Genomic DNA, 72,089 nt, shown 5'->3' on the forward strand with positions numbered 1-72,089 from the left:
ACTGTTAATAAGAGTGAGGATTATGCCCAGCTTAAAAATAAAACTATCCACTGGCTAAGAACATATAGACCCATAAACAGGAAAGTAAATGGTGAGATATCACATGTTAGACGTCTCCCATGGCTTGGTGGAAGGAATAAAGACGTCGATGGAGATATAGTTCTGATTAATTTCAGAGACCCAGAAGCGGTAGCTCTTATATTGAACTGGCCCCTGGGCAATGGTAATAGCCAAATTCGCCCTCGATCTTTGACCTATTTCTATCCCAGGTCCTTGGTTTTCCCCACATCCTATGTAAGGAAAAATCGTTCAGTTTACGCAAATGACCCCACTGCCCTTTATGCACCAAATCAGCGAATCGATCACCGAGGTTGGAACACGGTTCCCTTCAGTGGCCACAGGAATAACAACATTCGGAGAATGGAGCACCTGAGGCCTTTTACACCTTTAGAATTAGTGAACAGGTTTGATGTTTTTTCCAACATTGATGATTGTGATTGAAAATTACAGTTTGGGCAGGGTAGGCGGGAGAGTCCAATTGGAGGTGGAGTTGCGGGGAACGTTACTGTGTTACCCAATGTGGTTGATGACCCCCAAAGTAGTGATGTGCTTCCCCTGGATGCAGAAAACACTACTTTAAGAATTCCTAATGTGATAGATACCACCACATGTGCTGCCGAAAAAAGTATGTTAAATCCAATAATATTATCGGCCACAATAGATACCAACCCATCCCAAGTAGCCTTAGAAGAGAACCTAAGGGCTATTACGTGGAATATAGCTGGGCTAGCCTCTAAGGTAAACACCCCCATATGGGCTGATTTTATTAAACAAGGTTATGATATTATTTGCCTGCAAGAAACTTGGGATAGGGCCGAAGTACATGTTGAGGGCTATACTTCTTTTAACGTGCAGGCTGTGGCATCCCAAGCTGGTAGAGCCAAGGGTGGACTCGTGACCCTGATATCCACTGCACTGACTGAGTTCTGTGTTAGTGATCATGTAGTTCTAGGCGAACATGCCTCGGTTCTGCGTATGGTCCATAGCGGATGCAGAGACTTAATAATAGTGAACTTTTACAACAACATTGCTGGGCACAAACAGGGAAAGTTTATTTCTGATATAGAGCAGGCCATTGATGCCTTTTTATTGAGTACACCCAAACCTGCTGCCATCATATGGGTGGGAGATTTTAACATTAAATCATGTACCTATGCACTCAAGGGGGCATGTGGCCATAGGGAGGAGTACTCGGGAAGGGAAACAACATGTGTATATAATCATTTCCCGCATAACAACTATGGTAGTGCTCTGAATAACCTATTGGCCAAATATGACCTGGACCTCCTTGAATGTAATAAGAACAAAAACAACGTTAGATGTCCAACATTCCATGGGAGGAACAGTCAAACATTTATTGATCATATTATGATATCTTGCTCTGTAGCTTATATTAATGTTTGGGTGATTGAACAAACGGTCAGTGATCACAACAGTGTAACCATTGAACTACTGGGTTGGGGAATCAAAAGGAATACCTTTGGTCAACCAATTCAGGACATTGTTGCAGTAAGACCGAATGGGATGAGAGTGAAATGGACAAAAGTTGACCCCATTAAACTTGTTGCTAATGTGATCACAAACTGTTGTGGGGAGGTCGAATATTGCTTATTGCTGGACCCATGCCCACGAATTCTGTTATCCAAATTCCTAACCATTACCAAAACCATTGAGAAATCCCTGACACACAAACCTCGGAAATCAAGGAAAGTTAAGGCGGTGTGGTTTGATGACCATTGTGCGCAGTCTTTAAAAAGGTTAAAAACTTCACTTGATGCAATACCCAGAGACGTTTGTAAGATCAGGGAAGAGCGTCATAATTATAAAACTGCACTTTCCATTAGGAAGAAGGAATTGCAGGATGCGGCATGGGAAAAATTAGACCAGGCTGCAGATACTAAAGATCATAAACTTTTTTGGGACACCATAAATAGCCCATTCTTGAAGAATGACAATGTCCCTGAACTAACCTCGCATGTCAGTTGTCAGGCCTGGATAGCTCACTTTACTGGGATTTTTAATTCTGATTTTACTACCGCTTCTAATTCTAATGTTTTAACTGATACTCCAACCTGCTTTAAATGGGAGAAACTATTGTTCTCAGTGACACTAGGCGAGGTGATTGTGGCAATTGAAAAGAGTAAGGGGGGGAAAGCCCCGGGCCCAGATGGGGTCCCCGTGGACTTTTTTAAATCTGAGATTGTTTTATGGGCCCCCATTTTAACCCGTTGTTTTAATGCTGCAATCGAGGACGAGTTACCAACCTCATGGGGTCAATCCATCTTAGTACCACTTTTTAAAAAGGGTTCCAGGGCTGAAGCACGAAATTATCGCCCAATTTCACTTTTAGACTCGTCGTTAAAGATTTTGAGTCGTATACTTCTGGCGAGACTAGAGACCTGGGCTGAGGACAATAATGTTCTTTCGCCTATTCAGTTTGGGTTCCGAAGGGGTTTAGGAACTATGGAGCAGTGCGTGAACCTTGAACTTATCATCGGCAAGTACACTAAAGCCAAGGAGGGGAATTTGTTTATGTGCTTTGCCGATTTAAGTTCTGCTTTTGATTTAGTGGAACACGCACTGCTCTGGCCAGTACTACTTGACATGGGCGCACCACCTGAAATCATCCACCTCTTGGCTAGAATGTATGGTAATCTTTCAAGTAAGGTTAGATTCGGAACAAATGGTGAATGCACCCCCCTTTTTAAAATTGGTAGAGGGATCCGACAAGGGTGTGTGCTTGCTCCCCTTTTATTCTCCCTTTTTATAAATCAGGTTGATCAATTTTTACAAGAATCTTATGCTGATGCTCCCATCATCAATGGAAAGCAAATACCCGTCCTACTATATGCGGACGACGCGGTCCTGATCTCCAGGACCGCGAATGGGTTGCAAAAGTTAATTGAGAAATTTCATATTTTTATTCAGGGCAGAAAGCTTAAAATTAACAAGGGTAAGACTATGACTATGACTTGTGGTAAGAAAATAAAGAAAAACAAGTCATTCTTTTTAGATGGGGATAAACTTGAGGCAGTCCGACATTTTTGCTATTTAGGTATCACCTTTTCAGGTGATGGGAGATGGGTAAACGAGCAATCCTGTGTTGGTATGAAGATGACCAGAAATACAAATTGCATCTTCAGATTCGCCTCGAAATTGGGGGGTCGTAGAATCCGTGAGATGATTTCTATCTATAATTCAAGGTGCATGTCCTCTGCTTTGTATGGAGCAGGGATATGGGGATATAATCGTCAGATTGCTCTGTCCATCCAGCAAGAGGAAAACAAGTACCTGAAACGACTATTATGCCTCCCCGCTTCTGCCTCAAATGAGATTACCCACAGAGAGCTAGGCATAAATCATGCCGCAGATCTGATTGCATTGCGTCCCTTGTCCCTATGGCGGTCCATATGGGCCAAAGAAGAAACTAGGTTTACCCAGGAAGTAATTTTGGACTGTATCCAACTAGATCGTCATTCGAAAATTCCCTGGTTAGATCATATTTACTCCTGGTATAAGATTCTCTTTGGCCAGGATATTTTTAAAGATATTTTAACAACATCGGTTTTAACAAAGCGTAACCTTAAAACCATTTACTTGGACCATGCAAAAGGGACCAGAACGAAGGAGTATGCAATGCAAAGTACGTTCAAATTATATTTGGAGTACAATCTTAGTACAAGATTCCCACCTTATCTTACATTTGTTAGTATTAATTCTCATCGCTTTGTTCTAGCACGCCTGAGGTTGGGAATAGTCCACCATCTGGTGGCTTTCCCAACCGTAAAAAAACCCGGGTCATGTCTGTGCCCATGCGACGGGAAATCAAAACAGAGCATCTGCCACTTTTTACTTTTTTGTAATTTTTATACTGGTTTTAGGAAGTTTTATTTGAAGCAACTATTTTTAGAATATAAGATATACAATACAAGAGCCGCAATACAATTGTTGTTTGATTTGGCTTCCCCGAATGTGTGCTATCGCGTGGCCACCTACATTTTAAAGTGCACCTGGCACAGGAAATCAATTATTATATGATCCCCTCGTTCCGTTATCCCCGCTCACCCGTTGGCTATGACTATCGGTGATTTACTGTTAAGTTACATTGTTTGATGTATATTTATTTTGTACTGGCATTTGCACAAACCTTTATTACAAATAAATTGCTGCTAAAATGTATAAACTGAATTAACTCCCCCCTTAACAACTATTATTAAAATGTATTTAATGATTAAATTTAACTCTGCACACCAAGTGATATACTTTATTGATTTAACAATATTGGCATGGATAGTGATGTAATTTTAAATGTTTTTGTATTTAATTTGCATAAAATTTGTTTTTTTACTGTTTTGATGTATGTGGCTATATGGTTGTACTTGTACATACCGAATAAAGCATTTTGAATTTGAATTTGAATTTGAGAATAGTGATTTTGTTTTTTTGGGTGACAAACATGATTAAAAGAGAGACTGAAATACCATAGTTATTGATGAAGGAATATAGAATGCTGAATTTGTTTTTGAATATTTAATCAGCAATGCTGGGAAATTCTCTGCTGCAACACTGCCACTGCTGGTCATTCAGTATATTCTGCAGATGGAGAAGTCCACTGTTAGTACATTATTAAAACTTGAATATTTTCAATCTCAGGCAATACAACAAAAATGTGATTTTTATAAAGCGTTAATAATCTGTACTATGGCGTCTGTGATATTGTGAAAATCCACAGCTCACTAAAAAGTCAAATTTCAGTATTTGTTTTTGACCAAGTATACATTCCTCAATCCTATGCCTTCTTTGCTACCACTCCTCCAGATCTCTAGGACCTATTTTAGGACGTAGATAAAATGATCTGCTTGCCAGCCAAGTGACAGTGTACCCTTCTCCCTGAAATTCTTTTCGGTTATGGTACATCAATGGCAACTAAGTCATCTGATAATTTGAGGGAGAAAGTTTTATGCTAGAGTTAGTGGGAATAATAATTATGAATAAGAGATTCTAATATCTTCATTTTAGCACGCCTATCAGTTAAGCAATAGGTTAGTCAAGATTATTATCATCAACCACACTCTCAAACAAATTCAGAAGTCCCAAAAAGTGACTAGTTCTCTCTCATCTCGCCATCTTAGTCTTGACCTGGGCGTACTGTCTACCCTGCTACCCATTTCAATGCCATGATACCATCCTATTGCTTTCTAGGCAACTGATTGGCCCTCATGTAAGATGACATTCTGCTGTAGCATTATGATGTCAGGGCAACACTTAGCCTGTTGCCCTGGGTCAAGATGGCACAGGTGGATTAGACATCAGCAATTATGACCTAGGTAACCATCTATTTATAAATGCAAGCCAAGCAGGAGGTGTAATGGGAAAGTACTCTGAACCACTGAAAGCATTGTGCTCCTTTTAAAAGTGGGATGGAGTTAAAAGAACCCAGAGTATCATAAACATCCATCCGTCTTATCAGTGTTCCACATACAGAGTGCAGGGAAAGAGGATAAATGAGCTGCCCTCGGTAAGAAAGATAGTCAATCACTCAAACTTAAGACAACTCATTCCATCCCCAAAGGCAGTATTTTACTCTGTAGAACTACTTCTAGAACAGGTATCGAGAGAAGGATTTGTCAGCATTGTTGACAGTCAAAGTCTTTGATTAACTTACAAGAGCTCCATGGGTCATCCATATCACTACCATCTTGACAGAAAATTATTATGCTGAAGACATCACTATAAGGTACTGCAAATCTTCAGTTGCTATTAATTTTGTTTAGTGACAAACAACATGATTAAAAGAGAGATTGATTTACCATTATAATTGATGAAGGAATATAGAATAGTGATTTTGTTTTTTTGGGTGACAAACATGATTAAAAGAGAGATTGAAATACCATAGTTATTGATGAAGGAATATAGAATGCTGATTTTGTTTTTGAATATTTAATCAGCAATGCTGGGAAATTCTCTGCTGCAACACTGCCACTGCTGGTCATTCAGTATATTCTGCAGATGGAGAAGTCCACTGTTAGTACATTATTAAAACTTGAATATTTTCAATCTCAGGCAATACAACAAAAAAGTGATTTTTATAAAGCGTTAATAATATGTACTACGGCGTCTGTGATATTGTGAAAATTCACAGGTCACTAAAAAGTCAAATTTCAGTTTTTGTTTTCGACCAAGTATACATTCCTCAATCCTATGCCTTCTTTGCTACCACTCCTCCAGAACTCTAGGACCTATTTTAGGACATAGATAAAATGATCTGCTTGCCAGCCAAGTGACAGTGTACCCTTCTCCCTGAAATTCTTTTCGGTTATGGTACATCAATGGCAAATAAGTCATCTGATGATTTGAGGGAGAAAATTTTATGCTAGAGATAGTGGGAATAATTATGAATAAGAGATTCTAATATCTTCATTTTAGCACGCCTATCAGTTAAGCAATAGGTTAGTCAAGATTATTATTATCAACCACACCCTCAAACAAATTCATAAGTCCCAAAAAGTGACTAGTTCTCTCTCATCTCGCCATCTTAGTCGTGACCTGGGCGTACTGTCTACCCTGCTACCCATTTCAATGCCATGATACCATCCTATTGCTTTCTAGGCAACTGATTGGCCCTCATGTAAGATGACATTCTGCTGTAGCATTATGATGTCAGGGCAACACTTAGCCTGTTGCCCTGGGTCAAGATGGCACAGGTGGATTAGACATCAGCAATTATGACCTAGGTAACCATCTATTTATGAATGCAAGCCAAGCAGGAGGTGTAATGGGAAAGTACTCTGAACCACTGAAAGCATTGTGCTCCTTTTAAAAGTGGGATGGAGTTAAAAGAGCACAGAGTATCATAAACATCCATCCGTCTTATCAGTGTTCCACATACAGAGTGCAGGGAAAGAGGATAAATGAGCTGCCCTCGGTAAGAAAGATAGTCAATCACTCAAACTTAAGACAACTCATTCCATCCCCAAAGGCAGTATTTTACTCTGTAGAACTACTTCTAGAACAGGTATCGAGAGAAGGATTTGTGAGCATTGTTGACAGTCAAAGTCTTTGATTAACTTACAAGAGCTCCATGGGTCATCCATATCACTACCATCTTGACAGAAAATTATTATGCTGAAGACATCACTATAAGGTACTGCAAATCTTCAGTTGCTATTAATTTTGTTTAGTGACAAACAACATGATTAAAAGAGAGATTGACTTACCATTATAATTGATGAAGGAATATAGAATAGTGATTTTGTTTTTTTGGGTGAAAAACATGATTAAAAGAGAGACTGAAATACCATAGTTATTGATGAAGGAATATAGAATGCTGATTTTGTTTTTGAATATTTAATCAGCAATGCTGGGAAATTCTCTGCTGCAACACTGCCACTGCTGGTCATTCAGTATATTCTGCAGATGGAGAAGTCCACTGTTAGTACATTATTAAAACTTGAATATTTTCAATCGCAGGCAATACAACAAAAATGTGATTTTTATAAAGCGTTAATAATCTGTACTATGGCGTCTGTGATATTGTGAAAATCCACAGCTCACTAAAAAGTCAAATTTCAGTATTTGTTTTGGACCAAGTATACATTCCTCAATCCTATGCCTTCTTTGCTACCACTCCTCCAGATCTCTAGGACCTATTTTAGGACGTAGATAAAATGATCTGCTTGCCAGCCAAGTGACAGTGTACCCTTCTCCCTGAAATTCTTTTCGGTTATGGTACATCAATGGCAACTAAGTCATCTGATGATTTGAGGGAGAAAGTTTTATGCTAGAGTTAGTGGGAATAATAATTATGAATAAGAGATTCTAATATCTTCATTTTAGCACGCCTATCAGTTAAGCAATAGGTTAGTCAAGATTATTATTATCAACCACACCCTCAAACAAATTCATAAGTCTCAAAAAGTGACTAGTTCTCTATCATCTCGCCATCTTAGTCTTGACCTGGGCGTACTGTCTACCCTGCTACCTATTTCAATGCCATGATACCATCCTATTGCTTTCTAGGCAACTGATTGGCCCTCATGTAAGATGACATTCTGCTGTAGCATTATGATGTCAGGGCAACACTTAGCCTGTTGCCCTGGGTCAAGATGGCACAGGTGGATTAGACATTAGCAATTATGACCTAGGTAACCATCTATTTATGAATGCAAGCAGGAGGTGCAATGGGAAAGTACTCTGAACCACTGAAAGCATTGTGCTCCTTTTAAAAGTGGGATGGAGTTAAAAGAACATAAAGTATCATAAACATCCATCCGTCTTATCAGTGTTCCACATACAGAGTGCAGGGAAAGAGGATAAATGAGCTGCCCTCGGTAAGAAAGATAGTCAATCACTCAAACTTAAGACAACTCATTCCATCCCCAAAGGCAGTATTTTACTCTGTAGAACTACTTCTAGAACAGGTATCGAGAGAAGGATTTGTCAGCATTGTTGACAGTCAAAGTCTTTGATTAACTTACAAGAGCTCCATGGGTCATCCATATCACTACCATCTTGACAGAAAATTATTATGCTGAAGACATCACTATAAGGTACTGCAAATCTTCAGTTGCTATTAATTTTGTTTAGTGACAAACAACATGATTAAAAGAGAGATTGACTTACCATTATAATTGATGAAGGAATATAGAATAGTGATTTTGTTTTTTTGGGTGACAAACATGATTAAAAGAGAGATTGAAATACCATAGTTATTGATGAAGGAATATAGAATGCTGATTTTGTTTTTGAATATTTAATCAGCAATGCTGGGAAATTCTCTGCTGCAACACTGCCACTGCTGGTCATTCAGTATATTCTGCAGATGGAGAAGTCCACTGTTAGTACATTATTAAAACTTGAATATTTTCAATCTCAGGCAATACAACAAAAAAGTGATTTTTATAAAGCGTAAATATTCTGTACTATGGCGTCTGTGATATTGTGAAAATCTACAGCTCACTAAAAAGTCAAATTTCAGTTTTTGTTTTCGACCAAGTATACATTCCTCAATCCTTTGCCTTCTTTGCTACCACTCCTCCAGAACTCTAGGACCTATTTTAGGACGTAGATAAAATGATGTGCTTGCCAGCCAAGTGACAGTGTACCCTTCTCCCTGAAATTCTTTTCGGTTATGGTACATCAATGGCAACTAAGTCATCTGATAATTTGAGGGAGAAAGTTTTATGCTAGAGTTAGTGGGAATAATAATTATGAATAAGAGATTCTAATATCTTCATTTTAGCACGCCTATCAGTTAAGCAATAGGTTAGTCAAGATTATTATTATCAACCACACCCTCAAACAAATTCATAAGTCTCAAAAAGTGACTAGTTCTCTATCATCTCGCCATCTTAGTCTTGACCTGGGCATACTGTCTACCCTGCTACCCATTTCAATGCCATGATACCATCCTATTGCTTTCTAGGCAACTGATTGGCCCTCATGTAAGATGACATTCTGCTGTAGCATTATGATGTCAGGGCAACACTTAGCCTGTTGCCCTGGGTCAAGATGGCACAGGTGGATTAGACATCAGCAATTATGACCTAGGTAACCATCTATTTATGAATGCAAGCCAAGCAGGAGGTGCAATGGGAAAGTACTCTGAACCACTGAAAGCATTGTGCTCCTTTTAAAAGTGGGATGGAGTTAAAAGAGCACAGAGTATCATAAACATCCATCCGTCTTATCAGTGTTCCACATACAGAGTGCAGGGAAAGAGGATAAATGAGCTGCCCTCGGTAAGAAAGATAGTCAATCACTCAAACTTAAGACAACTCATTCCATCCCCAAAGGCAGTATTTTACTCTGTAGAACTACTTCTAGAACAGGTATCGAGAGAAGGATTTGTGAGCATTGTTGACAGTCAAAGTCTTTGATTAACTTACAAGAGCTCCATGGGTCATCCATATCACTACCATCTTGACAGAAAATTATTATGCTGAAGACATCACTATAAGGTACTGCAAATCTTCAGTTGCTATTAATTTTGTTTAGTGACAAACAACATGATTAAAAGAGAGATTGACTTACCATTATAATTGATGAAGGAATATAGAATAGTGATTTTGTTTTTTTGGGTGAAAAACATGATTAAAAGAGAGACTGAAATACCATAGTTATTGATGAAGGAATATAGAATGCTGATTTTGTTTTTGAATATTTAATCAGCAATGCTGGGAAATTCTCTGCTGCAACACTGCCACTGCTGGTCATTCAGTATATTCTGCAGATGGAGAAGTCCACTGTTAGTACATTATTAAAACTTGAATATTTTCAATCTCAGGCAATACAACAAAAATGTGATTTTTATAAAGCGTTAATAATCTGTACTATGGCGTCTGTGATATTGTGAAAATCCACAGCTCACTAAAAAGTCAAATTTCAGTATTTGTTTTTGACCAAGTATACATTCCTCAATCCTATGCCTTCTTTGCTACCACTCCTCCAGATCTCTAGGACCTATTTTAGGACGTAGATAAAATGATCTGCTTGCCAGCCAAGTGACAGTGTACCCTTCTCCCTGAAATTCTTTTCGGTTATGGTACATCAATGGCAACTAAGTCATCTGATGATTTGAGGGAGAAAGTTTTATGCTAGAGTTAGTGGGAATAATAATTATGAATAAGAGATTCTAATATCTTCATTTTAGCACGCCTATCAGTTAAGCAATAGGTTAGTCAAGATTATTATTATCAACCACACCCTCAAACAAATTCATAAGTCTCAAAAAGTGACTAGTTCTCTATCATCTCGCCATCTTAGTCTTGACCTGGGCGTACTGTCTACCCTGCTACCTATTTCAATGCCATGATACCATCCTATTGCTTTCTAGGCAACTGATTGGCCCTCATGTAAGATGACATTCTGCTGTAGCATTATGATGTCAGGGCAACACTTAGCCTGTTGCCCTGGGTCAAGATGGCACAGGTGGATTAGACATTAGCAATTATGACCTAGGTAACCATCTATTTATGAATGCAAGCAGGAGGTGCAATGGGAAAGTACTCTGAACCACTGAAAGCATTGTGCTCCTTTTAAAAGTGGGATGGAGTTAAAAGAACATAAAGTATCATAAACATCCATCCGTCTTATCAGTGTTCCACATACAGAGTGCAGGGAAAGAGGATAAATGAGCTGCCCTCGGTAAGAAAGATAGTCAATCACTCAAACTTAAGACAACTCATTCCATCCCCAAAGGCAGTATTTTACTCTGTAGAACTACTTCTAGAACAGGTATCGAGAGAAGGATTTGTCAGCATTGTTGACAGTCAAAGTCTTTGATTAACTTACAAGAGCTCCATGGGTCATCCATATCACTACCATCTTGACAGAAAATTATTATGCTGAAGACATCACTATAAGGTACTGCAAATCTTCAGTTGCTATTAATTTTGTTTAGTGACAAACAACATGATTAAAAGAGAGATTGACTTACCATTATAATTGATGAAGGAATATAGAATAGTGATTTTGTTTTTTTGGGTGACAAACATGATTAAAAGAGAGATTGAAATACCATAGTTATTGATGAAGGAATATAGAATGCTGATTTTGTTTTTGAATATTTAATCAGCAATGCTGGGAAATTCTCTGCTGCAACACTGCCACTGCTGGTCATTCAGTATATTCTGCAGATGGAGAAGTCCACTGTTAGTACATTATTAAAACTTGAATATTTTCAATCTCAGGCAATACAACAAAAAAGTGATTTTTATAAAGCGTAAATATTCTGTACTATGGCGTCTGTGATATTGTGAAAATCTACAGCTCACTAAAAAGTCAAATTTCAGTTTTTGTTTTCGACCAAGTATACATTCCTCAATCCTTTGCCTTCTTTGCTACCACTCCTCCAGAACTCTAGGACCTATTTTAGGACGTAGATAAAATGATGTGCTTGCCAGCCAAGTGACAGTGTACCCTTCTCCCTGAAATTCTTTTCGGTTATGGTACATCAATGGCAACTAAGTCATCTGATAATTTGAGGGAGAAAGTTTTATGCTAGAGTTAGTGGGAATAATAATTATGAATAAGAGATTCTAATATCTTCATTTTAGCACGCCTATCAGTTAAGCAATAGGTTAGTCAAGATTATTATTATCAACCACACCCTCAAACAAATTCATAAGTCTCAAAAAGTGACTAGTTCTCTATCATCTCGCCATCTTAGTCTTGACCTGGGCATACTGTCTACCCTGCTACCCATTTCAATGCCATGATACCATCCTATTGCTTTCTAGGCAACTGATTGGCCCTCATGTAAGATGACATTCTGCTGTAGCATTATGATGTCAGGGCAACACTTAGCCTGTTGCCCTGGGTCAAGATGGCACAGGTGGATTAGACATCAGCAATTATGACCTAGGTAACCATCTATTTATGAATGCAAGCCAAGCAGGAGGTGCAATGGGAAAGTACTCTGAACCACTGAAAGCATTGTGCTCCTTTTAAAAGTGGGATGGAGTTAAAAGAACCCAGAGTCTCATAAACATCCATCCGTCTTATCAGTGTTCCACATACAGAGTGCAGGGAAAGAGGATAAATGAGCTGCCCTCGGTAAGAAAGATAGTCAATCACTCAAACTTAAGACAACTCATTCCATCCCCAAAGGCAGGATTTTACTCTGTAGAACTACTTCTAGAACAGGTATCGAAAGAAGGATTTGGCAGCATTGTTGACAGTCAAAGTCTTTGATTAACTTACATGAGCTCCATAGGTCATCCATATCACTACCATCTTGACAGAAAATTATTATGCTGAAGACATCACAATAAGGTACTGCAAATCTTCAGTTGCTATTAATTTTGTTTAGTGACAAAACATGATTAAAAGAGAGATTGACTTACCATTATAATTGATGAAGGAATATAGAATAGTGATTGTGTTTTTTTGGGTGACAAACATGATTAAAAGAGAGATTGAAATACCATAGTTATTGATGAAGGAATATAGAATGCTGATTTTATTTTTGATTATTTCATCAGCAATGCTGGGAAATTCTCTGCTGCAACACTGCCACTGCTGGTCATTCAGTATATTCTGCAGATGGAGAAGTCCACTGTTAGTACATTATTAAAACTTGAATATTTTCAATCTCAGGCAATACAACAAAAAAGTGATTTTTATAAAGCGTTAATAATCTGTACTATGGCGTCTGTGATATTGTGAAAATCCACAGCTCACTAAAAAGTCAAATTTCAGTTTTTGTTTTCGACCAAGTATACATTCCTCAATCCTTTGCCTTCTTTGCTACGACTCCTCCAGAACTCTAGGACCTATTTTAGGACGTAGATAAAATGATCTGCTTGCCAGCCAAGTGACAGTGTGCCCTTCTCCCTGAAATTCTTTTCGGTTATGGTACATCAATGGCAACTAAGTCATCTGATGATTTGAGGGAGAAAGTTTTATGCTAGAGTTAGTGGGAATAATAATTATGAATAAGAGATTCTAATATCTTCATTTTAGCACGCCTATCAGTGAAGCAATAGGTTAGTCAAGATTATTATTATCAACCACACCCTCAAACAAATTCATAAGTCTCAAAAAGTGACTAGTTCTCTATCATCTCGCCATCTTAGTCTTGACCTGGGCGTACTGTCTACCCTGCTACCTATTTCAATGCCATGATACCATCCTATTGCTTTCTAGGCAACTGATTGGCTCTCATGTAAGATGACATTCTGCTGTAGCATTATGATGTCAGGGCAACACTTAGCCTGTTGCCCTGGGTCAAGATGGCACAGGTGGATTAGACATCAGCAATTATGACCTAGGTAACCATCTATTTATGAATGCAAGCCAAGCAGGAGGTGTAATGGGAAAGTACTCTGAACCACTGAAAGCATTGTGCTCCTTTTAAAAGTGGGATGGAGTTAAAAGAACACAGAGTATCATAAACATCCATCCGTCTTATCAGTGTTCCACATACAGAGTGCAGGGAAAGAGGATAAATGAGCTGCCCTCGGTAAGAAAGATAGTCAATCACTCAAACTTAAGACAACTCATTCCATCCCCAAAGGCAGTATTTTACTCTGTGGAACTACTTCTAGAACAGGTATCGAGAGAAGGATTTGTCAGCATTGTTGACAGTCAAAGTCTTTGATTAACTTACAAGAGCTCCATAGGTCATCCATATCACTACCATCTTGACAGAAAATTATTATGCTGAAGACATCACTATAAGGTACTGCAAATCTTCAGTTGCTATTAATTTTGTTTAGTGACAAACAACATGATTAAAAGAGAGATTGACTTACCATTATAATTGATGAAGGAATATAGAATAGTGATTGTGTTTTTTTGGGTGACAAACATGATTAAAAGAGAGATTGAAATACCATAGTTATTGATGAAGGAATATAGAATGCTGATTTTATTTTTGATTATTTAATCAGCAATGCTGGGAAATTCTCTGCTGCAACACTGCCACTGCTGGTCATTCAGTATATTCTGCAGATGGAAAAGTCCACTGTTAGTACATTATTAAAACTTGAATATTTTCAATCTCAGGCAATACAACAAAAAAGGGATTTTTATAAAGCGTTAATAATCTGTACTATGGCGTCTGTGATATTGTGAAAATCCACAGCTCACTAAAAAGTCAAATTTCAGTTTTTGTTTTCGACCAAGTATACATTCCTCAATCCTTTGCCTTCTTTGCTACCACTCCTCCAGAACTCTAGGACCTATTTTAGGACGTAGATAAAATGATGTGCTTGCCAGCCAAGTGACAGTGTACCCTTCTCCCTGAAATTCTTTTCGGTTATGGTACATCAATGGCAACTAAGTCATCTGATAATTTGAGGGAGAAAGTTTTATGCTAGAGTTAGTGGGAATAATAATTATGAATAAGAGATTCTAATATCTTCATTTTAGCACGCCTATCAGTTAAGCAATAGGTTAGTCAAGATTATTATTATCAACCACACCCTCAAACAAATTCATAAGTCTCAAAAAGTGACTAGTTCTCTATCATCTCGCCATCTTAGTCTTGACCTGGGCATACTGTCTACCCTGCTACCCATTTCAATGCCATGATACCATCCTATTGCTTTCTAGGCAACTGATTGGCCCTCATGTAAGATGACATTCTGCTGTAGCATTATGATGTCAGGGCAACACTTAGCCTGTTGCCCTGGGTCAAGATGGCACAGGTGGATTAGACATCAGCAATTATGACCTAGGTAACCATCTATTTATGAATGCAAGCCAAGCAGGAGGTGCAATGGGAAAGTACTCTGAACCACTGAAAGCATTGTGCTCCTTTTAAAAGTGGGATGGAGTTAAAAGAACACAAAGTATCATAAACATCCATCCGTCTTGAGTATCAGTGTCCCACATACAGAGTGCAGGGAAAGAGGATAAATGAGCTGCCCTCTGTAAGAAAGGAAGTCAATCACTCAAACTTAAGACAACTCATTCCATCCCCAAAGGCAGTATTTTACTCTGAAGAACTACTTCTAGAACAGGTATCGAAAGAAGGATTTGGCAGCATTGTTGACAGTCAAAGTCTTTGATTAACTTACAAGAGCTCCATAGGTCATCCATATCACTACCATCTTGACAGAAAATTATTATGCTGAAGACATCACTATAAGGTACTGCAAATCTTCAGTTGCTATTAATTTTGTTTAGTGACAAACAACATGATTAAAAGAGAGATTGACTTACCATTATAATTGATGAAGGAATATAGAATAGTGATTTTGTTTTTTTGGGTGACAAACATGATTAAAAGAGAGACTGAAATACCATAGTTATTGATGAAGGAATATAGAATGCTGAATTTGTTTTTGAATATTTAATCAGCAATGCTGGGAAATTCTCTGCTGCAACACTGCCACTGCTGGTCATTCAGTATATTCTGCAGATGGAGAAGTCCACTGTTAGTACATTATTAAAACTTGAATATTTTCAATCTCAGGCAATACAACAAAAATGTGATTTTTATAAAGCGTTAATAATCTGTACTATGGCGTCTGTGATATTGTGAAAATCCACAGCTCACTAAAAAGTCAAATTTCAGTATTTGTTTTTGACCAAGTATACATTCCTCAATCCTATGCCTTCTTTGCTACCACTCCTCCAGATCTCTAGGACCTATTTTAGGACGTAGATAAAATGATCTGCTTGCCAGCCAAGTGACAGTGTACCCTTCTCCCTGAAATTCTTTTCGGTTATGGTACATCAATGGCAACTAAGTCATCTGATAATTTGAGGGAGAAAGTTTTATGCTAGAGTTAGTGGGAATAATAATTATGAATAAGAGATTCTAATATCTTCATTTTAGCACGCCTATCAGTTAAGCAATAGGTTAGTCAAGATTATTATCATCAACCACACCCTCAAACAAATTCAGAAGTCCCAAAAAGTGACTAGTTCTCTCTCATCTCGCCATCTTAGTCTTGACCTGGGCGTACTGTCTACCCTGCTACCCATTTCAATGCCATGATACCATCCTATTGCTTTCTAGGCAACTGTTTGGCCCTCATGTAAGATGACATTCTGCTGTAGCATTATGATGTCAGGGCAACACTTAGCCTGTTGCCCTGGGTCAAGATGGCACAGGTGGATTAGACATCAGCAATTATGACCTAGGTAACCATCTATTTATGAATGCAAGCCAAGCAGGAGGTGTAATGGGAAAGTACTCTAAACCACTGAAAGCATTGTGCTCCTTTTAAAAGCGGGATGGAGTTAAAAGAACCCAGAGTATCATAAACATCCATCCGTCTTATCAGTGTTCCACATACAGAGTGCAGGGAAAGAGGATAAATGAGCTGCCCTCGGTAAGAAAGATAGTCAATCACTCAAACTTAAGACAACTCATTCCATCCCCAAAGGCAGGATTTTACTCTGTAGAACTACTTCTAGAACAGGTATCGAAAGAAGGATTTGGCAGCATTGTTGACAGTCAAAGTCTTTGATTAACTTACATGAGCTCCATAGGTCATCCATATCACTACCATCTTGACAGAAAATTATTATGCTGAAGACATCACAATAAGGTACTGCAAATCTTCAGTTGCTATTAATTTTGTTTAGTGACAAAACATGATTAAAAGAGAGATTGACTTACCATTATAATTGATGAAGGAATATAGAATAGTGATTGTGTTTTTTTGGGTGACAAACATGATTAAAAGAGAGATTGAAATACCATAGTTATTGATGAAGGAATATAGAATGCTGATTTTATTTTTGATTATTTCATCAGCAATGCTGGGAAATTCTCTGCTGCAACACTGCCACTGCTGGTCATTCAGTATATTCTGCAGATGGAGAAGTCCACTGTTAGTACATTATTAAAACTTGAATATTTTCAATCTCAGGCAATACAACAAAAAAGTGATTTTTATAAAGCGTTAATAATCTGTACTATGGCGTCTGTGATATTGTGAAAATCCACAGCTCACTAAAAAGTCAAATTTCAGTTTTTGTTTTCGACCAAGTATACATTCCTCAATCCTTTGCCTTCTTTGCTACGACTCCTCCAGAACTCTAGGACCTATTTTAGGACGTAGATAAAATGATCTGCTTGCCAGCCAAGTGACAGTGTGCCCTTCTCCCTGAAATTCTTTTCGGTTATGGTACATCAATGGCAACTAAGTCATCTGATGATTTGAGGGAGAAAGTTTTATGCTAGAGTTAGTGGGAATAATAATTATGAATAAGAGATTCTAATATCTTCATTTTAGCACGCCTATCAGTGAAGCAATAGGTTAGTCAAGATTATTATTATCAACCACACCCTCAAACAAATTCATAAGTCTCAAAAAGTGACTAGTTCTCTATCATCTCGCCATCTTAGTCTTGACCTGGGCGTACTGTCTACCCTGCTACCTATTTCAATGCCATGATACCATCCTATTGCTTTCTAGGCAACTGATTGGCTCTCATGTAAGATGACATTCTGCTGTAGCATTATGATGTCAGGGCAACACTTAGCCTGTTGCCCTGGGTCAAGATGGCACAGGTGGATTAGACATCAGCAATTATGACCTAGGTAACCATCTATTTATGAATGCAAGCCAAGCAGGAGGTGTAATGGGAAAGTACTCTGAACCACTGAAAGCATTGTGCTCCTTTTAAAAGTGGGATGGAGTTAAAAGAACACAGAGTATCATAAACATCCATCCGTCTTATCAGTGTTCCACATACAGAGTGCAGGGAAAGAGGATAAATGAGCTGCCCTCGGTAAGAAAGATAGTCAATCACTCAAACTTAAGACAACTCATTCCATCCCCAAAGGCAGTATTTTACTCTGTGGAACTACTTCTAGAACAGGTATCGAGAGAAGGATTTGTCAGCATTGTTGACAGTCAAAGTCTTTGATTAACTTACAAGAGCTCCATAGGTCATCCATATCACTACCATCTTGACAGAAAATTATTATGCTGAAGACATCACTATAAGGTACTGCAAATCTTCAGTTGCTATTAATTTTGTTTAGTGACAAACAACATGATTAAAAGAGAGATTGACTTACCATTATAATTGATGAAGGAATATAGAATAGTGATTGTGTTTTTTTGGGTGACAAACATGATTAAAAGAGAGATTGAAATACCATAGTTATTGATGAAGGAATATAGAATGCTGATTTTATTTTTGATTATTTAATCAGCAATGCTGGGAAATTCTCTGCTGCAACACTGCCACTGCTGGTCATTCAGTATATTCTGCAGATGGAAAAGTCCACTGTTAGTACATTATTAAAACTTGAATATTTTCAATCTCAGGCAATACAACAAAAAAGGGATTTTTATAAAGCGTTAATAATCTGTACTATGGCGTCTGTGATATTGTGAAAATCCACAGCTCACTAAAAAGTCAAATTTCAGTTTTTGTTTTCGACCAAGTATACATTCCTCAATCCTTTGCCTTCTTTGCTACCACTCCTCCAGAACTCTAGGACCTATTTTAGGACGTAGATAAAATGATCTGCTTGCCAGCCAAGTGACAGTGTGCCCTTCTCCCTGAAATTCTTTTCGGTTATGGTACATCAATGGCAACTAAGTCATCTGATGATTTGAGGGAGAAAGTTTTATGCTAGAGTTAGTGGGAATAATAATTATGAATAAGAGATTCTAATATCTTCATTTTAGCACGCCTATCAGTTAAGCAATAGGTTAGTCAAGATTATTATTATCAACCACACCCTCAAACCAATTCATAAGTCTCAAAAAGTGATTAGTTCTCTATCATCTCGCCATCTTAGTCTTGACCTGGGCGTACTGTCTACCCTGCTACCTATTTCAATGCCATGATACCATCCTATTGCTTTCTAGGCAACTGATTGGCCCTCATGTAAGATGACATTCTGCTGTAGCATTATGATGTCAGGGCAACACTTAGCCTGTTGCCCTGGGTCAAGATGGCACAGGTGGATTAGACATCAGCAATTATGACCTAGGTAACCATCTATTTATGAATGCAAGCCAAGCAGGAGGTGTAATGGGAAAGTACTCTGAACCACTGAAAGCATTGTGCTCCTTTTAAAAGCGGGATGGAGTTAAAAGAACCCAGAGTATCATAAACATCCATCCGTCGTGAGTATCAGTGTCCCACATACAGAGTGCAGGGAAAGAGGATAAATGAGCTGCCCTCTGTAAGAAAGGAAGTCAATCACTCAAACTTAAGACAACTCATTCCATCCCCAAAGGCAGGATTTTACTCTGAAGAACTACTTCTAGAACTGGTATCGAAAGAAGGATTTGGCAGCATTGTTGACAGTCAAAGTCTTTGATTAACTTACATGAGCTCCATAGGTCATCCATATCACTACCATCTTGACAGAAAATTATTATGCTGAAGACATCACAATAAGGTACTGCAAATCTTCAGTTGCTATTAATTTTGTTTAGTGACAAAACATGATTAAAAGAGAGATTGACTTACCATTATAATTGATGAAGGAATATAGAATAGTGATTTTGTTTTTTTGGGTGACAAACATGATTAAAAGAGAGATTGAAATACCATAGTTATTGATGAAGGAATATAGAATGCTGATTTTGTTTTTGATTATTTAATCAGCAATAATGGGAAATTCTCTGCTGCAACACTGCCACTGCTGGTCATTCAGTATATTCTGCAGATGGAAAAGTCCACTGTTAGTACATTATTAAAACTTGAATATTTTCAATCTCAGGCAATACAACAAAAAAGTGATTTTTATAAAGCGTTAATAATCTGTACTATGGCGTCTGTGATATTGTGAAAATCCACAGCTCACTAAAAAGTCAAATTTCAGTTTTTGTTTTCGACCAAGTATACATTCCTCAATCCTTTGCCTTCTTTGCTACCACTCCTCCAGAACTCTAGGACCTATTTTAGGACGTAGATAAAATGATCTGCTTGCCAGCCAAGTGACAGTGTACCCTTCTCCCTGAAATTCTTTTCGGTTATGGTACATCAATGGCAACTAAGTCATCTGATAATTTGAGGGAGAAAGTTTTATGCTAGAGTTAGTGGGAATAATAATTATGAATAAGAGATTCTAATATCTTCATTTTAGCACGCCTATCAGTTAAGCAATAGGTTAGTCAAGATTATTATTATCAACCACACCCTCAAACAAATTCATAAGTCTCAAAAAGTGACTAGTTCTCTATCATCTCGCCATCTTAGTCTTGACCTGGGCGTACTGTCTACCGTGCTACCCATTTCAATGCCATGATACCATCCTATTGCTTTCTAGGCAACTGATTGGCCCTCATGTAAGATGACATTCTGCTGTAGCATTATGATGTCAGGGCAACACTTAGCCTGTTTCCCTGGGTCTAGATGGCACAGGTGGATTAGACATCAGCAATTATGACCTAGGTAACCATCTATTTATGAATGCAAGCCAAGCAGGAGGTGTAATGGGAAAGTACTCTGAACCACTGAAAGCATTGTGCTCCTTTTCAAAGTGGGATGGAGTTAAAAGAACACAAAGTATCATAAACATCCATCCGTCTTATCAGTGTCCCACATACAGAGTGCAGGGAAAGAGGATAAATGAGCTGCCCTCTGTAAGAAAGGAAGTCAATCACTCAAACTTAAGACAACTCATTCCATCCCCAAAGGCAGTATTTTACTCTGAAGAACTACTTCTAGAACAGGTATCGAGAGAAGGATTTGTCAGCATTGTTGACAGTCAAAGTCTTTGATTAACTTAAAAGAGCTCCATAGGTCATCCATATCACTACCATCTTGACAGAAAATTATTATGCTGAAGACATCACTATAAGGTACTGCAAATCTTCAGTTGCTATAAATTTTGTTTAGTGACAAACAACATGATTAAAAGAGAGATTGACTTACCATTATAATTGATGAAGGAATATAGAATTGTGATTTTGTTTTTTTGGGTGACAAACATGATTAAAAGGGAGACTGAAATACCATAGTTATTGATGAAGGAATATAGAATGCTGATTTTGTTTTTGAATATTTAATCAGCAATGCTGGGAAATTTTCTGCTGCAACACTGCCACTGCTGGTCATTCAGTATATTCTGCAGATGGAGAAGTCCACTGTTAGTACATTATTAAAACTTGAATATTTTCAATCTCAGGCAATACAACAAAAAAGTGATTTTTATAAAGCGTTAATAATCTGTACTATGGCGTCTGTGATATTGTGAAAATCCACAGCTCACTAAAAAGTCACATTTCAGTTTTTGTTTTCGACCAAGTATACATTCCTCAATCCTATGCCTTCTTTGCTACCACTCCTCCAGAACTCTAGGACCTATTTTAGGACATAGATAAAATGATCTGCTTGCCAGCCAAGTGACAGTGTACCCTTCTCCCTGAAATTCTTTTCGGTTATGGTACATCAATGGCAACTAAGTCATCTGATGATTTGAGGGAGAAAGTTTTATGCTAGAGATAGTGGGAATAATAATTATCAATAAGAGATTCTAATATCTTCATTTTAGCACGCCTATCAGTTAAGCAATAGGTTAGTCAAGATTATTATTATCAACCACACCCTCAAACAAATTCATAAGTCTCAAAAAGTGACTAGTTCTCTATCATCTCGCCATCTTAGTCTTGACCTGGGCGTACTGTCTACCCTGCTACCCATTTCAATGCCATGATACCATCCTATTGCTTTCTAGGCAACTGATTGGCCCTCATGTAAGATGACATTCTGCTGTAGCATTATGATGTCAGGGCAACACTTAGCCTGTTTCCCTGGGTCAAGATGGCACAGGTGGATTAGACATCAGCAATTATGACCTAGGTAACCATCTATTTATGAATGCAAGCCAAGCAGGAGGTGTAATGGGAAAGTACTCTGAACCACTGAAAGCATTGTGCTCCTTTTAAAAGTGGGATGGAGTTAAAAGAAAACAAAGTATCATAAACATCCATCCGTCTTATCAGTGTCCCACATACAGAGTGCAGGGAAAGAGGATAAATGAGCTGCCCTCTGTAAGAAAGGAAGTCAATCACTCAAACTTAAGACAACTCATTCCATCCCCAAAGGCAGTATTTTACTCTGAAGAACTACTTCTAGAACAGGTATCGAGAGAAGGATTTGTCAGCATTGTTGACAGTCAAAGTCTTTGATTAACTTAAAAGAGCTCCATAGGTCATCCATATCACTACCATCTTGACAGAAAATTATTATGCTGAAGACATCACTATAAGGTACTGCAAATCTTCAGTTGCTATTAATTTTGTTTAGTGACAAACAACATGATTAAAAGAGAGATTGACTTACCATTATAATTGATGAAGGAATATAGAATAGTGATTTTGTTTTTTTGGGTGACAAACATGATTAAAAGAGAGACTGAAATACCATAGTTATTGATGAAGGAATATAGAATGCTGATTTTGTTTTTGAATATCTAATCAGCAATGCTGGGAAATTCTCTGCTGCAACACTGCCACTGCTGGTCATTCAGTATATTCTGCAGATGGAGAAGTCCACTGTTAGTACATTATTAAAACTTGAATATTTTCAATCTCAGGCAATACAACAAAAAAGTGATTTTTATAAAGCGTTAATAATCTGTACTATGGCGTCTGTGATATTGTGAAAATCCACAGCTCACTAAAAAGTCAAATTTCAGTTTTTGTTTTCGACCAAGTATACATTCCTCAATCCTATGCCTTCTTTGCTACCACTCCTCCAGAACTCTAGGACCTATTTTAGGACATAGATAAAATGATCTGCTTGCCAGCCAAGAGACAGTGTACCCTTCTCCCTGAAATTCTTTTCGGTTATGGTACATCAATGGCAACTAAGTCATCTGATGATTTGAGGGAGAAAGTGTTATGCTAGAGATAGTGGGAATAATAATTATGAATAAGAGATTCTAATATCTTCATTTTAGCATGCCTATCAGTTAAGCAATAGGTTAGTCAAGATTATTATTATCAACCACACCCTCAAACAAATTCAGAAGTCTCAAAAAGTGACTAGTTCTCTATCATCTCGCCATCTTAGTCTTGACCTGGGCGTACTGTCTACCCTGCTACCCATTTCAATGCCATGATACCATCCTATTGCTTTCTAGGCAACTGATTGGCCCTCATGTAAGATGACATTCTGCTGTAGCATTATGATGTCAGGGCAACACTTAGCCTGTTGCCCTGGGTCAAGATGGCACAGGTGGATTAGATATCAGCAATTATGACCTAGGTAACCATCTATTTATGAATGCAAGCCAAGCAGGATGTGTAATGGGAAAGTACTCTGAACCACTGAAAGCATTGTGCTCCTTTTAAAAGCGGGATGGAGTTAAAAGAACCCAGAGTATCATAAACATCCATCCGTCATGAGTATCAGTGTCCCACATACAGAGTGCAGGGAAAGAGGATAAATGAGCTGCCCTCTGTAAGAAAGGAAGTCAATCACTCAAACTTAAGACAACTCATTCCATCCCCAAAGGCAGTATTTTACTCTGAAGAACTACTTCTAGAACAGGTATCGAGAGAAGGATTTGTCAGCATTGTTGACAGTCAAAGTCTTTGATTAACTTAAAAGAGCTCCATAGGTCATCCATATCACTACCATCTTGACAGAAAATTATTATGCTGAAGACATCACTATAAGGTACTGCAAATCTTCAGTTGCTATTAATTTTGTTTAGTGACAAACAACATGATTAAAAGAGAGATTGACTTACCATTATAATTGATGAAGGAATATAGAATAGTGATTTTGTTTTTTTGGGTGACAAACATGATTAAAAGAGAGACTGAAATACCATAGTTATTGATGAAGGAATATAGAATGCTGATTTTGTTTTTGAATATCTAATCAGCAATGCTGGGAAATTCTCTGCTGCAACACTGCCACTGCTGGTCATTCAGTATATTCTGCAGATGGAGAAGTCCACTGTTAGTACATTATTAAAACTTGAATATTTTCAATCTCAGGCAATACAACAAAAAAGTGATTTTTATAAAGCGTTAATAATCTGTACTATGGCGTCTGTGATATTGTGAAAATCCACAGCTCACTAAAAAGTCAAATTTCAGTTTTTGTTTTCGACCAAGTATACATTCCTCAATCCTATGCCTTCTTTGCTACCACTCCTCCAGAACTCTAGGACCTATTTTAGGACATAGATAAAATGATCTGCTTGCCAGCCAAGAGACAGTGTACCCTTCTCCCTGAAATTCTTTTCGGTTATGGTACATCAATGGCAACTAAGTCATCTGATGATTTGAGGGAGAAAGTGTTATGCTAGAGATAGTGGGAATAATAATTATGAATAAGAGATTCTAATATCTTCATTTTAGCATGCCTATCAGTTAAGCAATAGGTTAGTCAAGATTATTATTATCAACCACACCCTCAAACAAATTCAGAAGTCTCAAAAAGTGACTAGTTCTCTATCATCTCGCCATCTTAGTCTTGACCTGGGCGTACTGTCTACCCTGCTACCCATTTCAATGCCATGATACCATCCTATTGCTTTCTAGGCAACTGATTGGCCCTCATGTAAGATGACATTCTGCTGTAGCATTATGATGTCAGGGCAACACTTAGCCTGTTGCCCTGGGTCAAGATGGCACAGGTGGATTAGATATCAGCAATTATGACCTAGGTAACCATCTATTTATGAATGCAAGCCAAGCAGGATGTGTAATGGGAAAGTACTCTGAACCACTGAAAGCATTGTGCTCCTTTTAAAAGCGGGATGGAGTTAAAAGAACCCAGAGTATCATAAACATCCATCCGTCATGAGTATCAGTGTCCCACATACAGAGTGCAGGGAAAGAGGATAAATGAGCTGCCCTCTGTAAGAAAGGAAGTCAATCACTCAAACTTAAGACAACTCATTCCATCCCCAAAGGCAGTATTTTACTCTGAAGAACTACTTCTAGAAGAGGTATCGAGAGAAGGATTTGTCAGCATTGTTGACAGTCAAAGTCTTTGATTAACTTAAAAGAGCTCCATAGGTCATCCATATCACTACCATCTTGACAGAAAATTATTATGCTGAAGACATCACTATAAGGTACTGCAAATCTTCAGTTGCTATTAATTTTGTTTAGTGACAAACAACATGATTAAAAGAGAGATTGACTTACCATTATAATTGATGAAGGAATATAGAATAGTGATTTTGTTTTTTTGGGTGACAAACATGATTAAAAGAGAGACTGAAATACCATAGTTATTGATGAAGGAATATAGAATGCGGATTTTGTTTTTGAATATTTAATCAGCAATGCTGGGAAATTCTCTGCTGCAACACTGCCACTGCTGGTCATTCAGTATATTCTGCAGATGGAGAAGTCCACTGTTAGTACATTATTAAAACTTGAATATTTTCAATCTCAGGCAATACAACAAAAAAGTGATTTTTATAAAGCGTTAATAATCTGTACTACGGCGTCTGTGATATTGTGAAAATCCACAGCTCACTAAAAAGTCACATTTCAGTTTTTGTTTTCGACCAAGTATACATTCCTCAATCCTATGCCTTCTTTGCTACCACTCCTCCAGAACTCTAGGACCTATTTTAGGACATAGATAAAATGATCTGCTTGCCAGCCAAGTGACAGTGTACCCTTCTCCCTGAAATTCTTTTCGGTTATGGTACATCAATGGCAACTAAGTCATCTGATGATTTGAGGGAGAAAGTTTTATGCTAGAGATAGTGGGAATAATAATTATCAATAAGAGATTCTAATATCTTCATTTTAGCACGCCTATCAGTTAAGCAATAGGTTAGTCAAGATTATTATTATCAACCACACCCTCAAACAAATTCATAAGTCTCAAAAAGTGACTAGTTCTCTATCATCTCGCCATCTTAGTCTTGACCTGGGCGTACTGTCTACCCTGCTACCCATTTCAATGCCATGATACCATCCTATTGCTTTCTAGGCAACTGATTGGCCCTCATGTAAGATGACATTCTGCTGTAGCATTATGATGTCAGGGCAACACTTAGCCTGTTGCCCTGGGTCAAGATGGCACAGGTGGATTAGACATCAGCAATTATGACCTAGGTAACCATCTATTTATGAATGCAAGCCAAGCAGGAGGTGTAATGGGAAAGTACTCTGAACCACTGAAAGCATTGTGCTCCTTTTAAAAGCGGGATGGAGTTAAAAGAACCCAGAGTATCATAAACATCCATCCGTCTTGAGTATCAGTGTCCCACATACAGAGTGCAGGGAAAGAGGATAAATGAGCTGCCCTCTGTAAGAAAGGAAGTCAATCACTTAAACTTAAGACAACTCATTCCATCCCCAAAGGCAGGATTTTACTCTGAAGAACTACTTCTAGAACAGGTATCGAAAGAAGGATTTGGCAGCATTGTTGACAGTCAAAGTCTTTGATTAACTTACATGAGCTCCATAGGTCATCCATATCACTACCATCTTGACAGAAAATTATTATGCTGAAGACATCACAATAAGGTACTGCAAATCTTCAGTTGCTATTAATTTTGTTTAGTGACAAAACATGATTAAAAGAGAGATTGACTTACCATTATAATTGATGAAGGAATATAGAATAGTGATTTTGTTTTTTTGGGTGACAAACATGATTAAAAGAGAGATTGAAATACCATAGTTATTGATGAAGGAATATAGAATGCTGATTTTGTTTTTGATTATTTAATCAGCAATGCTGGGAAATTCTCTGCTGCAACACTGCCACTGCTGGTCATTCAGTATATTCTGCAGATGGAAAAGTCCACTGTTAGTACATTATTAAAACTTGAATATTTTCAATCTCAGGCAATACAACAAAAAAGTGATTTTTATAAAGCGTTAATAATCTGTACTATGGCGTCTGTGATATTGTGAAAATCCACAGCTCACTAAAAAGTCAAATTTCAGTTTTTGTTTTCGACAAATTTTACATTCCTCAATCCTTTGCCTTCTTTGCTACCACTCCTCCAGAACTCTAGGACCTATTTTAGGACGTAGATAAAATGATCTGCTTGCCAGCCAAGTGACAGTGTACCCTTCTCCCTGAAATTCTTTTCGGTTATGGTACATCAATGGCAACTAAGTCATCTGATAATTTGAGGGAGAAAGTTTTATGCTAGAGTTAGTGGGAATAATAATTATGAATAAGAGATTCTAATATCTTCATTTTAGCACGCCTATCAGTTAAGCAATAGGTTAGTCAAGATTATTATTATCAACCACACCCTCAAACAAATTCATAAGTCTCAAAAAGTGACTAGTTCTCTATCATCTCGCCATCTTAGTCTTGACCTGGGCGTACTGTCCACCGTGCTACCCATTTCAATGCCATGATACCATCCTATTGCTTTCTAGGCAACTGATTGGCCCTCATGTAAGATGACATTCTGCTGTAGCATTATGATGTCAGGGCAACACTTAGCCTGTTTCCCTGGGTCAAGATGGCACAGGTGGATTAGACATCAGCAATTATGACCTAGGTAACCATCTATTTATGAATGCAAGCCAAGCAGGAGGTGTAATGGGAAAGTACTCTGAACCACTGAAAGCATTGTGCTCCTTTTAAAAGTGGGATGGAGTTAAAAGAACACAAAGTATCATAAACATCCATCCGTCTTATCAGTGTCCCACATACAGAGTGCAGGGAAAGAGGATAAATGAGCTGCCCTCTGTAAGAAAGGAAGTCAATCACTCAAACTTAAGACAACTCATTCCATCCCCAAAGGCAGTATTTTACTCTGAAGAACTACTTCTAGAACAGGTATCGAGAGAAGGATTTGTCAGCATTGTTGACAGTCAAAGTCTTTGATTAACTTAAAAGAGCTCCATAGGTCATCCATATCACTACCATCTTGACAGAAAATTATTATGCTGAAGACATCACTATAAGGTACTGCAAATCTTCAGTTGCTATTAATTTTGTTTAGTGACAAACAACATGATTAAAAGAGAGATTGACTTACCATTATAATTGATGAAGGAATATAGAATAGTGATTTTGTTTTTTTGGGTGACAAACATGATTAAAAGAGAGACTGAAATACCATAGTTATTGATGAAGGAATATAGAATGCTGATTTTGTTTTTGAATATCTAATCAGCAATGCTGGGAAATTCTCTGCTGCAACACTGCCACTGCTGGTCATTCAGTATATTCTGCAGATGGAGAAGTCCACTGTTAGTACATTATTAAAACTTGAATATTTTCAATCTCAGGCAATACAACAAAAAAGTGATTTTTATAAAGCGTTAATAATCTGTACTATGGCGTCTGTGATATTGTGAAAATCCGCAGCTCACTAAAAAGTCAAATTTCAGTTTTTGGTTTCGAGCAAGTATACATTCCTCAATCCTATGCCTTCTTTGCTACCACTCCTCCAGAACTCTAGGACCTATTTTAGGACATAGATAAAATGATCTGCTTGCCAGCCAAGAGACAGTGTACCCTTCTCCCTGAAATTCTTTTCGGTTATGGTACATCAATGGCAACTAAGTCATCTGATGATTTGAGGGAGAAAGTTTTATGCTAGAGTTAGTGGGAATAATAATTATGAATAAGAGATTCTAATATCTTCATTTTAGCACGCCTATCAGTTAAGCAATAGGTTAGTCAAGATTATTATTATCAACCACACCCTCAAACAAATTCATAAGTCTCAAAAAGTGACTAGTTCTCTATCATCTCGCCAACTTAGTCTTGACCTGGGCGTACTGTCTACCGTGCTACCCATTTCAATGCCATGATACCATCCTATTGCTTTCTAGGCAACTGATTGGCCCTCATGTAAGATGACATTCTGCTGTAGCATTATGATGTCAGGGCAACACTTAGCCTGTTTCCCTGGGTCAAGATGGCACAGGTGGATTAGACATCAGCAATTATGACCTAGGTAACCATCTATTTATGAATGCAAGCCAAGCAGGAGGTGTAATGGGAAAGTACTCTGAACCACTGAAAGCATTGTGCTCCTTTTAAAAGTGGGATGGAGTTAAAAGAACACAAAGTATCATAAACATCCATCCGTCTTATCAGTGTCCCACATACAGAGTGCAGGGAAAGAGGATAAATGAGCTGCCCTCTGTAAGAAAGGAAGTCAATCACTCAAACTTAAGACAACTCATTCCATCCCCAAAGGCAGTATTTTACTCTGAAGAACTACTTCTAGAACAGGTATCGAGAGAAGGATTTGTCAGCATTGTTGACAGTCAAAGTCTTTGATTAACTTAAAAGAGCTCCATAGGTCATCCATATCACTACCATCTTGACAGAAAATTATTATGCTGAAGACATCACTATAAGGTACTGCAAATCTTCAGTTGCTATTAATTTTGTTTAGTGACAAACAACATGATTAAAAGAGAGATTGACTTACCATTATAATTGATGAAGGAATATAGAATAGTGATTTTGTTTTTTTGGGTGACAAACATGATTAAAAGAGAGACTGAAATACCATAGTTATTGATGAAGGAATATAGAATGCTGATTTTGTTTTTGAATATCTAATCAGCAATGCTGGGAAATTCTCTGCTGCAACACTGCCACTGCTGGTCATTCAGTATATTCTGCAGATGGAGAAGTCCACTGTTAGTACATTATTAAAACTTGAATATTTTCAATCTCAGGCAATACAACAAAAAAGTGATTTTTATAAAGCGTTAATAATCTGTACTATGGCGTCTGTGATATTGTGAAAATCCGCAGCTCACTAAAAAGTAAAATTTCAGTTTTTGTTTTCGAGCAAGTATACATTCCTCAATCCTATGCCTTCTTTGCTACCACTCCTCCAGAACTCTAGGACCTATTTTAGGACATAGATAAAATGATCTGCTTGCCAGCCAAGAGACAGTGTACCCTTCTCCCTGAAATTCTTTTCGGTTATGGTACATCAATGGCAACTAAGTCATCTGATGATTTGAGGGAGAAAGTTTTATGCTAGAGTTAGTGGGAATAATAATTATGAATAAGAGATTCTAATATCTTCATTTTAGCACGCCTATCAGTTAAGCAATAGGTTAGTCAAGATTATTATTATCAACCACACCCTCAAACAAATTCATAAGTCTCAAAAAGTGACTAGTTCTCTATCATCTCGCCATCTTAGTCTTGACCTGGGCGTACTGTCTACCGTGCTACCCATTTCAATGCCATGATACCATCCTATTGCTTTCTAGGCAACTGATTGGCCCTCATGTAAGATGACATTCTGCTGTAGCATTATGATGTCAGGGCAACACTTAGCCTGTTTCCCTGGGTCAAGATGGCACAGGTGGATTAGACATCAGCAATTATGACCTAGGTAACCATCTATTTATGAATGCAAGCCAAGCAGGAGGTGTAATGGGAAAGTACTCTGAACCACTGAAAGCATTGTGCTCCTTTTAAAAGTGGGATGGAGTTAAAAGAACACAAAGTATCATAAACATCCATCCGTCTTATCAGTGTCCCACATACAGAGTGCAGGGAAAGAGGATAAATGAGCTGCCCTCTGTAAGAAAGGAAGTCAATCACTCAAACTTAAGACAACTCATTCCATCCCCAAAGGCAGTATTTTACTCTGAAGAACTACTTCTAGAACAGGTATCGAGAGAAGGATTTGTCAGCATTGTTGACAGTCAAAGTCTTTGATTAACTTAAAAGAGCTCCATAGGTCATCCATATCACTACCATCTTGACAGAAAATTATTATGCTGAAGACATCACTATAAGGTACTGCAAATCTTCAGTTGCTATTAATTTTGTTTAGTGACAAACAACATGATTAAAAGAGAGATTGACTTACCATTATAATTGATGAAGGAATATAGAATAGTGATTTTGTTTTTTTGGGTGACAAACATGATTAAAAGAGAGCCTGAAATACCATAGTTATTGATGAAGGAATATAGAATGCTGATTTTGTTTTTGAATATCTGATCAGCAATGCTGGGAAATTCTCTGCTGCAACACTGCCACTGCTGGTCATTCAGTATATTCTGCAGATGGAGAAGTCCACTGTTAGTACATTATTAAAACTTGAATATTTTCAATCTCAGGCAATACAACAAAAAAGTTATTTTTATAAAGCGTTAATAATCTGTACTATGGCGTCTGTGATATTGTGAAAATCCACAGCTCACTAAAAAGTCAAATTTCAGTTTTTGTTTTCGACCAAGTATACATTCCTCAATCCTATGCCTTCTTTGCTACCACTCCTCCAGAACTCTAGGACCTATTTTAGGACATAGATAAAATGATCTGCTTGCCAGCCAAGAGACAGTGTACCCTTCTCCCTGAAATTCTTTTCGGTTATGGTACATCAATGGCAACTAAGTCATCTGATGATTTGAGGGAGAAAGTTTTATGCTAGAGATAGTGGGAATAATAATTATGAATAAGAGATTCTAATATCTTCATTTTAGCATGCCTATCAGTTAAGCAATAGGTTAGTCAAGATTATTATTATCAACCACACCCTCAAACAAATTCAGAAGTCTCAAAAAGTGACTAGTTCTCTATCATCTCGCCATCTTAGTCTTGACCTGGGCGTACTGTCTACCCTGCTACCCATTTCAATGCCATGATACCATCCTATTGCTTTCTAGGCAACTGATTGGCCCTCATGTAAGATGACATTCTGCTGTAGCATTATGATGTCAGGGCAACACTTAGCCTGTTGCCCTGGGTCAAGATGGCACAGGTGGATTAGATATCAGCAATTATGACCTAGGTAACCATCTATTTATGAATGCAAGCCAAGCAGGATGTGTAATGGGAAAGTACTCTGAACCACTGAAAGCATTGTGCTCCTTTTAAAAGTGGGATGGAGTTAAAAGAAAACAAAGTATCATAAACATCCATCCGTCTTATCAGTGTCCCACATACAGAGTGCTGGGAAAGAGAATAAATGAGCTGCCCTCTGTAAGAAAGGAAGTCAATCACTCAAACTTAAGACAACTCATTCCATCCCCAAAGGCAGTATTTTACTCTGAAGAACTACTTCTAGAACAGGTATCTAAATAAGGATTTGTCAGCATTCTTGACAGTCAAAGTCCTTGATTAACTTACAAGAGCTCCATAGGTCATACATATCACTACCATCTTGACAGAAAATTATTATGCTGAAGACATCACTATAAGGTACTGCAAATCTTCAGTTGCTATTAATTTTGTTTAGTGACAAACAACATGATTAAAAGAGAGATTGACTTACCATTATAATTGATGAAGGAATATAGAATAGTGATTTTGTTTTTTTGGGTGACAAACATGATTAAAAGGGAGACTGAAATACCATAGTTATTGATGAAGGAATATAGAATGCTGATTTTGTTTTTGAATATTTAATCAGCAATGCTGGGAAATTCTCTGCTGCAACACTGCCACTGCTGGTCATTCAGTATATTCTGCAGATGGAGAAGTCCACTGTTAGTACATTATTAAAACTTGAATATTTTCAATCTCAGGCAATACAACAAAAAAGTGATTTTTATAAAGCGTTAATAATCTGTACTATGGCGTCTGTGATATTGTGAAAATCCACAGCTCACTAAAAAGTCAAATTTCAGTTTTTGTTTTCGACAAATTTTACATTCCTCAATCCTTTGCCTTCTTTGCTACCACTCCTCCAGAACTCTAGGACCTATTTTAGGACGTAGATAAAATGATCTGCTTGCCAGCCAAGTGACAGTGTACCCTTCTCCCTGAAATTCTTTTCGGTTATGGTACATCAATGGCAACTAAGTCATCTGATAATTTGAGGGAGAAAGTTTTATGCTAGAGTTAGTGGGAATAATAATTATGAATAAGAGATTCTAATATCTTCATTTTAGCACGCCTATCAGTTAAGCAATAGGTTAGTCAAGATTATTATCAACCACACCCTCAAACAAATTCATAAGTCTCAAAAAGTGACTAGTTCTCTATCATCTCGCCATCTTAGTCTTGACCTGGGCGTACTGTCTACCGTGCTACCCATTTCAATGCCATGATACCATCCTATTGCTTTCTAGGCAACTGATTGGCCCTCATGTAAGATGACATTCTGCTGTAGCATTATGATGTCAGGGCAACACTTAGCCTGTTGCCCTGGGTCAAGATGGCACAGGTGGATTAGACATCAGCAATTATGACCTAGGTAACCATCTATTTATGAATGCAAGCCAAGCAGGAGGTGTAATGGGAAAGTACTCTGAACCACTGAAAGCATTGTGCTCCTTTTAAAAGTGGGATGGAGTTAAAAGAACACAAAGTATCATAAACATCCATCCGTCTTATCAGTGTCCCACATACAGAGTGCAGGGAAAGAGGATAAATGAGCTGCCCTCTGTAAGAAAGGAAGTCAATCACTCAAACTTAAGACAACTCATTCCATCCCCAAAGGCAGTATTTTACTCTGAAGAACTACTTCTAGAACAGGTATCGAGAGAAGGATTTGTCAGCATTGTTGACAGTCAAAGTCTTTGATTAACTTAAAAGAGCTCCATAGGTCATCCATATCACTACCATCTTGACAGAAAATTATTATGCTGAAGACATCACTATAAGGTACTGCAAATCTTCAGTTGCTATTAATTTTGTTTAGTGACAAACAACATGATTAAAAGAGAGATTGACTTACCATTATAATTGATGAAGGAATATAGAATAGTGATTTTGTTTTTTTGGGTGACAAACATGATTAAAAGAGAGACTGAAATACCATAGTTATTGATGAAGGAATATAGAATGCGGATTTTGTTTTTGAATATTTAATCAGCAATGCTGGGAAATTCTCTGCTGCAACACTGCCACTGCTGGTCATTCAGTATATTCTGCAGATGGAGAAGTCCACTGTTAGTACATTATTAAAACTTGAATATTTTCAATCTCAGGCAATACAACAAAAAAGTGATTTTTATAAAGCGTTAATAATCTGTACTATGGCGTCTGTGATATTGTGAAAATCCACAGCTCACTAAAAAGTCACATTTCAGTTTTTGTTTTCGACCAAGTATACATTCCTCAATCCTATGCCTTCTTTGCTACCACTCCTCCAGAACTCTAGGACCTATTTTAGGACATAGATAAAATGATCTGCTTGCCAGCCAAGTGACAGTGTACCCTTCTCCCTGAAATTCTTTTCGGTTATGGTACATCAATGGCAACTAAGTCATCTGATGATTTGAGGGAGAAAGTTTTATGCTAGAGATAGTGGGAATAATAATTATCAATAAGAGATTCTAATATCTTCATTTTAGCACGCCTATCAGTTAAGCAATAGGTTAGTCAAGATTATTATTATCAACCACACCCTCAAACAAATTCATAAGTCTCAAAAAGTGACTAGTTCTCTATCATCTCGCCATCTTAGTCTTGACCTGGGCGTACTGTCTACCCTGCTACCCATTTCAATGCCATGATACCATCCTATTGCTTTCTAGGCAACTGATTGGCCCTCATGTAAGATGACATTCTGCTGTAGCATTATGATGTCAGGGCAACACTTAGCCTGTTGCCCTGGGTCAAGATGGCACAGGTGGATTAGACATCAGCAATTATGACCTAGGTAACCATCTATTTATGAATGCAAGCCAAGCAGGAGGTGTAATGGGAAAGTACTCTGAACCACTGAAAGCATTGTGCTCCTTTTAAAAGCGGGATGGAGTTAAAAGAACCCAGAGTATCATAAACATCCATCCGTCTTGAGTATCAGTGTCCCACATACAGAGTGCAGGGAAAGAGGATAAATGAGCTGCCCTCTGTAAGAAAGGAAGTCAATCACTCAAACTTAAGACAACTCATTCCATCCCCAAAGGCAGGATTTTACTCTGAAGAACTACTTCTAGAACAGGTATCGAAAGAAGGATTTGGCAGCATTGTTGACAGTCAAAGTCTTTGATTAACTTACATGAGCTCCATAGGTCATCCATATCACTACCATCTTGACAGAAAATTATTATGCTGAAGACATCACAATATGGTACTGCAAATCTTCAGTTGCTATTAATTTTGTTTAGTGACAAAACATGATTAAAAGAGAGATTGACTTACCATTATAATTGATGAAGGAATATAGAATAGTGATTTTGTTTTTTTGGGTGACAAACATGATTAAAAGAGAGATTGAAATACCATAGTTATTGATGAAGGAATATAGAATGCTGATTTTGTTTTTGATTATTTAATCAGCAATGCTGGGAAATTCTCTGCTGCAACACTGCCACTGCTGGTCATTCAGTATATTCTGCAGATGGAAAAGTCCACTGTTAGTACATTATTAAAACTTGAATATTTTCAATCTCAGGCAATACAACAAAAAAGTGATTTTTATAAAGCGTTAATAATCTGTACTATGGCGTCTGTGATATTGTGAAAATCCACAGCTCACTAAAAAGTCAAATTTCAGTTTTTGTTTTCGACAAATTTTACATTCCTCAATCCTTTGCCTTCTTTGCTACCACTCCTCCAGAACTCTAGGACCTATTTTAGGACGTAGATAAAATGATCTGCTTGCCAGCCAAGTGACAGTGTACCCTTCTCCCTGAAATTCTTTTCGGTTATGGTACATCAATGGCAACTAAGTCATCTGATAATTTGAGGGAGAAAGTTTTATGCTAGAGTTAGTGGGAATAATAATTATGAATAAGAGATTCTAATATCTTCATTTTAGCACGCCTATCAGTTAAGCAATAGGTTAGTCAAGATTATTATTATCAACCACACCCTCAAACAAATTCATAAGTCTCAAAAAGTGACTAGTTCTCTATCATCTCGCCATCTTAGTCTTGACCTGGGCGTACTGTCTACCGTGCTACCCATTTCAATGCCATGATACCATCCTATTGCTTTCTAGGCAACTGATTGGCCCTCATGTAAGATGACATTCTGCTGTAGCATTATGATGTCAGGGCAACACTTAGCCTGTTTCCCTGGGTCAAGATGGCACAGGTGGATTAGACATCAGCAATTATGACCTAGGTAACCATCTATTTATGAATGCAAGCCAAGCAGGAGGTGTAATGGGAAAGTACTCTGAACCACTGAAAGCATTGTGCTCCTTTTAAAAGTGGGATGGAGTTAAAAGAACACAAAGTATCATAAACATCCATCCGTCTTATCAGTGTCCCACATACAGAGTGCAGGGAAAGAGGATAAATGAGCTGCCCTCTGTAAGAAAGGGAGTCAATGACTCAAACTTAAGACAACTCATTCCATCCCCAAAGGCAGTATTTTACTCTGAAGAACTACTTCTAGAACAGGTATCGAGAGAAGGATTTGTCAGCATTGTTGACAGTCAAAGTCTTTGATTAACTTAAAAGAGCTCCATAGGTCATCCATATCACTACCATCTTGACAGAAAATTATTATGCTGAAGACATCACTATAAGGTACTGCAAATCTTCAGTTGCTATTAATTTTGTTTAGTGACAAACAACATGATTAAAAGAGAGATTGACTTACCATTATAATTGATGAAGGAATATAGAATAGTGATTTTGTTTTTTTGGGTGACAAACATGATTAAAAGAGAGACTGAAATACCATAGTTATTGATGAAGGAATATAGAATGCTGATTTTGTTTTTGAATATCTAATCAGCAATGCTGGGAAATTCTCTGCTGCAACACTGCCACTGCTGGTCATTCAGTATATTCTGCAGATGGAGAAGTCCACTGTTAGTACATTATTAAAACTTGAATATTTTCAATCTCAGGCAATACAACAAAAAAGTGATTTTTATAAAGCGTTAATAATCTGTACTATGGCGTCTGTGATATTGTGAAAATCCGCAGCTCACTAAAAAGTCAAATTTCAGTTTTTGGTTTCGAGCAAGTATACATTCCTCAATCCTATGCCTTCTTTGCTACCACTCCTCCAGAACTCTAGGACCTATTTTAGGACATAGATAAAATGATCTGCTTGCCAGCCAAGAGACAGTGTACCCTTCTCCCTGAAATTCTTTTCGGTTATGGTACATCAATGGCAACTAAGTCATCTGATGATTTGAGGGAGAAAGTTTTATGCTAGAGTTAGTGGGAATAATAATTATGAATAAGAGATTCTAATATCTTCATTTTAGCACGCCTATCAGTTAAGCAATAGGTTAGTCAAGATTATTATTATCAACCACACCCTCAAACAAATTCATAAGTCTCAAAAAGTGCCTAGTTCTCTATCATCTCGCCATCTTAGTCTTGACCTGGGCGTACTGTCTACCGTGCTACCCATTTCAATGCCATGATACCATCCTATTGCTTTCTAGGCAACTGATTGGCCCTCATGTAAGATGACATTCTGCTGTAGCATTATGATGTCAGGGCAACACTTAGCCTGTTTCCCTGGGTCAAGATGGCACAGGTGGATTAGACATCAGCAATTATGACCTAGGTAACCATCTATTTATGAATGCAAGCCAAGCAGGAGGTGTAATGGGAAAGTACTCTGAACCACTGAAAGCATTGTGCTCCTTTTAAAAGTGGGATGGAGTTAAAAGAACACAAAGTATCATAAACATCCATCCGTCTTATCAGTGTCCCACATACAGAGTGCAGGGAAAGAGGATAAATGAGCTGCCCTCTGTAAGAAAGGAAGTCAATCACTCAAACTTAAGACAACTCATTCCATCCCCAAAGGCAGTATTTTACTCTGAAGAAATACTTCTAGAACAGGTATCGAGAGAAGGATTTGTCAGCATTGTTGACAGTCAAAGTCTTTGATTAACTTAAAAGAGCTCCATAGGTCATCCATATCACTACCATCTTGACAGAAAATTATTATGCTGAAGACATCACTATAAGGTACTGCAAATCTTCAGTTGCTATTAATTTTGTTTAGTGACAAACAACATGATTAAAAGAGAGATTGACTTACCATTATAATTGATGAAGGAATATAGAATAGTGATTTTGTTTTTTTGGGTGACAAACATGATTAAAAGAGAGACTGAAATACCATAGTTATTGATGAAGGAATATAGAATGCTGATTTTGTTTTTGAATATCTAATCAGCAATGCTGGGAAATTCTCTGCTGCAACACTGCCACTGCTGGTCATTCAGTATATTCTGCAGATGGAGAAGTCCACTGTTAGTACATTATTAAAACTTGAATATTTTCAATCTCAGGCAATACAACAAAAAAGTGATTTTTATAAAGCGTTAATAATCTGTACTATGGCGTCTGTGATATTGTGAAAATCCACAGCTCACTAAAAAGTCAAATTTCAGTTTTTGTTTTCGACCAAGTATACATTCCTCAATCCTATGCCTTCTTTGCTACCACTCCTCCAGAACTCTAGGACCTATTTTAGGACATAGATAAAATGATCTGCTTGCCAGCCAAGAGACAGTGTACCCTTCTCCCTGAAATTCTTTTCGGTTATGGTACATCAATGGCAACTAAGTCATCTGATGATTTGAGGGAGAAAGTTTTATGCTAGAGATAGTGGGAATAATAATTATGAATAAGAGATTCTAATATCTTCATTTTAGCATGCCTATCAGTTAAGCAATAGGTTAGTCAAGATTATTATTATCAACCACACCCTCAAACAAATTCAGAAGTCTCAAAAAGTGACTAGTTCTCTATCATCTCGCCATCTTAGTCTTGACCTGGGCGTACTGTCTACCCTGCTACCCATTTCAATGCCATGATACCATCCTATTGCTTTCTAGGCAACTGATTGGCCCTCATGTAAGATGACATTCTGCTGTAGCATTATGATGTCAGGGCAACACTTAGCCTGTTGCCCTGGGTCAAGATGGCACAGGTGGATTAGATATCAGCAATTATGACCTAGGTAACCATCTATTTATGAATGCAAGCCAAGCAGGATGTGTAATGGGAAAGTACTCTGAACCACTGAAAGCATTGTGCTCCTTTTAAAAGTGGGATGGAGTTAAAAGAACACAAAGTATCATAAACATCCATCCGTCTCATCAGTGTCCCACATACAGAGTGCTGGGAAAGAGAATAAATGAGCTGCCCTCTGTAAGAAAGGAAGTCAATCACTCAAACTTAAGACAACTCATTCCATCCCCAAAGGCAGTATTTTACTCTGAAGAACTACTTCTAGAACAGGTATCTAAATAAGGATTTGTCAGCATTGTTGACAGTCAAAGTCCTTGATTAACTTACAAGAGCTCCATAGGTCATACATATCACTACCATCTTGACAGAAAATTATTATGCTGAAGACATCACTATAAGGTACTGCAAATCTTCAGTTGCTATTAATTTTGTTTAGTGACAAACAACATGATTAAAAGAGAGATTGACTTACCATTATAATTGATGAAGGAATATAGAATAGTGATTTTGTTTTTTTGGGTGACAAACATGATTAAAAGGGAGACTGAAATACCATAGTTATTGATGAAGGAATATAGAATGCTGATTTTGTTTTTGAATATTTAATCAGCAATGCTGGGAAATTCTCTGCTGCAACACTGCCACTGCTGGTCATTCAGTATATTCTGTAGATGGAGAAGTCCACTGTTAGTACATTATTAAAACTTGAATATTTTCAATCTCAGGCAATACAACAAAAAAGTGATTTTTATAAAGCGTTAATAATCTGTACTATGGCGTCTGTGATATTGTGAAAATCCACAGCTCACTAAAAAGTCAAATTTCAGTTTTTGTTTTCGACAAATTTTACATTCCTCAATCCTTTGCCTTCTTTGCTACCACTCCTCCAGAACTCTAGGACCTATTTTAGGACGTAGATAAAATGATCTGCTTGCCAGCCAAGTGACAGTGTACCCTTCTCCCTGAAATTCTTTTCGGTTATGGTACATCAATGACAACTAAGTCATCTGATAATTTGAGGGAGAAAGTTTTATGCTAGAGTTAGTGGGAATAATAATTATGAATAAGAGATTCTAATATCTTCATTTTAGCACGCCTATCAGTTAAGCAATAGGTTAGTCAAGATTATTATTATCAACCACACCCTCAAACAAATTCATAAGTCTCAAAAAGTGACTAGTTCTCTATCATCTCGCCATCTTAGTCTTGACCTGGGCTTACTGTCTACCGTGCTACCCATTTCAATGCCATGATACCATCCTATTGCTTTCTAGGCAACTGATTGGCCCTCATGTAAGATGACATTCTGCTGTAGCATTATGATGTCAGGGCAACACTTAGCCTGTTTCCCTGGGTCAAGATGGCACAGGTGGATTAGACATCAGCAATTATGACCTAGGTAACCATCTATTTATGAATGCAAGCCAAGCAGGAGGTGTAATGGGAAAGTACTCTGAACCACTGAAAGCATTGTGCTCCTTTTAAAAGTGGGATGGAGTTAAAAGAACACAAAGTATCATAAACATCCATCCGTCTTATCAGTGTCCCACATACAGAGTGCAGGGAAAGAGGATAAATGAGCTGCCCTCTGTAAGAAAGGAAGTCAATCACTCAAACTTAAGACAACTCATTCCATCCCCAAAGGCAGTATTTTACTCTGAAGAACTACTTCTAGAACAGGTATCGAGAGAAGGATTTGTCAGCATTGTTGACAGTCAAAGTCTTTGATTAACTTAAAAGAGCTCCATAGGTCATCCATATCACTACCATCTTGACAGAAAATTATTATGCTGAAGACATCACTATAAGGTACTGCAAATCTTCAGTTGCTATTAATTTTGTTTAGTGACAAACAACATGATTAAAAGAGAGATTGACTTACCATTATAATTGATGAAGGAATATAGAATAGTGATTTTGTTTTTTTGGGTGACAAACATGATTAAAAGAGAGACTGAAATACCATAGTTATTGATGAAGGAATATAGAATGCTGATTTTGTTTTTGAATATCTAATCAGCAATGCTGGGAAATTCTCTGCTGCAACACTGCCACTGCTGGTCATTCAGTATATTCTGCAGATGGAGAAGTCCACTGTTAGTACATTATTAAAACTTGAATATTTTCAATCTCAGGCAATACAACAAAAAAGTGATTTTTATAAAGCGTTAATAATCTGTACTATGGCGTCTGTGATATTGTGAAAATCCACAGCTCACTAAAAAGTCAAATTTCAGTTTTTGTTTTCGACCAAGTATACATTCCTCAATCCTATGCCTTCTTTGCTACCACTCCTCCAGAACTCTAGGACCTATTTTAGGACATAGATAAAATGATCTGCTTGCCAGCCAAGAGACAGTGTACCCTTCTCCCTGAAATTCTTTTCGGTTATGGTACATCAATGGCAACTAAGTCATCTGATGATTTGAGGGAGAAAGTTTTATGCTAGAGATAGTGGGAATAATAATTATGAATAAGAGATTCTAATATCTTCATTTTAGCATGCCTATCAGTTAAGCAATAGGTTAGTCAAGATTATTATTATCAACCACACCCTCAAACAAATTCAGAAGTCTCAAAAAGTGACTAGTTCTCTATCATCTCGCCATCTTAGTCTTGACCTGGGCGTACTGTCTACCCTGCTACCCATTTCAATGCCATGATACCATCCTATTGCTTTCTAGGCAACTGATTGGCCCTCATGTAAGATGACATTCTGCTGTAGCATTATGATGTCAGGGCAACACTTAGCCTGTTGCCCTGGGTCAAGATGGCACAGGTGGATTAGATATCAGCAATTATGACCTAGGTAACCATCTATTTATGAATGCAAGCCAAGCAGGATGTGTAATGGGAAAGTACTCTGAACCACTGAAAGCATTGTGCTCCTTTTAAAAGTGGGATGGAGTTAAAAGAACACAAAGTATCATAAACATCCATCCATCTCATCAGTGTCCCACATACAGAGTGCTGGGAAAGAGAATAAATGAGCTGCCCTCTGTAAGAAAGGAAGTCAATCACTCAAACTTAAGACAACTCATTCCATCCCCAAAGGCAGTATTTTACTCTGAAGAACTACTTCTAGAACAGGTATCTAAATAAGGATTTGTCAGCATTGTTGACAGTCAAAGTCCTTGATTAACTTACAAGAGCTCCATAGGTCATACATATCACTACCATCTTGACAGAAAATTATTATGCTGAAGACATCACTATAAGGTACTGCAAATCTTCAGTTGCTATTAATTTTGTTTAGTGACAAACAACATGATTAAAAGAGAGATTGACTTACCATTATAATTGATGAAGGAATATAGAATAGTGATTTTGTTTTTTTGGGTGACAAACATGATTAAAAGGGAGACTGAAATACCATAGTTATTGATGAAGGAATATAGAATGCTGATTTTGTTTTTGAATATTTAATCAGCAATGCTGGGAAATTCTCTGCTGCAACACTGCCACTGCTGGTCATTCAGTATATTCTGCAGATGGAGAAGTCCACTGTTAGTACATTATTAAAACTTGAATATTTTCAATCTCAGGCAATACAACAAAAAAGTGATTTTTATAAAGCGTTAATAATCTGTACTATGGCGTCTGTGATATTGTGAAAATCCACAGCTCACTAAAAAGTCAAATTTCAGTTTTTTTTTCGACAAATTTTACATTCCTCAATCCTTTGCCTTCTTTGCTACCACTCCTCCAGAACTCTAGGACCTATTTTAGGACGTAGATAAAATGATCTGCTTGCCAGCCAAGTGACAGTGTACCCTTCTCCCTGAAATTCTGTTCGGTTATGGTACATCAATGGCAACTAAGTCATCTGATAATTTGAGGGAGAAAGTTTTATGCTAGAGTTAGTGGGAATAATAATTATGAATAAGAGATTCTAATATCTTCATTTTAGCACGCCTATCAGTTAAGCAATAGGTTAGTCAAGATTATTATTATCAACCACACCCTCAAACAAATTCATAAGTCTCAAAAAGTGTCTAGTTCTCTATCATCTCGCCATCTTAGTCTTGACCTGGGCTTACTGTCTACCGTGCTACCCATTTCAATACCATGATACCATCCTATTGCTTTCTAGGCAACTGATTGGCCCTCATGTAAGATGACATTCTGCTGTAGCATTATGATGTCAGGGCAACACTTAGCCTGTTTCCCTGGGTCAAGATGGCACAGGTGGATTAGACATCAGCAATTATGACCTAGGTAACCATCTATTTATGAATGCAAGCCAAGCAGGAGGTGTAATGGGAAAGTACTCTGAACCACTGAAAGCATTGTGCTCCTTTTAAAAGTGGGATGGAGTTAAAAGAACACAAAGTATCATAAACATCCATCCGTCTTATCAGTGTCCCACATACAGAGTGCAGGGAAAGAGGATAAATGAGCTGCCCTCTGTAAGAAAGGAAGTCAATCACTCAAACTTAAGACAACTCATTCCATCCCCAAAGGCAGTATTTTACTCTGAAGAACTACTTCTAGAACAGGTATCGAGAGAAGGATTTGTCAGCATTGTTGACAGTCAAAGTCTTTGATTAACTTAAAAGAGCTCCATAGGTCATCCATATCACTACCATCTTGACAGAAAATTATTATGCTGAAGACATCACTATAAGGTACTGCAAATCTTCAGTTGCTATTAATTTTGTTTAGTGACAAACAACATGATTAAAAGAGAGATTGACTTACCATTATAATTGATGAAGGAATATAGAATAGTGATTTTGTTTTTTTGGGTGACAAACATGATTAAAAGAGAGACTGAAATACCATAGTTATTGATGAAGGAATATAGAATGCGGATTTTGTTTTTGAATATTAAATCAGCAATGCTGGGAAATTCTCTGCTGCAACACTGCCACTGCTGGTCATTCAGTATATTCTGCAGATGGAGAAGTCCACTGTTAGTACATTATTAAAACTTGAATATTTTCAATCTCAGGCAATACAACAAAAAAGTGATTTTTATAAAGCGTTAATAATCTGTACTATGGCGTCTGTGATATTGTGAAAATCCACAGCTCACTAAAAAGTCACATTTCAGTTTTTGTTTTCGACCAAGTATACATTCCTCAATCCTATGCCTTCTTTGCTACCACTCCTCCAGAACTCCAGGACCTATTTTAGGACATAGATAAAATGATCTGCTTGCCAGCCAAGTGACAGTGTACCCTTCTCCCTGAAATTCTTTTCGGTTATGGTACATCAATGGCAACTAAGTCATCTGATGATTTGAGGGAGAAAGTTTTATGCTAGAGATAGTGGGAATAATAATTATCAATAAGAGATTCTAATATCTTCATTTTAGCACGCCTATCAGTTAAGCAATAGGTTAGTCAAGATTATTATTATCAACCACACCCTCAAACAAATTCATAAGTCTCAAAAAGTGACTAGTTCTCTATCATCTCGCCATCTTAGTCTTGACCTGGGCGTACTGTCTACCCTGCTACCCATTTCAATGCCATGATACCATCCTATTGCTTTCTAGGCAACTGATTGGCCCTCATGTAAGATGACATTCTGCTGTAGCATTATGATGTCAGGGCAACACTTAGCCTGTTGCCCTGGGTCAAGATGGCACAGGTGGATTAGACATCAGCAATTATGACCTAGGTAACCATCTATTTATGAATGCAAGCCAAGCAGGAGGTGTAATGGGAAAGTACTCTGAACCACTGAAAGCATTGTGCTCCTTTTAAAAGCGGGATGGAGTTAAAAGAACCCAGAGTATCATAAACATCCATCCGTCTTGAGTATCAGTGTCCCACATACAGAGTGCAGGGAAAGAGGATAAATGAGCTGCCCTCTGTAAGAAAGGAAGTCAATCACTCAAACTTAAGACAACTCATTCCATCCCCAAAGGCAGGATTTTACTCTGAAGAACTACTTCTAGAACAGGTATCGAAAGAAGGATTTGGCAGCATTGTTGACAGTCAAAGTCTTTGATTAACTTACATGAGCTCCATAGGTCATCCATATCACTACCATCTTGACAGAAAATTATTATGCTGAAGACATCACAATAAGGTACTGCAAATCTTCAGTTGCTATTAATTTTGTTTAGTGACAAAACATGATTAAAAGAGAGATTGACTTACCATTATAATTGATGAAGGAATATAGAATAGTGATTTTGTTTTTTTGGGTGACAAACATGATTAAAAGAGAGATTGAAATACCATAGTTATTGATGAAGGAATATAGAATGCTGATTTTGTTTTTGATTATTTAATCAGCAATGCTGGGAAATTCTCTGCTGCAACACTGCCACTGCTGGTCATTCAGTATATTCTGCAGATGGAAAAGTCCACTGTTAGTACATTATTAAAACTTGAATATTTTCAATCTCAGGCAATACAACAAAAAAGTGATTTTTATAAAGCGTTAATAATCTGTACTATGGCGTCTGTGATATTGTGAAAATCCACAGCTCACTAAAAAGTCAAATTTCAGTTTTTGTTTTCGACAAATTTTACATTCCTCAATCCTTTGCCTTCTTTGCTACCACTCCTCCAGAACTCTAGGACCTATTTTAGGACGTAGATAAAATGATCTGCTTGCCAGCCAAGTGACAGTGTACCCTTCTCCCTGAAATTCTTTTCGGTTATGGTACATCAATGGCAACTAAGTCATCTGATAATTTGAGGGAGAAAGTTTTATGCTAGAGTTAGTGGGAATAATAATTATGAATAAGAGATTCTAATATCTTCATTTTAGCACGCCTATCAGTTAAGCAATAGGTTAGTCAAGATTATTATTATCAACCACACCCTCAAACAAATTCATAAGTCTCAAAAAGTGACTAGTTCTCTATCATCTCGCCATCTTAGTCTTGACCTGGGCGTACTGTCTACCGTGCTACCCATTTCAATGCCATGATACCATCCTATTGCTTTCTAGGCAACTGATTGGCCCTCATGTAAGATGACATTCTGCTGTAGCATTATGATGTCAGGGCAACACTTAGCCTGTTTCCCTGGGTCAAGATGGCACAGGTGGATTAGACATCAGCAATTATGACCTAGGTAACCATCTATTTATGAATGCAAGCCAAGCAGGAGGTGTAATGGGAAAGTACTCTGAACCACTGAAAGCATTGTGCTCCTTTTAAATGTGGGATGGAGTTAAAAGAACACAAAGTATCATAAACATCCATCCGTCTTATCAGTGTCCCACATACAGAGTGCAGGGAAAGAGGATAAATGAGCTGCCCTCTGTAAGAAAGGAAGTCAATCACTCAAACTTAAGACAACTCATTCCATCCCCAAAGGCAGTATTTTACTCTGAAGAACTACTTCTAGAACAGGTATCGAGAGAAGGATTTGTCAGCATTGTTGACAGTCAAAGTCTTTGATTAACTTAAAAGAGCTCCATAGGTCATCCATATCACTACCATCTTGACAGAAAATTATTATGCTGAAGACATCACTATAAGGTACTGCAAATCTTCAGTTGCTATTAATTTTGTTTAGTGACAAACAACATGATTAAAAGAGAGATTGACTTACCATTATAATTGATGAAGGAATATAGAATAGTGATTTTGTTTTTTTGGGTGACAAACATGATTAAAAGAGAGACTGAAATACCATAGTTATTGATGAAGGAATATAGAATGCTGATTTTGTTTTTGAATATCTAATCAGCAATGCTGGGAAATTCTCTGCTGCAACACTGCCACTGCTGGTCATTCAGTATATTCTGCAGATGGAGAAGTCCACTGTTAGTACATTATTAAAACTTGAATATTTTCAATCTCAGGCAATACAACAAAAAAGTGATTTTTATAAAGCGTTAATAATCTGTACTATGGCGTCTGTGATATTGTGAAAATCCGCAGCTCACTAAAAAGTCAAATTTCAGTTTTTGGTTTCGAGCAAGTATACATTCCTCAATCCTATGCCTTCTTTGCTACCACTCCTCCAGAACTCTAGGACCTATTTTAGGACATAGATAAAATGATCTGCTTGCCAGCCAAGAGACAGTGTACCCTTCTCCCTGAAATTCTTTTCGGTTATGGTACATCAATGGCAACTAAGTCATCTGATGATTTGAGGGAGAAAGTTTTATGCTAGAGTTAGTGGGAATAATAATTATGAATAAGAGATTCTAATATCTTCATTTTAGCACGCCTATCAGTTAAGCAATAGGTTAGTCAAGATTATTATTATCAACCACACCCTCAAACAAATTCATAAGTCTCAAAAAGTGACTAGTTCTCTATCATCTCGCCATCTTAGTCTTGACCTGGGCGTACTGTCTACCGTGCTACCCATTTCAATGCCATGATACCATCCTATTGCTTTCTAGGCAACTGATTGGCCCTCATGTAAGATGACATTCTGCTGTAGCATTATGATGTCAGGGCAACACTTAGCCTGTTTCCCTGGGTCAAGATGGCACAGGTGGATTAGACATCAGCAATTATGACCTAGGTAACCATCTATTTATGAATGCAAGCCAAGCAGGAGGTGTAATGGGAAAGTACTCTGAACCACTGAAAGCATTGTGCTCCTTTTAAAAGTGGGATGGAGTTAAAAGAACACAAAGTATCATAAACATCCATCCGTCTTATCAGTGTCCCACATACAGAGTGCAGGGAAAGAGGATAAATGAGCTGCCCTCTGTAAGAAAGGAAGTCAATCACTCAAACTTAAGACAACTCATTCCATCCCCAAAGGCAGTATTTTACTCTGAAGAACTACTTCTAGAACAGGTATCGAGAGAAGGATTTGTCAGCATTGTTGACAGTCAAAGTCTTTGATTAACTTAAAAGAGCTCCATAGGTCATCCATATCACTACCATCTTGACAGAAAATTATTATGCTGAAGACATCACTATAAGGTACTGCAAATCTTCAGTTGCTATTAATTTTGTTTAGTGACAAACAACATGATTAAAAGAGAGATTGACTTACCATTATAATTGATGAAGGAATATAGAATAGTGATTTTGTTTTTTTGGGTGACAAACATGATTAAAAGAGAGACTGAAATACCATAGTTATTGATGAAGGAATATAGAATGCTGATTTTGTTTTTGAATATCTAATCAGCAATGCTGGGAAATTCTCTGCTGCAACACTGCCACTGCTGGTCATTCAGTATATTCTGCAGATGGAGAAGTCCACTGTTAGTACATTATTAAAACTTGAATATTTTCAATCTCAGGCAATACAACAAAAAAGTGATTTTTATAAAGCGTTAATAATCTGTACTATGGCGTCTGTGATATTGTGAAAATCCGCAGCTCACTAAAAAGTCAAATTTCAGTTTTTGTTTTCGAGCAAGTATACATTCCTCAATCCTATGCCTTCTTTGCTACCACTCCTCCAGAACTCTAGGACCTATTTTAGGACATAGATAAAATGATCTGCTTGCCAGCCAAGAGACAGTGTACCCTTCTCCCTGAAATTCTTTTCGGTTATGGTACATCAATGGCAACTAAGTCATCTGATGATTTGAGGGAGAAAGTTTTATGCTAGAGTTAGTGGGAATAATAATTATGAATAAGAGATTCTAATATCTTCATTTTAGCACGCCTATCAGTTAAGCAATAGGTTAGTCAAGATTATTATCAACCACACCCTCAAACAAATTCATAAGTCTCAAAAAGTGACTAGTTCTCTATCATCTCGCCATCTTAGTCTTGACCTGGGCGTACTGTCTACCGTGCTACCCATTTCAATGCCATGATACCATCCTATTGCTTTCTAGGCAACTGATTGGCCCTCATGTAAGATGACATTCTGCTGTAGCATTATGATGTCAGGGCAACACTTAGCCTGTTTCCCTGGGTCAAGATGGCACAGGTGGATTAGACATCAGCAATTATGACCTAGGTAACCATCTATTTATGAATGCAAGCCAAGCAGGAGGTGTAATGGGAAAGTACTCTGAACCACTGAAAGCATTGTGCTCCTTTTAAAAGTGGGATGGAGTTAAAAGAACACAAAGTATCATAAACATCCATCCGTCTTATCAGTGTCCCACATACAGAGTGCAGGGAAAGAGGATAAATGAGCTGCCCTCTGTAAGAAAGGAAGTCAATCACTCAAACTTAAGACAACTCATTCCATCCCCAAAGGCAGTATTTTACTCTGAAGAACTACTTCTAGAACAGGTATCGAGAGAAGGATTTGTCAGCATTGTTGACAGTCAAAGTCTTTGATTAACTTAAAAGAGCTCCATAGGTCATCCATATCACTACCATCTTGACAGAAAATTATTATGCTGAAGACATCACTATAAGGTACTGCAAATCTTCAGTTGCTATTAATTTTGTTTAGTGACAAACAACATGATTAAAAGAGAGATTGACTTACCATTATAATTGATGAAGGAATATAGAATAGTGATTTTGTTTTTTTGGGTGACAAACATGATTAAAAGAGAGACTGAAATACCATAGTTATTGATGAAGGAATATAGAATGCTGATTTTGTTTTTGAATATCTAATCAGCAATGCTGGGAAATTCTCTGCTGCAACACTGCCACTGCTGGTCATTCAGTATATTCTGCAGATGGAGAAGTCCACTGTTAGTACATTATTAAAACTTGAATATTTTCAATCTCAGGCAATACAACAAAAAAGTGATTTTTATAAAGCGTTAATAATCTGTACTATGGCGTCTGTGATATTGTGAAAATCCACAGCTCACTAAAAAGTCAAATTTCAGTTTTTGTTTTCGACCAAGTATACATTCCTCAATCCTATGCCTTCTTTGCTACCACTCCTCCAGAACTCTAGGACCTATTTTAGGACATAGATAAAATGATCTGCTTGCCAGCCAAGAGACAGTGTACCCTTCTCCCTGAAATTCTTTTCGGTTATGGTACATCAATGGCAACTAAGTCATCTGATGATTTGAGGGAGAAAGTTTTATGCTAGAGATAGTGGGAATAATAATTATGAATAAGAGATTCTAATATCTTCATTTTAGCATGCCTATCAGTTAAGCAATAGGTTAGTCAAGATTATTATTATCAACCACACCCTCAAACAAATTCAGAAGTCTCAAAAAGTGACTAGTTCTCTATCATCTCGCCATCTTAGTCTTGACCTGGGCGTACTGTCTACCCTGCTACCCATTTCAATGCCATGATACCATCCTATTGCTTTCTAGGCAACTGATTGGCCCTCATGTAAGATGACATTCTGCTGTAGCATTATGATGTCAGGGCAACACTTAGCCTGTTGCCCTGGGTCAAGATGGCACAGGTGGATTAGATATCAGCAATTATGACCTAGGTAACCATCTATTTATGAATGCAAGCCAAGCAGGATGTGTAATGGGAAAGTACTCTGAACCACTGAAAGCATTGTGCTCCTTTTAAAAGTGGGATGGAGTTAAAAGAACACAAAGTATCATAAACATCCATCCATCTCATCAGTGTCCCACATACAGAGTGCTGGGAAAGAGAATAAATGAGCTGCCCTCTGTAAGAAAGGAAGTCAATCACTCAAACTTAAGACAACTCATTCCATCCCCAAAGGCAGTATTTTACTCTGAAGAACTACTTCTAGAACAGGTATCTAAATAAGGATTTGTCAGCATTGTTGACAGTCAAAGTCCTTGATTAACTTACAAGAGCTCCATAGGTCATACATATCACTACCATCTTGACAGAAAATTATTATGCTGAAGACATCACTATAAGGTACTGCAAATCTTCAGTTGCTATTAATTTTGTTTAGTGACAAACAACATGATTAAAAGAGAGATTGACTTACCATTATAATTGATGAAGGAATATAGAATAGTGATTTTGTTTTTTTGGGTGACAAACATGATTAAAAGGGAGACTGAAATACCATAGTTATTGATGAAGGAATATAGAATGCTGATTTTGTTTTTGAATATTTAATCAGCAATGCTGGGAAATTCTCTGCTGCAACACTGCCACTGCTGGTCATTCAGTATATTCTGCAGATGGAGAAGTCCACTGTTAGTACATTATTAAAACTTGAATATTTTCAATCTCAGGCAATACAACAAAAAAGTGATTTTTATAAAGCGTTAATAATCTGTACTATGGCGTCTGTGATATTGTGAAAATCCACAGCTCACTAAAAAGTCAAATTTCAGTTTTTTTTTCGACAAATTTTACATTCCTCAATCCTTTGCCTTCTTTGCTACCACTCCTCCAGAACTCTAGGACCTATTTTAGGACGTAGATAAAATGATCTGCTTGCCAGCCAAGTGACAGTGTACCCTTCTCCCTGAAATTCTGTTCGGTTATGGTACATCAATGGCAACTAAGTCATCTGATAATTTGAGGGAGAAAGTTTTATGCTAGAGTTAGTGGGAATAATAATTATGAATAAGAGATTCTAATATCTTCATTTTAGCACGCCTATCAGTTAAGCAATAGGTTAGTCAAGATTATTATTATCAACCACACCCTCAAACAAATTCATAAGTCTCAAAAAGTGTCTAGTTCTCTATCATCTCGCCATCTTAGTCTTGACCTGGGCTTACTGTCTACCGTGCTACCCATTTCAATACCATGATACCATCCTATTGCTTTCTAGGCAACTGATTGGCCCTCATGTAAGATGACATTCTGCTGTAGCATTATGATGTCAGGGCAACACTTAGCCTGTTTCCCTGGGTCAAGATGGCACAGGTGGATTAGACATCAGCAATTATGACCTAGGTAACCATCTATTTATGAATGCAAGCCAAGCAGGAGGTGTAATGGGAAAGTACTCTGAACCACTGAAAGCATTGTGCTCCTTTTAAAAGTGGGATGGAGTTAAAAGAACACAAAGTATCATAAACATCCATCCGTCTTATCAGTGTCCCACATACAGAGTGCAGGGAAAGAGGATAAATGAGCTGCCCTCTGTAAGAAAGGAAGTCAATCACTCAAACTTAAGACAACTCATTCCATCCCCAAAGGCAGTATTTTACTCTGAAGAACTACTTCTAGAACAGGTATCGAGAGAAGGATTTGTCAGCATTGTTGACAGTCAAAGTCTTTGATTAACTTAAAAGAGCTCCATAGGTCATCCATATCACTACCATCTTGACAGAAAATTATTATGCTGAAGACATCACTATAAGGTACTGCAAATCTTCAGTTGCTATTAATTTTGTTTAGTGACAAACAACATGATTAAAAGAGAGATTGACTTACCATTATAATTGATGAAGGAATATAGAATAGTGATTTTGTTTTTTTGGGTGACAAACATGATTAAAAGAGAGACTGAAATACCATAGTTATTGATGAAGGAATATAGAATGCGGATTTTGTTTTTGAATATTAAATCAGCAATGCTGGGAAATTCTCTGCTGCAACACTGCCACTGCTGGTCATTCAGTATATTCTGCAGATGGAGAAGTCCACTGTTAGTACATTATTAAAACTTGAATATTTTCAATCTCAGGCAATACAACAAAAAAGTGATTTTTATAAAGCGTTAATAATCTGTACTATGGCGTCTGTGATATTGTGAAAATCCACAGCTCACTAAAAAGTCACATTTCAGTTTTTGTTTTCGACCAAGTATACATTCCTCAATCCTATGCCTTCTTTGCTACCACTCCTCCAGAACTCCAGGACCTATTTTAGGACATAGATAAAATGATCTGCTTGCCAGCCAAGTGACAGTGTACCCTTCTCCCTGAAATTCTTTTCGGTTATGGTACATCAATGGCAACTAAGTCATCTGATGATTTGAGGGAGAAAGTTTTATGCTAGAGATAGTGGGAATAATAATTATCAATAAGAGATTCTAATATCTTCATTTTAGCACGCCTATCAGTTAAGCAATAGGTTAGTCAAGATTATTATTATCAACCACACCCTCAAACAAATTCATAAGTCTCAAAAAGTGACTAGTTCTCTATCATCTCGCCATCTTAGTCTTGACCTGGGCGTACTGTCTACCCTGCTACCCATTTCAATGCCATGATACCATCCTATTGCTTTCTAGGCAACTGATTGGCCCTCATGTAAGATGACATTCTGCTGTAGCATTATGATGTCAGGGCAACACTTAGCCTGTTGCCCTGGGTCAAGATGGCACAGGTGGATTAGACATCAGCAATTATGACCTAGGTAACCATCTATTTATGAATGCAAGCCAAGCAGGAGGTGTAATGGGAAAGTACTCTGAACCACTGAAAGCATTGTGCTCCTTTTAAAAGCGGGATGGAGTTAAAAGAACCCAGAGTATCATAAACATCCATCCGTCTTGAGTATCAGTGTCCCACATACAGAGTGCAGGGAAAGAGGATAAATGAGCTGCCCTCTGTAAGAAAGGAAGTCAATCACTCAAACTTAAGACAACTCATTCCATCCCCAAAGGCAGGATTTTACTCTGAAGAACTACTTCTAGAACAGGTATCGAAAGAAGGATTTGGCAGCATTGTTGACAGTCAAAGTCTTTGATTAACTTACATGAGCTCCATAGGTCATCCATATCACTACCATCTTGACAGAAAATTATTATGCTGAAGACATCACAATAAGGTACTGCAAATCTTCAGTTGCTATTAATTTTGTTTAGTGACAAAACATGATTAAAAGAGAGATTGACTTACCATTATAATTGATGAAGGAATATAGAATAGTGATTTTGTTTTTTTGGGTGACAAACATGATTAAAAGAGAGATTGAAATACCATAGTTATTGATGAAGGAATATAGAATGCTGATTTTGTTTTTGATTATTTAATCAGCAATGCTGGGAAATTCTCTGCTGCAACACTGCCACTGCTGGTCATTCAGTATATTCTGCAGATGGAAAAGTCCACTGTTAGTACATTATTAAAACTTGAATATTTTCAATCTCAGGCAATACAACAAAAAAGTGATTTTTATAAAGCGTTAATAATCTGTACTATGGCGTCTGTGATATTGTGAAAATCCACAGCTCACTAAAAAGTCAAATTTCAGTTTTTGTTTTCGACAAATTTTACATTCCTCAATCCTTTGCCTTCTTTGCTACCACTCCTCCAGAACTCTAGGACCTATTTTAGGACGTAGATAAAATGATCTGCTTGCCAGCCAAGTGACAGTGTACCCTTCTCCCTGAAATTCTTTTCGGTTATGGTACATCAATGGCAACTAAGTCATCTGATAATTTGAGGGAGAAAGTTTTATGCTAGAGTTAGTGGGAATAATAATTATGAATAAGAGATTCTAATATCTTCATTTTAGCACGCCTATCAGTTAAGCAATAGGTTAGTCAAGATTATTATTATCAACCACACCCTCAAACAAATTCATAAGTCTCAAAAAGTGACTAGTTCTCTATCATCTCGCCATCTTAGTCTTGACCTGGGCGTACTGTCTACCGTGCTACCCATTTCAATGCCATGATACCATCCTATTGCTTTCTAGGCAACTGATTGGCCCTCATGTAAGATGACATTCTGCTGTAGCATTATGATGTCAGGGCAACACTTAGCCTGTTTCCCTGGGTCAAGATGGCACAGGTGGATTAGACATCAGCAATTATGACCTAGGTAACCATCTATTTATGAATGCAAGCCAAGCAGGAGGTGTAATGGGAAAGTACTCTGAACCACTGAAAGCATTGTGCTCCTTTTAAATGTGGGATGGAGTTAAAAGAACACAAAGTATCATAAACATCCATCCGTCTTATCAGTGTCCCACATACAGAGTGCAGGGAAAGAGGATAAATGAGCTGCCCTCTGTAAGAAAGGAAGTCAATCACTCAAACTTAAGACAACTCATTCCATCCCCAAAGGCAGTATTTTACTCTGAAGAACTACTTCTAGAACAGGTATCGAGAGAAGGATTTGTCAGCATTGTTGACAGTCAAAGTCTTTGATTAACTTAAAAGAGCTCCATAGGTCATCCATATCACTACCATCTTGACAGAAAATTATTATGCTGAAGACATCACTATAAGGTACTGCAAATCTTCAGTTGCTATTAATTTTGTTTAGTGACAAACAACATGATTAAAAGAGAGATTGACTTACCATTATAATTGATGAAGGAATATAGAATAGTGATTTTGTTTTTTTGGGTGACAAACATGATTAAAAGAGAGACTGAAATACCATAGTTATTGATGAAGGAATATAGAATGCTGATTTTGTTTTTGAATATCTAATCAGCAATGCTGGGAAATTCTCTGCTGCAACACTGCCACTGCTGGTCATTCAGTATATTCTGCAGATGGAGAAGTCCACTGTTAGTACATTATTAAAACTTGAATATTTTCAATCTCAGGCAATACAACAAAAAAGTGATTTTTATAAAGCGTTAATAATCTGTACTATGGCGTCTGTGATATTGTGAAAATCCGCAGCTCACTAAAAAGTCAAATTTCAGTTTTTGGTTTCGAGCAAGTATACATTCCTCAATCCTATGCCTTCTTTGCTACCACTCCTCCAGAACTCTAGGACCTATTTTAGGACATAGATAAAATGATCTGCTTGCCAGCCAAGAGACAGTGTACCCTTCTCCCTGAAATTCTTTTCGGTTATGGTACATCAATGGCAACTAAGTCATCTGATGATTTGAGGGAGAAAGTTTTATGCTAGAGTTAGTGGGAATAATAATTATGAATAAGAGATTCTAATATCTTCATTTTAGCACGCCTATCAGTTAAGCAATAGGTTAGTCAAGATTATTATTATCAACCACACCCTCAAACAAATTCATAAGTCTCAAAAAGTGACTAGTTCTCTATCATCTCGCCATCTTAGTCTTGACCTGGGCGTACTGTCTACCGTGCTACCCATTTCAATGCCATGATACCATCCTATTGCTTTCTAGGCAACTGATTGGCCCTCATGTAAGATGACATTCTGCTGTAGCATTATGATGTCAGGGCAACACTTAGCCTGTTTCCCTGGGTCAAGATGGCACAGGTGGATTAGACATCAGCAATTATGACCTAGGTAACCATCTATTTATGAATGCAAGCCAAGCAGGAGGTGTAATGGGAAAGTACTCTGAACCACTGAAAGCATTGTGCTCCTTTTAAAAGTGGGATGGAGTTAAAAGAACACAAAGTATCATAAACATCCATCCGTCTTATCAGTGTCCCACATACAGAGTGCAGGGAAAGAGGATAAATGAGCTGCCCTCTGTAAGAAAGGAAGTCAATCACTCAAACTTAAGACAACTCATTCCATCCCCAAAGGCAGTATTTTACTCTGAAGAACTACTTCTAGAACAGGTATCGAGAGAAGGATTTGTCAGCATTGTTGACAGTCAAAGTCTTTGATTAACTTAAAAGAGCTCCATAGGTCATCCATATCACTACCATCTTGACAGAAAATTATTATGCTGAAGACATCACTATAAGGTACTGCAAATCTTCAGTTGCTATTAATTTTGTTTAGTGACAAACAACATGATTAAAAGAGAGATTGACTTACCATTATAATTGATGAAGGAATATAGAATAGTGATTTTGTTTTTTTGGGTGACAAACATGATTAAAAGAGAGACTGAAATACCATAGTTATTGATGAAGGAATATAGAATGCTGATTTTGTTTTTGAATATCTAATCAGCAATGCTGGGAAATTCTCTGCTGCAACACTGCCACTGCTGGTCATTCAGTATATTCTGCAGATGGAGAAGTCCACTGTTAGTACATTATTAAAACTTGAATATTTTCAATCTCAGGCAATACAACAAAAAAGTGATTTTTATAAAGCGTTAATAATCTGTACTATGGCGTCTGTGATATTGTGAAAATCCGCAGCTCACTAAAAAGTCAAATTTCAGTTTTTGTTTTCGAGCAAGTATACATTCCTCAATCCTATGCCTTCTTTGCTACCACTCCTCCAGAACTCTAGGACCTATTTTAGGACATAGATAAAATGATCTGCTTGCCAGCCAAGAGACAGTGTACCCTTCTCCCTGAAATTCTTTTCGGTTATGGTACATCAATGGCAACTAAGTCATCTGATGATTTGAGGGAGAAAGTTTTATGCTAGAGTTAGTGGGAATAATAATTATGAATAAGAGATTCTAATATCTTCATTTTAGCACGCCTATCAGTTAAGCAATAGGTTAGTCAAGATTATTATCAACCACACCCTCAAACAAATTCATAAGTCTCAAAAAGTGACTAGTTCTCTATCATCTCGCCATCTTAGTCTTGACCTGGGCGTACTGTCTACCGTGCTACCCATTTCAATGCCATGATACCATCCTATTGCTTTCTAGGCAACTGATTGGCCCTCATGTAAGATGACATTCTGCTGTAGCATTATGATGTCAGGGCAACACTTAGCCTGTTTCCCTGGGTCAAGATGGCACAGGTGGATTAGACATCAGCAATTATGACCTAGGTAACCATCTATTTATGAATGCAAGCCAAGCAGGAGGTGTAATGGGAAAGTACTCTGAACCACTGAAAGCATTGTGCTCCTTTTAAAAGTGGGATGGAGTTAAAAGAACACAAAGTATCATAAACATCCATCCGTCTTATCAGTGTCCCACATACAGAGTGCAGGGAAAGAGGATAAATGAGCTGCCCTCTGTAAGAAAGGAAGTCAATCACTCAAACTTAAGACAACTCATTCCATCCCCAAAGGCAGTATTTTACTCTGAAGAACTACTTCTAGAACAGGTATCGAGAGAAGGATTTGTCAGCATTGTTGACAGTCAAAGTCTTTGATTAACTTAAAAGAGCTCCATAGGTCATCCATATCACTACCATCTTGACAGAAAATTATTATGCTGAAGACATCACTATAAGGTACTGCAAATCTTCAGTTGCTATTAATTTTGTTTAGTGACAAACAACATGATTAAAAGAGAGATTGACTTACCATTATAATTGATGAAGGAATATAGAATAGTGATTTTGTTTTTTTGGGTGACAAACATGATTAAAAGAGAGACTGAAATACCATAGTTATTGATGAAGGAATATAGAATGCTGATTTTGTTTTTGAATATCTAATCAGCAATGCTGGGAAATTCTCTGCTGCAACACTGCCACTGCTGGTCATTCAGTATATTCTGCAGATGGAGAAGTCCACTGTTAGTACATTATTAAAACTTGAATATTTTCAATCTCAGGCAATACAACAAAAAAGTGATTTTTATAAAGCGTTAATAATCTGTACTATGGCGTCTGTGATATTGTGAAAATCCACAGCTCACTAAAAAGTCAAATTTCAGTTTTTGTTTTCGACCAAGTATACATTCCTCAATCCTATGCCTTCTTTGCTACCACTCCTCCAGAACTCTAGGACCTATTTTAGGACATAGATAAAATGATCTGCTTGCCAGCCAAGAGACAGTGTACCCTTCTCCCTGAAATTCTTTTCGGTTATGGTACATCAATGGCAACTAAGTCATCTGATGATTTGAGGGAGAAAGTTTTATGCTAGAGATAGTGGGAATAATAATTATGAATAAGAGATTAAAATATCTTCATTTTAGCATGCCTATCAGTTAAGCAATAGGTTAGTCAAGATTATTATTATCAACCACACCCTCAAACAAATTCAGAAGTCTCAAAAAGTGACTAGTTCTCTATCATCTCGCCATCTTAGTCTTGACCTGGGCGTACTGTCTACCCTGCTACCCATTTCAATGCCATGATACCATCCTATTGCTTTCTAGGCAACTGATTGGCCCTCATGTAAGATGACATTCTGCTGTAGCATTATGATGTCAGGGCAACACTTAGCCTGTTGCCCTGGGTCAAGATGGCACAGGTGGATTAGATATCAGCAATTATGACCTAGGTAACCATCTATTTATGAATGCAAGCCAAGCAGGATGTGTAATGGGAAAGTACTCTGAACCACTGAAAGCATTGTGCTCCTTTTAAAAGTGGGATGGAGTTAAAAGAACACAAAGTATCATAAACATCCATCCGTCTCATCAGTGTCCCACATACAGAGTGCTGGGAAAGAGAATAAATGAGCTGCCCTCTGTAAGAAAGGAAGTCAATCACTCAAACTTAAGACAACTCATTCCATCCCCAAAGGCAGTATTTTACTCTGAAGAACTACTTCTAGAACAGGTATCTAAATAAGGATTTGTCAGCATTGTTGACAGTCAAAGTCCTTGATTAACTTACAAGAGCTCCATAGGTCATACATATCACTACCATCTTGACAGAAAATTATTATGCTGAAGACATCACTATAAGGTACTGCAAATCTTCAGTTGCTATTAATTTTGTTTAGTGACAAACAACATGATTAAAAGAGAGATTGACTTACCATTATAATTGATGAAGGAATATAGAATAGTGATTTTGTTTTTTTGGGTGACAAACATGATTAAAAGGGAGACTGAAATACCATAGTTATTGATGAAGGAATATAGAATGCTGATTTTGTTTTTGAATATTTAATCAGCAATGCTGGGAAATTCTCTGCTGCAACACTGCCACTGCTGGTCATTCAGTATATTCTGCAGATGGAGAAGTCCACTGTTAGTACATTATTAAAACTTGAATATTTTCAATCTCAGGCAATACAACAAAAAAGTGATTTTTATAAAGCGTTAATAATCTGTACTATGGCGTCTGTGATATTGTGAAAATCCACAGCTCACTAAAAAGTCAAATTTCAGTTTTTGTTTTCGACAAATTTTACATTCCTCAATCCTTTGCCTTCTTTGCTACCACTCCTCCAGAACTCTAGGACCTATTTTAGGACGTAGATAAAATGATCTGCTTGCCAGCCAAGTGACAGTGTACCCTTCTCCCTGAAATTCTTTTCGGTTATGGTACATCAATGACAACTAAGTCATCTGATAATTTGAGGGAGAAAGTTTTATGCTAGAGTTAGTGGGAATAATAATTATGAATAAGAGATTCTAATATCTTCATTTTAGCACGCCTATCAGTTAAGCAATAGGTTAGTCAAGATTATTATTATCAACCACACCCTCAAACAAATTCATAAGTCTCAAAAAGTGACTAGTTCTCTATCATCTCGCCATCTTAGTCTTGACCTGGGCTTACTGTCTACCGTGCTACCCATTTCAATGCCATGATACCATCCTATTGCTTTCTAGGCAACTGATTGGCCCTCATGTAAGATGACATTCTGCTGTAGCATTATGATGTCAGGGCAACACTTAGCCTGTTTCCCTGGGTCAAGATGGCACAGGTGGATTAGACATCAGCAATTATGACCTAGGTAACCATCTATTTATGAATGCAAGCCAAGCAGGAGGTGTAATGGGAAAGTACTCTGAACCACTGAAAGCATTGTGCTCCTTTTAAAAGTGGGATGGAGTTAAAAGAACACAAAGTATCATAAACATCCATCCGTCTTATCAGTGTCCCACATACAGAGTGCAGGGAAAGAGGATAAATGAGCTGCCCTCTGTAAGAAAGGAAGTCAATCACTCAAACTTAAGACAACTCATTCCATCCCCAAAGGCAGTATTTTACTCTGAAGAACTACTTCTAGAACAGGTATCGAGAGAAGGATTTGTCAGCATTGTTGACAGTCAAAGTCTTTGATTAACTTAAAAGAGCTCCATAGGTCATCCATATCACTACCATCTTGACAGAAAATTATTATGCTGAAGACATCACTATAAGGTACTGCAAATCTTCAGTTGCTATTAATTTTGTTTAGTGACAAACAACATGATTAAAAGAGAGATTGACTTACCATTATAATTGATGAAGGAATATAGAATAGTGATTTTGTTTTTTTGGGTGACAAACATGATTAAAAGAGAGACTGAAATACCATAGTTATTGATGAAGGAATATAGAATGCTGATTTTGTTTTTGAATATCTAATCAGCAATGCTGGGAAATTCTCTGCTGCAACACTGCCACTGCTGGTCATTCAGTATATTCTGCAGATGGAGAAGTCCACTGTTAGTACATTATTAAAACTTGAATATTTTCAATCTCAGGCAATACAACAAAAAAGTGATTTTTATAAAGCGTTAATAATCTGTACTATGGCGTCTGTGATATTGTGAAAATCCACAGCTCACTAAAAAGTCAAATTTCAGTTTTTGTTTTCGACCAAGTATACATTCCTCAATCCTATGCCTTCTTTGCTACCACTCCTCCAGAACTCTAGGACCTATTTTAGGACATAGATAAAATGATCTGCTTGCCAGCCAAGAGACAGTGTACCCTTCTCCCTGAAATTCTTTTCGGTTATGGTACATCAATGGCAACTAAGTCATCTGATGATTTGAGGGAGAAAGTTTTATGCTAGAGATAGTGGGAATAATAATTATGAATAAGAGATTCTAATATCTTCATTTTAGCATGCCTATCAGTTAAGCAATAGGTTAGTCAAGATTATTATTATCAACCACACCCTCAAACAAATTCAGAAGTCTCAAAAAGTGACTAGTTCTCTATCATCTCGCCATCTTAGTCTTGACCTGGGCGTACTGTCTACCCTGCTACCCATTTCAATGCCATGATACCATCCTATTGCTTTCTAGGCAACTGATTGGCCCTCATGTAAGATGACATTCTGCTGTAGCATTATGATGTCAGGGCAACACTTAGCCTGTTGCCCTGGGTCAAGATGGCACAGGTGGATTAGATATCAGCAATTATGACCTAGGTAACCATCTATTTATGAATGCAAGCCAAGCAGGATGTGTAATGGGAAAGTACTCTGAACCACTGAAAGCATTGTGCTCCTTTTAAAAGTGGGATGGAGTTAAAAGAACACAAAGTATCATAAACATCCATCCATCTCATCAATGTCCCACATACAGAGTGCTGGGAAAGAGAATAAATGAGCTGCCCTCTGTAAGAAAGGAAGTCAATCACTCAAACTTAAGACAACTCATTCCATCCCCAAAGGCAGTATTTTACTCTGAAGAACTACTTCTAGAACAGGTATCTAAATAAGGATTTGTCAGCATTGTTGACAGTCAAAGTCCTTGATTAACTTACAAGAGCTCCATAGGTCATACATATCACTACCATCTTGACAGAAAATTATTATGCTGAAGACATCACTATAAGGTACTGCAAATCTTCAGTTGCTATTAATTTTGTTTAGTGACAAACAACATGATTAAAAGAGAGATTGACTTACCATTATAATTGATGAAGGAATATAGAATAGTGATTTTGTTTTTTTGGGTGACAAACATGATTAAAAGGGAGACTGAAATACCATAGTTATTGATGAAGGAATATAGAATGCTGATTTTGTTTTTGAATATTTAATCAGCAATGCTGGGAAATTCTCTGCTGCAACACTGCCACTGCTGGTCATTCAGTATATTCTGCAGATGGAGAAGTCCACTGTTAGTACATTATTAAAACTTGCATATTTTCAATCTCAGGCAATACAACAAAAAAGTGATTTTTATAAAGCGTTAATAATCTGTACTATGGCGTCTGTGATATTGTGAAAATCCACAGCTCACTAAAAAGTCAAATTTCAGTTTTTGTTTTCGACAAATTTTACATTCCTCAATCCTTTGCCTTCTTTGCTACCACTCCTCCAGAACTCTAGGACCTATTTTAGGACGTAGATAAAATGATCTGCTTGCCAGCCAAGTGACAGTGTACCCTTCTCCCTGAAATTCTTTTCGGTTATGGTACATCAATGGCAACTAAGTCATCTGATAATTTGAGGGAGAAAGTTTTATGCTAGAGTTAGTGGGAATAATAATTATGAATAAGAGATTCTAATATCTTCATTTTAGCACGCCTATCAGTTAAGCAATAGGTTAGTCAAGATTATTATTATCAACCACACCCTCAAACAAATTCATAAGTCTCAAAAAGTGACTAGTTCTCTATCATCTCGCCATCTTAGTCTTGACCTGGGCTTACTGTCTACCGTGCTACCCATTTCAATGCCATGATACCATCCTATTGCTTTCTAGGCAACTGATTGGCCCTCATGTAAGATGACATTCTGCTGTAGCATTATGATGTCAGGGCAACACTTAGCCTGTTTCCCTGGGTCAAGATGGCACAGGTGGATTAGACATCAGCAATTATGACCTAGGTAACCATCTATTTATGAATGCAAGCCAAGCAGGAGGTGTAATGGGAAAGTACTCTGAACCACTGAAAGCATTGTGCTCCTTTTAAAAGTGGGATGGAGTTAAAAGAACACAAAGTATCATAAACATCCATCCGTCTTATCAGTGTCCCACATACAGAGTGCAGGGAAAGAGGATAAATGAGCTGCCCTCTGTAAGAAAGGAAGTCAATCACTCAAACTTAAGACAACTCATTCCATCCCCAAAGGCAGTATTTTACTCTGAAGAACTACTTCTAGAACAGGTATCGAGAGAAGGATTTGTCAGCATTGTTGACAGTCAAAGTCTTTGATTAACTTAAAAGAGCTCCATAGGTCATCCATATCACTACCATCTTGACAGAAAATTATTATGCTGAAGACATCACTATAAGGTACTGCAAATCTTCAGTTGCTATTAATTTTGTTTAGTGACAAACAACATGATTAAAAGAGAGATTGACTTACCATTATAATTGATGAAGGAATATAGAATAGTGATTTTGTTTTTTTGGGTGACAAACATGATTAAAAGAGAGACTGAAATACCATAGTTATTGATGAAGGAATATAGAATGCGGATTTTGTTTTTGAATATTTAATCAGCAATGCTGGGAAATTCTCTGCTGCAACACTGCCACTGCTGGTCATTCAGTATATTCTGCAGATGGAAAAGTCCACTGTTAGTACATTATTAAAACTTGAATATTTTCAATCTCAGGCAATACAACAAAAAAGTGATTTTTATAAAGCGTTAATAATCTGTACTATGGCGTCTGTGATATTGTGAAAATCCACAGCTCACTAAAAAGTCAAATTTCAGTTTTTGTTTTCGACCAAGTATACATTCCTCAATCCTATGCCTTCTTTGCTACCACTCCTCCAGAACTCTAGAACCTATTTTAGGACATAGATAAAATGATCTGCTTGCCAGCCAAGTGACAGTGTACCCTTCTCCCTGAAATTCTTTTCGGTTATGGTACATCAATGGCAACTAAGTCATCTGATAATTTGAGGGAGAATGTTTTATGCTAGAGATAGTGGGAATAATAATTATGAATAAGAGATTCTAATATCTTCATTTTAGCACGCCTATCAGTTAAGCAATAGGTTAGTCAAGATTATTATTATCAACCACACCCTCAAACAAATTCATAAGTCTCAAAAAGTGACTAGTTCTCTATCATCTCGCCATCTTAGTCTTGACCTGGGCGTACTGTCTACCCTGCTACCCATTTCAATGCCATGATACCATCCTATTGCTTTCTAGGCAACTGATTGGCCCTCATGTAAGATGACATTCAGCTGTAGCATTATGATGTCAGGGCAACACTTAGCCTGTTGCCCTGGGTCAAGATGGCACAGGTGGATTAGACATCAGCAATTATGACCTAGGTAACCATCTATTTATGAATGCAAGCCAAGAAGGAGGTGTAATGGGAAAGTACTCTGAACCACTGAAAGCATTGTGCTACTTTTAAAAGCGGGATGGAGTTAAAAGAACCCAGAGTATCATAAACATCCATCCGTCTTGAGTATCAGTGTCCCACATACAGAGTGCAGAGAAAGAAGATAAATGAGCTGCCCTCTGTAAGAAAGGAAGTCAATCACTCAAACTTAAGACAACTCATTCCATCCCCAAAGGCAGTATTTTACTCTGAAGAACTACTTCTAGAACAGGTATCGAGAGAAAGATTTGTCAGCATTGTTGACAGTCAAAGTCTTTGATTAACTTACAAGAGCTCCATAGGTCATCCATATCACTACCATCTTGACAGAAAATTATTATGCTGAAGACATCACTATAAGGTACTGCAAATCTTCAGTTGCTATTAATTTTGTTTAGTGACAAACAACATGATTAAAAGAGAGATTGACTTACCATTATAATTGATGAAGGAATATAGAATACTAATTTTGTTTTTTTGGGTGACAAACATGATTAAAAGAGAGATTGAAATACCATAGTTATTGATGAAGGAATATAGAATGCTGATTTTGTTTTTGAATATTTAATCAGCAATGCTGGGAAATTCTCTGCTGCAACACTGCCACTGCTGATCATTCAGTATATTCTGCAGATGGAGAAGTCCACTGTTAGTACATTATTAAAACTTGAATATTTTCAATCTCAGGCAATACAACAAAAAAGTGATTTTTATAAAGCGTTAATAATCTGTACTATGGCGTCAGTGATATTGTGAAAATCCACAGCTCACTAAAAAGTCAAATTTCAGTTTTTGTTTTCGACCAAGTATACATTCCTCAATCCTATGCCTTCTTTGCTACCACTCCTCCAGAACTCTAGGACCTATTTTAGGACGTAGATAAAATGATCTGCTTGCCAGCCAAGTGACAGTGTACCCTTCTCCCTGAAATTCTTTTTGGTTATGGTACATCAATGGCAACTAAGTCATCTGATAATTTGAGGGAGAAAGTTTTATGCTAGAGTTAGTGGGAATAATAATTATGAATAAGATATTCTAATATCTTCATTTTAGCACGCCTATCAGTTAAGCAATAGGTTAGTCAAGATTATTATTATCAACCACACCCTCAAACAAATTCATAAGTCCCAAAAAGTGACTAGTTCTCTCTCATCTCGCCATCTTAGTCTTGACCTGGGCGTACTGTCTACCCTGCTACCCATTTCAATGCCATGATACCATCCTATTGCTTTCTAGGCAACTGATTGGCCCTCATGTAAGATGACATTCTGCTGTACCATTATGATGTCAGGGCAACACTTAGCCTGTTGCCCTGGGTCAAGATGGCACAGGTGGATTAGACATCAGCAATTATGACCTAGGTAACCATATATTTATGAATGCAAGCCAAGCAGGAGGTGTAATGGGAAAGTACTCTGAACCACTGAAAGCATTGTGCTCCTTTTAAAAGTGGGATGGAGTTAAAAGAACAAAGAGTATCATAAACATCCATCCATCTTATCAGTGTCCCACATACAGAGTGCAGGGAAAGAGGATAAATGAGCTGCCCTCTGTAAGAAAGGAAGTAAATCACTCAAACTTAAGACAACTCATTCCATCCCCAAAGGCAGTATTTTACTCTGAAGAACTACTTCTAGAACAGGTATCGAGAGAAGGATTTGTCAGCATTGTTGACAGTCAAAGTCTTTGATTAACTTACAAGAGCTCCATAGGTCATCCATATCACTACCATCTTGACAGAAAATTATTATGCTGAAGACATCACTATAAGGTTCTGCAAATCTTCAGTTGCTATTAATTTTGTTTAGTGACAAACAACATGATTAAAAGAGAGATTGACTTACCATTATAATTGATGAAGGAATATAGAATAGTGATTTTGTTTTTTTGGGTGACAAACATGATTAAAAGAGAGATTGAAATACCATAGTTATTGATGAAGGAATATAGAATGCTGATTTTGTTTTTGAATATTTAATCAGCAATGCTGGGAAATTCTCTGCTGCAACACTGCCACTGCTGGTCATTCAGTATGTTCTGCAGATGGAAAAGTCCACTGTTAGTACATTATTAAAACTTGAATATTTTCAATCTCAGGCAATACAACAAAAAAGTGATTTTTATAAAGCGTTAATAATCTGTACTATGGCGTCTGTGATATTGTGAAAATCCACAGCTCACTAAAAAGTCAAATTTCAGTTTTTGTTTTCGACCAAGTATACATTCCTCAATCCTATGCCTTCTTTGCTACCACTCCTCCAGAACTCTAGAACCTATTTTAGGACATAGATAAAATGATCTGCTTGCCAGCCAAGTGACAGTGTACCCTTCTCCCTGAAATTCTTTTCGGTTATGGTACATCAATGGCAACTAAGTCATCTGATAATTTGAGGGAGAATGTTTTATGCTAGAGATAGTGGGAATAATAATTATGAATAAGAGATTCTAATATCTTCATTTTAGCACGCCTATCAGTTAAGCAATAGGTTAGTCAAGATTATTATTATCAACCACACCCTCAAACAAATTCATAAGTCTCAAAAAGTGACTAGTTCTCTATCATCTCGCCATCTTAGTCTTGACCTGGGCGTACTGTCTACCCTGCTACCCATTTCAATGCCATGATACCATCCTATTGCTTTCTAGGCAACTGATTGGCCCTCATGTAAGATGACATTCAGCTGTAGCATTATGATGTCAGGGCAACACTTAGCCTGTTGCCCTGGGTCAAGATGGCACAGGTGGATTAGACATCAGCAATTATGACCTAGGTAACCATCTATTTATGAATGCAAGCCAAGAAGGAGGTGTAATGGGAAAGTACTCTGAACCACTGAAAGCATTGTGCTACTTTTAAAAGCGGGATGGAGTTAAAAGAACCCAGAGTATCATAAACATCCATCCGTCTTGAGTATCAGTGTCCCACATACAGAGTGCAGAGAAAGAAGATAAATGAGCTGCCCTCTGTAAGAAAGGAAGTCAATCACTCAAACTTAAGACAACTCATTCCATCCCCAAAGGCAGTATTTTACTCTGAAGAACTACTTCTAGAACAGGTATCGAGAGAAAGATTTGTCAGCATTGTTGACAGTCAAAGTCTTTGATTAACTTACAAGAGCTCCATAGGTCATCCATATCACTACCATCTTGACAGAAAATTATTATGCTGAAGACATCACTATAAGGTACTGCAAATCTTCAGTTGCTATTAATTTTGTTTAGTGACAAACAACATGATTAAAAGAGAGATTGACTTACCATTATAATTGATGAAGGAATATAGAATACTAATTTTGTTTTTTTGGGTGACAAACATGATTAAAAGAGAGATTGAAATACCATAGTTATTGATGAAGGAATATAGAATGCTGATTTTGTTTTTGAATATTTAATCAGCAATGCTGGGAAATTCTCTGCTGCAACACTGCCACTGCTGATCATTCAGTATATTCTGCAGATGGAGAAGTCCACTGTTAGTACATTATTAAAACTTGAATATTTTCAATCTCAGGCAATACAACAAAAAAGTGATTTTTATAAAGCGTTAATAATCTGTACTATGGCGTCAGTGATATTGTGAAAATCCACAGCTCACTAAAAAGTCAAATTTCAGTTTTTGTTTTCGACCAAGTATACATTCCTCAATCCTATGCCTTCTTTGCTACCACTCCTCCAGAACTCTAGGACCTATTTTAGGACGTAGATAAAATGATCTGCTTGCCAGCCAAGTGACAGTGTACCCTTCTCCCTGAAATTCTTTTTGGTTATGGTACATCAATGGCAACTAAGTCATCTGATAATTTGAGGGAGAAAGTTTTATGCTAGAGTTAGTGGGAATAATAATTATGAATAAGATATTCTAATATCTTCATTTTAGCACGCCTATCAGTTAAGCAATAGGTTAGTCAAGATTATTATTATCAACCACACCCTCAAACAAATTCATAAGTCCCAAAAAGTGACTAGTTCTCTCTCATCTCGCCATCTTAGTCTTGACCTGGGCGTACTGTCTACCCTGCTACCCATTTCAATGCCATGATACCATCCTATTGCTTTCTAGGCAACTGATTGGCCCTCATGTAAGATGACATTCTGCTGTACCATTATGATGTCAGGGCAACACTTAGCCTGTTGCCCTGGGTCAAGATGGCACAGGTGGATTAGACATCAGCAATTATGACCTAGGTAACCATATATTTATGAATGCAAGCCAAGCAGGAGGTGTAATGGGAAAGTACTCTGAACCACTGAAAGCATTGTGCTCCTTTTAAAAGTGGGATGGAGTTAAAAGAACAAAGAGTATCATAAACATCCATCCATCTTATCAGTGTCCCACATACAGAGTGCAGGGAAAGAGGATAAATGAGCTGCCCTCTGTAAGAAAGGAAGTAAATCACTCAAACTTAAGACAACTCATTCCATCCCCAAAGGCAGTATTTTACTCTGAAGAACTACTTCTAGAACAGGTATCGAGAGAAGGATTTGTCAGCATTGTTGACAGTCAAAGTCTTTGATTAACTTACAAGAGCTCCATAGGTCATCCATATCACTACCATCTTGACAGAAAATTATTATGCTGAAGACATCACTATAAGGTTCTGCAAATCTTCAGTTGCTATTAATTTTGTTTAGTGACAAACAACATGATTAAAAGAGAGATTGACTTACCATTATAATTGATGAAGGAATATAGAATAGTGATTTTGTTTTTTTGGGTGACAAACATGATTAAAAGAGAGATTGAAATACCATAGTTATTGATGAAGGAATATAGAATGCTGATTTTGTTTTTGAATATTTAATCAGCAATGCTGGGAAATTCTCTGCTGCAACACTGCCACTGCTGGTCATTCAGTATATTCTGCAGATGGAAAAGTCCACTGTTAGTACATTATTAAAACTTGAATATTTTCAATCTCAGGCAATACAACAAAAAAGTGATTTTTATAAAGCGTTAATAATCTGTACTATGGCGTCTGTGATATTGTGAAAATCCACAGCTCACTAAAAAGTCAAATTTCAGTTTTTGTTTTCGACCAAGTATACATTCCTCAATCCTATGCCTTCTTTGCTACCACTCCTCCAGAACTCTAGGACCTATTTTAGGACGTAGATAAAATGATCTGCTTGCCAGCCAAGTGACAGTGTACCCTTCTCCCTGAAATTCTTTTCGGTTATGGTACATCAATAGCAGCTAAGTCATCTGATAATTTGAGGGAGAAAGTTTTATGCTAGAGTTAGTGGGAATAATAATTATGGATAAGATATTCTAATATCTTCATTTTAGCACGCCTATCAGTTAAGCAATAGGTTAGTCAAGATTTTTATTATCAACCACACCCTCAAACAAATTCATAAGTCTCAAAAAGTGACTAGTTCTCTATCATCTCGCCATCTTAGTCTTGACCTGGGCGTACTGTCTACCCTGCTACCCATTTCAATGCCATGATACCATCCTATTGCTTTCTAGGCAACTGATTGGCCCTCATGTAAGATGACATTCTGCTGTAGCATTATGATGTCAGGGCAACACTTAGCCTGTTGCCCTGGGTCAAGATGGCACAGGTGGATTAGACATCAGCAATTATGACCTAGGTAACCATCTATTTATAAATGCAAGCCAAGCAGGAGGTGTAATGGGAAAGTACTCTGAACCAATGAAAGCATTGTGCTCCTTTTAAAAGTGGGATGGAGTTAAAAGAACACAGAGTATCATAAACATCCATCCGTCTTATCAGTGTTCCACATACAGAGTGCAGGGAAAGAGGATAAACGAGCTGCCCTCTGTAAGAAAGGAAGTCAATCACTCAAACTTAAGACAACTCATTCCATCCCCAAAGGCAGTATTTTACTCTGAAGAACTACTTCTAGAACAGGTATAGAGAGAAGGATTTGTCAGCATTGTTGACAGTCAAAGTCTTTGATTAACTTACAAGAGCTCCATAGGTCATCCATATCACTACCATCTTGACAGAAAATTATTATGCTGAAGACATAACTATAAGGTACTGCAAATCTTCAGTTGCTATAATTTTGTTTAGTGGCAAACAACATGATTAAAAGAGAGATTGACTTACCATTATAATTGATGAAGGAATATAGAATAGTGATTTTGTTTTTTTGGGTGACAAACATGATTAAAAGAGAGATTGAAATACCATAGTTATTGATGAAGGAATATAGAATGCTGATTTTGTTTTTGAATATTTAATCAGCAATGCTGGGAAATTCTCTGCTGCAACACTGCCACTGCTGGTCATTCAGTATATTCTGCAGATGGAAAAGTCCACTGTTAGTACATTATTAAAACTTGAATATTTTCAATCTCAGGCAATACAACAAAAAAGTGATTTTTATAAAGCGTTAATAATCTGTACTATGGCGTCTGTGATATTGTGAAAATCCACAGCTCACTAAAAAGTCAAATTTCAGTTTTTGTTTTCGACCAAGTATACATTCCTCAATCCTATGCCTTCTTTGCTACCACTCCTCCAGAACTCTAGGACCTATTTTAGGACGTAGATAAAATGATCTGCTTGCCAGCCAAGTGACAGTGTACCCTTCTCCCTGAAATTCTTTTCGGTTATGGTACATCAATAGCAGCTAAGTCATCTGATAATTTGAGGGAGAAAGTTTTATGCTAGAGTTAGTGGGAATAATAATTATGGATAAGATATTCTAATATCTTCATTTTAGCACGCCTATCAGTTAAGCAATAGGTTAGTCAAGATTATTATTATCAACCACACCCTCAAACAAATTCATAAGTCTCAAAAAGTGACTAGTTCTCTATCATCTCGCCATCTTAGTCTTGACCTGGGCGTACTGTCTACCCTGCTACCCATTTCAATGCCATGATACCATCCTATTGCTTTCTAGGCAACTGATTGGCCCTCATGTAAGATGACATTCAGCTGTAGCATTATGATGTCAGGGCAACACTTAGCCTGTTGCCCTGGGTCAAGATGGCACAGGTGGATTAGACATCAGCAATTATGACCTAGGTAACCATCTATTTATGAATGCAAGCCAAGAAGGAGGTGTAATGGGAAAGTACTCTGAACCACTGAAAGCATTGTGCTACTTTTAAAAGCGGGATGGAGTTAAAAGAACCCAGAGTATCATAAACATCCATCCGTCTTGAGTATCAGTGTCCCACATACAGAGTGCAGAGAAAGAAGATAAATGAGCTGCCCTCTGTAAGAAAGGAAGTCAATCACTCAAACTTAAGACAACTCATTCCATCCCCAAAGGCAGTATTTTACTCTGAAGAACTACTTCTAGAACAGGTATCGAGAGAAAGATTTGTCAGCATTGTTGACAGTCAAAGTCTTTGATTAACTTACAAGAGCTCCATAGGTCATCCATATCACTACCATCTTGACAGAAAATTATTATGCTGAAGACATCACTATAAGGTACTGCAAATCTTCAG

Source organism: Triturus cristatus, chromosome 6, assembly GCF_964204655.1.
Source record: "Triturus cristatus chromosome 6, aTriCri1.1, whole genome shotgun sequence".
Classification (NCBI taxonomy): Eukaryota; Metazoa; Chordata; class Amphibia; order Caudata; family Salamandridae; genus Triturus; species Triturus cristatus.